Genomic DNA, 65,300 nt, shown 5'->3' with positions numbered 1-65,300 from the left:
ACACACACAACACCAGCAGCACACTGTCACAGTGGGTGGGCAGGGCACTGCGCAGGCTCCATTCAAGCCAAGTCCAACATACACGGTTATGTTGATGTTGAAATTTGGCATAGAGTGGTCTTATTAATTGTGTTAGGTATTGTCATTCAAATATCTATTTCATCATTTACATTCATGTGTAGAATACAGTTTAACAGCCGGTGACTACTTTTTTTTTAAGGATGAGAGTAACCTTTACATTTAGACCAGCAGAAACAACGATCAAACATCTGGCAACATCAGTTTCAGTCAATAACTTGAATCCAAGCAGAAAAGCTCCTCTTGGTGAGAAGGAAACCGTATCCTCTCAGATCACAGTTGCATCCACATCCTACCACTCTCAATAATGAAGAGAGGGAACTTTGAGGACCAATACCAATTAAACTATATTCGTTCATTTAAATAGATTTATCATTTGTCAACATTACTCATGCTCGGTCCCTGAACTGGATAAATATTTTACTCGTACGATTTTACTCGAACAGCTTCGTAAAAGTACTCGTAACCAATCATTAATCAGAAGATATACAACTTACCAAAACAATGTTACAAATGTTCGGGACTTTTCCTTTGATTGGTGGCGTTATTCACTTTGAACCCCTCCACTTTCCAGGATGGAATTATGCCGCTACACTGTGTATCCAGAGGGCGTCAGTCTCCGCAACACAAAGCGACAGGCAGTCGGGCGCCTTAAAGACACACCGTCCAATTTTACGTCCAAGAGCTGCGGCAAGCGCATAGCAAGCGCATCCAGGTGCAGCAACTCGAGTCTGTGCGGAGGTGAAAGGTAGCCTACCCATCACAACTATGCACGCCAGTGTGTTAGCGGTGCAGTGTCATGCGTAAATCTCATGCTTAAAAAAAAAAGGACCTATATAATCCGTGTGGCCTGATAGGACTGCTACTGTTTGCCTTGTCTTACACAAATGTCTTCTTCCCGAGCCATAAAACCCCCATTATACAGTTCGATGAATGAGGGCCAGGAGCTCATTAGGTGTGAAAGGGCCATTCGCAGTGTGCCTAGCGAGGGATTGCGTACTACTAGGCTACAGGCAAGGTTTTGCTCCTTAGCCTACTAAATTCTGACAATTATCCAACTGTAGCCTGCATCCTGATAAAACAAACCTTTGAGCGAAGCCAGCTCCGCATGTGGGGACGCTAGAGACGCGGGGGTTGGACTGGGGTGTACGGGGAGAGCCCGGAGTGCGACCGAGGGTGCCGCCACAGAGCCGCCCAAACACGACCACCTCCATTCAATCTCTCCGCCACATCTCAACGTTGGAAGGTTACAGTGACACGGGGTTTGGACTGGCATAAAGCTCTTGACCTAACGAATGCATTGAGCTAATAGGCTACCAAACATGTCCTGCTTGCAAAACAAAACTTTGAGTGAATCGTTTCCCAAACAGCTAAAATGTGTCCTGTAGGCTATGGGCAGGGGGGGCATTTTGTTTTGACAACTGATAAGTTGATATGTTGCACAAATACTTTTTTCCCAGAATGATTTTTGTAACTCCATACTTTTCTATCCATTGCAAGTAGCTAGGTGTTTTGCTTCCCACCAACCACCACTGCTCACAGATAACGCCTACAGTAAATATGAACATATAGGCCTACCTGTGTGTGAGATGTATCAACTTATTACTATTGGGCGAGAAGAGATCAGAGCTGAGACCAAGATAGTCTAATGGTGCCGCAGAGCACAGACCTCCGCCCATGAATGCCTTTTGTGGCTCTGTGCGCGCAGGTGTTTGGTAGTTCTGCATTCCTTAGGTCGAGAGCTTTATGCCAGTCCAAACCCCGTGTCTCTGTGACCTTCCCACGTTGAGATGTCAGTTGTGGACCCCCCACCCCCACCCTCGTTCCTGAGCCAAAAAATCCCAAAAATGAATGAATGTGAATGGGCGGCTGTGTTTGGCTGGCTCGGTGGCGCCCCCCTCGGGTTGCAGCTGGTGTGAAGCGGTTCAGTGCACTCCAGTCTAGCGCTCCTACATGGAGAGCTGGCTTTGCTAAAAGTTTTGTTTTAATTTGTGGATCCACCCAGTTATTCAGATCCACTCCAAAATGTAATGGGTTCTTCCTTGACCCATGCTACACCATCGAGTTTCATGAAAAGCAGTCTGGTAGTTTTTGCATAATCCTGCTAACAAACAAACCAATAAATAAGCAAACACATGCCACTGAAAACATTACCCCTCGCCCTGTGCTGTCACTGGTGAAGGTAACTACAGCTCCTCCAGTAGGGTGTGTGCCTTCCAACCAGCAGGTTAAGAGTTCGAGGGAAGGGCATCAGCGTGAATACTGTATTTTTATAGTATATTATAGTAGTAGTGTTTTTTTTGGTGTATTTTGTAAATTATTTATCGATCTTCCATCGATATCTGACACTGTTCTACCCCTTTAAAAAAAAAAAAAAAAAAAATTTTTTTTAAGGCAATTCTGCTTTATTAGGACAGGACAGTGTAGGTGACAGACAGGAAAGGTGGGAGAGAGAGAGAGAGAGGAAGACATGCAGCAAAGGGCGTGGGCCGGATTTGAACCCACACCGCTGCACAAAGGACAAGCCTTCAAGCGCCCCAACCCATTGAGCTACTGGGGCACCCCTACCACCTCCTACTCCCAACTCCACCCTTCTCCCTGATGATTTCGCCAACTTCTTTGACAAGAAAGTTAACGATATCAGATCCTCTTTCCCCCCCTCCCCCGGTCAATGCTCCATGCACCAACCTCACCTCCCCACCCCCACCCTCTCTTCCCTCTCCGCTCCCCCCCTCCTCTCCACGCCCCACCTTATCCCACTTGTCCCCCTCTCCCCCAACGAGGTCCTCAACTTTGTAACATCTAACCACCCGACCACATGCTCCCTAGTCCCTGTCCTCTCCACTCTCCTTCAGTCTGTTGCACCCGAACTCCTTCCCTTCCTAACCCACCTCATCAACGCATCTCTTGTATCAGGATGCTTTCCCTCCGCTTTCAAGACTGCCAGAGTTACCCCCCTCCTAAAGAAACCATCTCTCGACCCCTCTGATGTCAAAAACTACAGACCGGTTTCCCTATCTTTAACCAACTGTCTTCGTACCTCCACCAGAACAACCTCCTAGATCCCCACCAGTCCGGGTTCAAGGCTGGCCACTCGACAGAGACCGCCCTCCTTGCAGTGATGGAGTCACTCCATGCCACGAGAGCGAACTCTCTCTCCTCTGTCCTGATACTCCTAGACCTGTCAGCAGCATTTGATACGGTAGACCACCAGATCCTCCTCTCCACCCTCGAGGAGAAAGGCGTCGCTGGCTCTGCACACTCCCTGTTTGCATCCTACCTGACGGACCGCTCCTACCAGGTGACATGGAGAGGGTCGATGTCGGAACCACGTAGTCTGACTATGGGGGTTCCACAAGGGTCTGTCCTGGGTCCTCTCCTGTTTTCCCTCTACATTACATCTCTGGGCTCTGTCATTCACTCGCATGGCTTCTCCTATCACTGCTATGCTGATGACACCCGACTGGTCCTGTCATTTCCCCCTTCTGATACACAAGTGGAGACACGCATAGCTGGGTGCTTGGCTGACATCTCAGAGTGGATGACGACACATCCCCTCAAGCTCAATCTGGACAAGACTGAGCTGCTGTTCCTCCCGGAGAAGGGCTGCCCACACCGGGACCTGGCCATCACCATTGAAGACACAGTGGTGACCCCGACTCGGACTGCGAGGAATCTGGGTGTGACCCTGGATGACCAACTGTCGTTTTCAGGCTCAAAACTCATCTCTTCAAGAAGTACTACAACAATCCTCCCTCCTAAGCACATATTGTATTTTATTGTATTTTAGATTGCTATTCTTGCACTTTGCCTTCAGCACTAGATTATGCTCTTAGTCACTTGTTTTAGAAAGATGCACTTGTGAGTTCTGGCAAGCAGTAGTACATTGGCTTTTCCTACGTTAAATGCAATTATTGTTAGTCGCTTTGGATAAAAGCGTCTGCTAAATGACTGTAATGTAATTTATAATTTAAGTGTCAATATTCGTTATTGAGGTTTTATTGTGCTCAAGGCCTACTGAATGGGCTCTGCTAGCCTAGGGAGAAAGACAGCGGGAGAGAGACCTTGCTGCTTTCTTATCACTCAATTACTGTCTATAGATTTTGTCCACTTACACATTCAACAGCTGCACATATTGACGAAATGCATTCATGGGTGGAGGTCTGTGCTCTCGAATTACACATCATTATTGGCACTGCCAGAGCCGGACACTACTCATTCACTGGTACATGTTAGTGCATTGTTGCCATCTACTGGGGTGATACAGTTCTGCAACCCAGATCATAGACCCTGTGTGATCCAATAATTTTTTTTTTAAAAGAGAGACATCTCACCTGTGCAGTGGTCACATAACCTATCCTCTCTTTGGTATAAATCACAAGTACTTTTGGTGTTCAATAGACAAAGACTAGACTGATACAATTTTGAATTTCACAACCAATAAAATTTATTCAATTATATATATATTACAAATATGTACATGTCATGTAACAAGTAAATATTAAAATAGACATTTTTAGAACTATTGTTCAAAAGGCAATATGTTGAAAAAATAGGTTTGTTGTGATCTCACATTGAAACTGTAAAAGTATGTTATTCCCTCAGAAGCCACAACAAACATTTTTAATGTGCGCAAGACACAACGGACAACACAAGGAGTGAGGCTGCACAGTGTTGCAAAAGGACAGAACACAATGGAGCAAAAGCCGGAACACTTCAGTAAACCTCACAATAATAGTCCACAGAACAGCTTTTCAGGAAAAAAAGTACAAAACCTGCAACGCATGCACAGCATTGAAATCACAAGTCAAAGAACACCAGCTGTGGTGTGGAAGTCCAGGTCGGAAGAGAGGAAACGGAGCAAAATAAAAACACAAATTCAACACATGCTTAAGATTAAGCCAACAACAACAAGAACAAGAACAACAACGATAACGACAACAAACAAAGAGGACAATATAAAAACCAACTTTGGTCCATCAAAACATTAGACAAAACAAAGTCAAACAATCAAAATATCTATCACTTTTTTTTCCTTTTTTTTTTTTTTTTACAAGTTTAAAACGATAATTACATGGCTATTTACAAATGCACAATCTGTATGTATAAAATAAGTTAAAAAAAATTAAGAGCACAGTCTGTACATTATGTATGAACACTCACTTAAAAACAAAGAAGAATTGAAATATTTCATTTATAACCCTGCTTTCAGTGAGGAGTAGTGGCCGGTGATGGTCTCCATCCTGCTCTGCTCTACCTGGAACTCTTACCAGACAGCAGCTCCCAGCGCTGCCCGCCCCCGGCCTCTTGCCCCTGGGCTAAGTGTGTGTGGTCTGGGCCCCGGTGACCACAGGCCTCTACTCAGAGTAGACAAAGCGCCTGTCACCTCTTAGGAGGGGGAGGAGTGTGTTAGTTTTCACTATAAGAGCTCTGGACTAAATGCTCATGTGTAGTGCTCTCTGGCACAAGTGCTTCACGTTGCTTTCCCTTTCCTTGAACGCGCAAGCCCCACCCCCCCCCCCTCTCTCTGGCACCTTCGACGAGCGCTAAATGAGCACCCTCTGCCCTGGCCGATCATATGGGGGTGAGGTCGAAGTCGTCGTTGACCTCCACGAGAGGGATGTAGAACTCTGAGATCTCGAAGATGCTGGTGGACTTGTACATGGCGGGGTCCAGCTCCTGTAGCTTGAGCTGCCACTCTAGACGCTGCACGGCGTTCAGGGCGGCCGCCTCATGCTGCTGCCTCATCAGTAGGCAGGTCTATGGGAGGGAGACAAATTCATTGTACTTTCTGCCTGGCAACAAAAAAAAAAGGACTGTGCCATTATTGGCCATTGATTAATGTACTATCATCAATTACTGTATCAACACTTATTGGGCGTTGGTGATAGTACACTTTAATAGAAGATCTGACCTTTAGTTTATCAAACTTGTCGTCCACATCTTGCAGCCAGGACATGAACTGCCGGGCGTTGAACCGATCTCTCACTGACGTTTTACCTTCGTCGCCCTGAGGACCCAACACAAAACACGAGGAATGTCACGACAACTTTCCCAGACCGGGCACATTTGGGTTCTGTTGAATTCATTGTCGCCAGGTGCCAACTTACTGATTCTACAGAATGTGACATCATGCCACTTGCCTGGACATCCTGAGGCATGTTATATACTTCAGCATCCAGGAGGACTGTGCAGGCACTAAAAGGAAGCGTCTGATTGGCTAGTGTTCTTGCTGCCCGGTAATGGACTCGTAAGACCTCTTGCTCATTAGAAACAATCAGCTTTTCCTGAAGGAAAAAAACGGAGTTGAGTCAAACATAGATAGATTAAAAAATAAATAAATAAATAAAAAAATAATAAAAAAAAAACACATCATAGATGTCAGTTAGGCAATAGCCCATTTTGTGAAAATAAGTATGGAAACAGAATAATAGAAACGCATACTCTCTCAATGCTGTGTTGCAAGCGCAGTTTCATGCGGAAAACCTCTTGCTGTTTGAACATCTCCTTCAGTTGCTCAGGCAAAGATGGTGGTGGAGTTATCTGTTAAAAGACAAATAAATGATAAGGGAGTGAAACATCAAATCGAGGCAGTCCATTTGTAGCATTTGTTGTCTATAGTTGTTGTCGTACTGTCTTTGAAAGAAACAGCAGACTCACTGTAGGAATACACAGCTTGCTGAGTGGGTTCCCATCTATGAGGTAGGATCCATTAAAAGTCACATATTCGTCGTAGAACTGTGGGGGCTGGGGGATGACGCTGCACAGGACTTTGCGCTTCTCCTCGATCTTCCGGCGAATGTGGAGGAACTCGTAGTACGGGTTGGCCCTCTCCGTCTGGTAAGGCTGTATCTCCTCCAGCTTCACCGAGTCCACTATGGCCGCCAGAGACTGCTGGGGCTTGTCCTTGCCCAGCGGGGCGGCCGGGCAGCCCAGGGAGGAGGAGGATGATGATGATGACACCCTGGGCATCTTCCTCTTGCGGGGGTGGGTCACCTGCATGTCCGTCTCCTCGTCCAACGAGGACCGCACTTTGGCCTTGGCCCCGGACGAGTCCGAGTCGCGGTCTCCCGACTGCGGGGAGGAGCTCCCGGAGGCACTGCTCCCACTCAGGTCCGTCTGAGGCGCCGCGCTCTGACCCGACTCTCCGGCTCCCGGTGGCACCGCCTCCGGCCTCTCGTCCGCGGGGGACACCTCCATCGGCTCGGGGCACGGCTCCACCCCGTCGGGGGAGCTCTCCGGCGCGAGGCCGCCCTCCGTTGAGGAATTCTCTTTCTCGCTCACCGTCCTCGCCGGCGTCATCTCGCCGTCTGTACTCCTGCTCTCCGTACTCTGAGGGGCGTCGGCCGTGTCCTCCCCCTTGTGTTCGGGGCTGGCGGAGGAGGACGTGGGGCGGACATGTTCGCTCTTGTCGGTCGGAGGATCGCCGCAGGGGCCCGCCGTGTCGCCGGCGAGTCGGGATTTCTTACAGTCATGGCCGTCCACGTCCACGTCCTCGCGAAGGTCGCCGGGCTCGGCGACGGTTTTCCCTGGCCCGGGCTCCTCTTCGCTGGTGCTCGGCGTTTGGGTGCTGGTGGAGGGAACCGGACTGCTCGTGCTCTCTGCCCTGCAGCTTCCCAATACGCTCTCCACGCTCTCGGATCCGGCGAGGTTTTCGGCGCCGCCGGTGGCGCCCTCGAGAGGACTTTTATCTCTGCAGTCAGGACCCGGGGCTGCGCCCGCCTCAGCGTGAGAAACCTCCATATTCAGAGGAGCTTCGTTGGGCTGCCAGCACGCCTCCGCCAAAGCTTTAGTGTTAAGAGAGAAAGATGGCGGCGGAGCGGTCAGAGACGCCGCCGACAGCAGGGGCATTTCCGCGGGGGGCAGCTCCTTGTTGCCGCACTCGGCATCCACACCGGGGCTGTCCGCGGGGAGACACTTGACCTCCTGCATTAAGGGAGGGTCAGAGGTCGAAGGCCCTTTCTGTTCTACTCCCACCGGCTGCGGAAAGCTGGGCTGCGATTGGCCGGCCGGAGGTTGCGTCGAGTCCTTGACGTCCCGGACGTTCGGCGCCTGCGGGGGGAGGACGCCGGGAACGTTGGCCTTGCTCTCGGGGACGACGTCGACGACGTCCGACCTCGCGCTCGGGATGTTAGGCGCCGTCGAACCCTGACCGCACGGCGTCTCTTCCGTATCTGCGGGGGCGTCCAAAGCGGGAGCGTTGGCGGGCTCCTCGCCGGTTTGGGCGGGCGCGCCGGCCTTCGGCAGAGCTTCGAAGGGTTTACCCTCGGCGGATACCGAGTTGGCATCCTCGTCAAGAATAGCCCTGAGGTAAGGCGACGCGTGTCTGCTCGACAGCGGGGTTCGGTTACATTGGGCGGCGTCGGGGAGACCGTCGTCTTTGTCGTGTACGACGGGTGAGCGGGTGGCCTGCAGCAGGAGGGAAGACTGTAGGAAAGGCGGCTGGGAGTCGGAGGCCTCGAGGGTGAGGTCCGAGTCGTACTCCGCGGGCCTCGGCGTCAGCGTGGTCGCCTGGCACGAGTCTTCGGAGCTGGCCACGGAGATCATGGACACGGACCTGGACATGAGGCCGGAGCGCTCGCTCTCCGGCCTGGGCGACCGGCTCAGGCTGTTCTCCATGCCGGCCATCAGCCTCCCGCTGACCGCGGACAGGCTCTTGCTGTCGAGGGAGAGCGTCCTGGAGCTGGCGCTGTCCCTGGGGGCCTTGTCTCTGCCGGGGGCCTCGGGGCCCTCGGAGCTCTTCGAGCGCAGGAGCTCTTTGCTAGCGCACGGCTCGGCCTTGGCGGCCCTGTCCCTGCTCTTGACCTTCCCCGGGTCCGGCGCCGGGGGGCGCTGTTTCAGCCGCTCCCTCTCCTTCTGCTTGATCTTCTCCAGGTGCTTGCGGTGCCACTGCTCGATCTCCTGGTCCTTCAGGCTCAGCATGCGCTCGAAGCTGGTCTGCATCAGGTCGTCGTTGACCAGCCTCTTCTCTTTGGGCCGGGGGTCCCGGGCGGCCGGTGAGGCTTTGGATTTGACCCGGTCTCCCCCCTCGGCCTCGCCGGGCTTGGTCTTGGCAGCCTTGCCCTGCTGGGAGCGATCTTTGTGCCTCTCCTTCTCCCGATCTCGGTGCCTCTCGGGGTCCCTGTCCCGGTCTCGGCGCTCCCGGTCCTTCTCCGGCGTCCTCGCCACCTCCTCCTTGGCTTTGGCGGACGCTGCCTTGGCGCCCTCGGACGCGTAGCCCTTCTTCTCCTCCAGGAGCAGCTTCAGGTTGGAGCCGGCGGACGACGAGGAGCCCTCTTTCGTTTTCTCTTTCCTCTTCTTGTCGCAGTCTTTCTCTTTCTCTTTCAGGCGGTCCGGCTTGCCGTGGTCCGCCGTCTTCTCGGGGGGCTTCCCTCGCTTGTCCGAGCTCGTCCTGTCCTTCTCCCGGTGTTCCCCCCCGCTGTGCTCCCTCTCCCGGTCGCTCCTCTTGTCCGGCTTCTCCTTGTTCTTCTTGCTCTCCTCGTGCTTCTTCGTCACAGACAAGGACCTCAGCTTATCCCCCTCCCGGTGGGGTCTGTCTCCGGGTGAGTGAGACGAGCCGGCCGCCGGTCTCTCCTTCTCCCTCAGGCGGTCCAGGGAGTTCTGCGGGTCGCTGTGTTCCATCTTGACCTTCTTCTCCTTGTCCGGATGCCTTTTCTCCGGTTTTTCCGATTCCTTCTCCTTGCCGGGGAGCCGCTTGTCGTACTTTTCGCGCGCGGAGCCTTTCTCGGAGGGGTCCGGCTGGTCTTGATCAGCCGGGATCCCGGCGACGGGTCTGTCCTCCGGCTCGTCTTTCACGCCGGCGTGAGGCGGCGCCTCCTCGGGGATCCTCGCCGAGCCGTGGCAGTCCGGCCTCTCGTCGCGCTCGGCGGGCCGCGCCTCCTTCCCCCGCTCCTCCCTCCTCTCCTTCTTCAGCCCCCTGTCCTTCTCTCGCTCCTCCCTCTGCCTCTTCTCCTTGCCGCCGGCGTGCTTGTCCTTCGCCCCCCGCTCCTCCTTGGCGGTGGAGGCGTCCGGCAGCTTCGGCGGAGACCCGGCGTCGTCCGCATCCTTCTTCGCCGGCAGGGATTCGTCATTCTCGTCGCTCTTGAAGAAGTTCTCCTTCCAGAACTCCCGGTCGAACTCCAGATTCCGGTGGGCGTCCTTCCTGGTCTCCTTCTGCCTGTGCCGGCTCCTCTCCCCCTCGTAGTCTCTCCTGTGCTTGTCTTTCTCCTTGTGTTTTAATTTATGCTTCTTGACCACTTTGCCGTCTTTGTCGGTCTTCCGTAAGGCGCCCTCGGCCGCGTCCACGCTGTTGCCCGCGCCCACGTCTTTATACGGACTGGAGCTTCCGTCTTCGCCGTCGGCGCCCATGTCTTTCTGGTGATGCTTGCTCTTCTCCTTGTGCTTGCATCCCTTGCTGCTGGTGCTCTCCGTGCAGTAGTTCTGTTCGGCGTAGTGGTTGTATTTGGCGGCGTCCACCTGGCAGGGCCCGTCGCCGACCGGGGCGCACGTCTTGGCGTTCTCCTGCTTGAGCGGCGTGGGCTGCTTGTCGGCCGCGCCGTGGTTCAGCTTGGGCGACTTCACCGACGACAGGTGGAACAGGTGGACGGACGTGTCGTCCTTGGGGCTGAAGGACATCTTGAAGGAGTCCTCGTCGCGGCTCTTGTCGGCGCCCTCCGCCGCGGAGAACCCCAGGGCCTTGCTGTTCTCCTTCCCGTCCTCCTGGTTCTCCTTGTTCTTGCTCAGGCTCTTGCTCTTCCTCTTCACCTTGCCCTTGTCTCTCTGTTCGGCAGCGAGGCCGGGGTTCTCCTTTTTCCCTCGGGCGTCCGAGCCGTGGGAGCAGGTGGGGGAGCTCCTTCTCTCCGGCGGGTTCTCCATCTCGTCACTGGAGCTGTCGGTGCTGCAGCACAGGACGCGCGGGATCCTCGGCTTCTTCGGCTTGCCGCCGGCGTCTGCCTTGCCGCTCTGCTTCGCCGCGAAATGGTTCCTCTCCCTCTCGTCCTTCTCCCGCTGCTCCCTCCGGAGGGCGTGCCGGTCGCTGAACGCCTTGCTCAGGTCGTCCTCGTCCTCCTCGTCCTTGAACTCGTACTCGTCCAGGCCGGACATGGAGGACGAGGCTTTGACGGTGGCCTGCTTGTCGTCGGAGTCTTTGTCTGCGTCCGAGTCCTCCATGTTGTCGTCGTCCAGGCTGGAGGGGTTCACCGAGGGCGGGTTCTCAGACTCTGTGATGATGGAGGAGAAGAGAAGAAATGAAAAATTCCGCCTGATCCAAGTTCATAACAAACAGATAAAACGTCTTATCAGTTCCAGATACATTGTATGATGTGGATGTTTGTAACAAGGACAAAATATTCTTTGTACTATTGGAATGAGAATCCTATTGGCAACGGGTGGTGTAAACTGCCATATTTCTAAGCAGCAGCTGCAGTGAGGCCTTCTGTAAGCAATTACGTGACAAGCTGCCCTAGATACCGTTTCATTCGTTCGTTTCGTTCCGACACGTTTACGAGCGAAGGAAACGGCTCGAGCGGGGGCGGCCTGTTGATCCCGGAGCCCGCACTGTCATCCCTCGGTACCTAAGGAGCTGTCCTCCGAGTCGGACAGCGGCGTCTCTCCCTTCAGCAGCTGCTCCAGCTCCAGGGAGTCCGCCACGTCCACGGGCCGCTCCCCTCGCTTGTTGGCCTGGAAGGCGTTGCCCCCATGGCGCAGCAGCAGCTTCAGAATCTAGATGAAGCGTCACAGTCGGCGGTTAGTTTATGAGGCGGCGCCAGTGTAAACACAACGTGGGAGGGAACACTGGAAGCCTGGATTAAAACTATATAAATAATGGGAAATGGACTGCACTTATACAGCGCTTTTATCCAAAGCACTTTACAGTGGCCTCTCGTTCACCCATTCACACACACATTCACACACGCATTCACACACCAGTGGCGGCAGCTGCCATGCAAGGTGATAGCCTACTCATCGGGAGCAATTTGAGGTTCGGTGTCTTGCCCGAGGACACTTCGACATGTGGACAGGAGGAGGCGGGATTCGAACCGCTGACTCTACGATCATTGGACGACCCGTGCTACCTCCTGAGCTACAGCCGCCCCACTATGACAAAATCCGGTTGCATTTAAAGGGGGTTTGTGTTACAGTACATCATTGAAATTTGAACATAAGCGTTTAATATGCATCTATGCCTGCATGATTTTTTAAAATTCCGTAGATTGGAGCTGCAGGGTGAGAAAATGTGTAATCTCATATAATTAGCATGGACTCTGAGGTTGAAATTCATTACATTTTTGTGGCCACTACTGGAGGCGTCGTGGAGCGGCGTGTCGTCGTCCAGACCCTGGGTGTTGACCTCCGCCCCCGCCGCCAGAAGGACCTTCGCCACGTCGTAGTAGCCGAGGTTACACGCTTCATGAAGTGGCGTCCAGCCTGGACACACACACACACACAGAGAAGAGTGTGAGCGTGAACACAGAGCGCCGCCGGTCCCCGAAGAAACGCGCCGCGGGTTTGCCGTCGAGGCGAGCGCCGTACGCTAACAACAAAATAAACAGCTTTGTTTAGACGTGGAGTCGGCGGCGGGTGGAGTTTCACCTGCAAAGTCTTTGACGTTCACGTCGGCGCCGAGACTGATGAGCTCCTTGACCAGCTTGGCGTCCCCGCGGATGGCGGCCATGTGCAGCGGCGTCTCCCCGCGCTCGTTCCTCTTGTTCACCTTGTCCTTCTGTCGGGACGCCGTGCTGCTGGGGAGCTTCTTCTGCAGCGGGGGGGCCTGTGAGGGGTGACTGGGAGTGGAGTCTGGAGGAGACGGAGGGGGAGAGGGAGGCGGGGAACAGACCGCTTGAGCACAGCGTTCAACAAAGCAACGATTGCAGAGAGAGGGGAGGTGGGGGGACGGGGGGACGCCACACACTTAGTAATAAAGGTAGTGGCATCAAATCACCTCTCAAAGGACATTAACAAACCACACACTAACAAACCAAACACTACTTTCAAAAGATTAAGTCTGATTAAGTCTATTCTATTGATATGCCGAATTCAAATAGATGGATAAGTCCATTCTATTGATAAGCCTAAATCAAACAGACTGATAAGTCTATTCTCTTGAAATAAACACTACGAGGAGTCTTTACCAGGCTTGCATACCGAGGTGTCCCTAGGATAAACACAGCGACCGACCCGACATCTTGTAAATCTGAGAGGAGGAGGAAGAGGAGGAAGAGGAGGAGACAGGGCACGGAGTCAGACCTGGGCTGTTGTCCCTCGCCGTCATCTGCATGAGGAGGGCCATCTGCTTGCGCTCCGACAGGGGGTAGCCGAACAGTAGGTTGGCGGAGGCCGACTTCTTCCCTCCCGGCTCCTTCTTCACTTTCTTCTTGTCTGGACCCTCTTTGTCTGCGGCGGATCGAGGGGGGAGGTTAGCGATTCGCAGAGCAGGACGGACAAGCATCAATATCTCCTCCTGGCGGCACGACCGTCTGAAAGATGACTCAGTGTTTTCTTTCTCCCAACCCCTCCCTCCTGTCTGTGTGTGTGTGTGTATGGGCGGCGAATCTCGATCACGCATGAATAAAATAAAAAAAAAGGTTCATCGAGTGCGGCGTTCTCTAAATATGGTTTTCGGATGCCAGGCGAGCGCCTGCAGCGCTGTTTGGGGGTCGCCCTCTCCGTCCGCCGGTTAAACGCGGATGTGCGTGCGCCGGGGGCGGGGCGGAGGCAGGTCGAGATGCGCGCGCGTGTGTGTGCGTGTTACAGCATAGCAGTGAGGACGACTGGACCGAGGCGGAGGACTGAGGCAGGGCTGAGGGGTACAGCGTTTACCTGCGTAGATCCTGCAGGGAGGCACTAATCTCTCCCCCCAGGTCTCACCCGACTGGCCTGGGTCTGAGTCATCTACAGAGCAAAGCAGAGAGGATGGGGAGGGAGGGAGGGAGGGAGGGAGAGAAAGAGATGGGGATAGAGCGGGAGGGGAGGGGGGAAGCACTGCATTAACGCACGCTCACTCTCTCGCGCACAGCGACACGGGCGCGCACGAACACAGGCAGGCGCGCGCACGAATACAGAGACAGGCTCGCACGCAGACATACACACGAGCTCGCACAGACACAAGCATGCGCACACACACACACACACACACACACACAGATAAGGCTATGAACCGTGAGAGCATGGGGGTGGGGGGCTGCTGGTGAAGATGGAGGGTCGGTGGAGGGCATCGTTTCAAAGCAAGGGTCCTTCGTCAGTGAAATGCCTTACTGAGTCTATTACAATATCTCTCAAAGGAGGAGGCTCACTAGCGGTGTATCTAAAGGTTATCCTCCTAAATAGCAAATCGCGGCTGGAGACAAGGTTTTCTGTCAAGGGGCAGGATGTGGAATCAATGTCCTGTCCTTCGCTACTCGTATGATGGAATGTGGAATGAAAGCCACTAGGAGCTCAACCGTCCCCTAGACAATAACACAACAAGAAAAAAAGCCTCGTGATTTTTTGTTCTACTGTAATTAAAAATACACAAGCTTCAGCTCTTTCAGATCCACTATCTGACCTTAACTATATAATTGTGCAAATCCTTCCATTGTTGGTCCTAACACACAGATTATTACAGATTAGGGCTTAGGTTAAATGACCACGCTAGTCCAGACACTCTTCAGGATGACTAGTAGACAACATTCTGTTTTTCAGAAGATTTTGGTCTCCTTAGTATAAGTGAATGCTGGACAACAGGATTGTTTTTATCCAAAAAGCTAATGTCATGGCTGCGAACAGAACCTTCCATGACATTATTGTCATTAAAGTTACTAAGAGGCACGGGCACTAATTCCTAACCTCTGACTAAATCCTCTCAGCAGGTTAAAACAGTTAAGTTCCTTTTATTAAGTTCACGCTGGAGGGGGGGGGGGTAAATATACAGATGATCCTAAAAGCCTTGGTTCTACCGCTGGCCACCACCAGGAGGCAGTGTGGAGCCATGGCAACAGGCCAACGGCAGCAGCGGGGCGGCCAGAGTCAGGACTCCTACCTGTGTCCGAGTCTCGCTCCTCGGGCCGGGGCGGACTGGCGGTGAAGGAGAGCTTGCGCTTCATGGAAGACTTCGGTTTTCCTTCCTTCCCCAGTAGTTCACTCCGCTCCAGCTTGGGAGTTTTGGTGAACGGGGATATCTTATCTTTGCTCTGGAATAAAAGGAAAATCTATATTTCAGTCAAATCCAGCAAATCGCTGCCCCCCCCCCATTACAGAGGGGGTGTAGTCTTTGATAGCAAACCCATTCATTAAGCACTGTAAACAACCCAAAACTGACAGCCTACGACGCCCTGGCTTCAGCATGTGGATAATATTTCAAACTGGACTAAAGGTTGCCTAAACTTGACACTAACCAGACCCAGTGGTCACGCTACACCCACATTTGTTTCTGCTTTGTCTTGCGTTTTTCAGACTCAAGACAGCCTTGGCAAAGACGACGGTGAACTTAACAAACAATAATAGCCAGAGATAGGCAGAGAATACTCCCAGGGTAGTTCTAGCTACCGTGGGCCGGTGGAAGGTCAACTGGAATACAATCGGACGGTCTGAGGTCTACTGCAAGGTGCGGCGTACCACATGGTAGGACTTAGGGCTGGGTATCGAGTCGAATTTCAAGGATCGATTCGATTCCGATTCACAAGGTTCAGAATCGATTATCACGATTCAATTTCATTCGATTCAATATCGATTCGGTTAGTGTTACTAAAACCTGTTTTTGTGTGTTTTTTTTAGCTGTAACCTAAATTACATGACTGCCAAGTTATGCAACACATCAATACTAGGGCTGGGTATCGATACTGATTTCCAAAAATGAATGAATGAATGAATCATTGAATGAATTAATGAACTATTCATTCCTTCATTTATTCATTCATTCATTAAATAAAAGATCGATTTTGGGATTCATGAATCGATTCGGAATCATTTGATTCAGAATCGATTCAGAATCGCTGAATCGATTTTTGAAACCCAGCCCTAGTAGGACCGGGACCTTACCTTCTTACCCGCCTGCTTGTCCACCATGGCTCCATCTCGATCACTCCCAGGTTTGGCCATGGTGTGGCGGCGTGCGACTAGCTGCGACCGCTACGGCCCACTGGGTTCATCATGCACCTACAACGTAGGAGAAGATGTGGCGGAGTTGAGCATCTGGAAGCCGGATCAGGGCCAGCGGCCCACCGGTGTTTTTGAAGGGCTTTAAACGGTGGGAGTGCAATGCGAAAAAACAAAACAAACAAGGGATGCGATTATGTTTTCAGATACTCAACATGCACTCAAACTTCAACCCTCAAATGAGCAGCATATGAGTAGCTTCACTCACACTTCAACCCTCAAAAGACCAGCATGAGTAGCTTCACTCACACTTCAACCCTCAAAAGAACCTGAGCCCCCCCAAAGACCAGCATATGAGCAACTTAACTCAAACCTGAACCCCCCAAAGACCAGCATATGAGCAACTTAACTCAAACCTGAACCCCCCAAAGACCAGCATATGAGCAACTTAACTCAAACCTGAACCCCCCAAAGACCAGCATATGAGCAACTTAACTCAAACCGTCAACCCTCGAAAGACCAGCATATCAGTAAAAGGCCTAAACCTTGCGACTGCTGTAATCTGAGCATATTGGAAAGACTAAATCAACAACGCTCACACACGACACACAAGTTGCAAAAACATAACAACGAGACGGTTCGTGAAACGTTCCCGACTACTAGTCATGGCTCAGAATCACAGAGGGGAAATCCTAAAGATTTCCACTACTTGCGATCTTGCCGCGCACACAGCACAGCGCGCACAGGGGAAAGCAGGCTCATGAATCACAGGGGTTTAGGGGCTCAGATCCTGTGTGAGAGGAAACAACCCAACAGCAGACAGGCCTGCTCGTCAGCCTGGCCAGAAGGCCTGTGATGTGGTCTGCCACGCTCCTAGGCTGACGTAGTCCAGCCTCTCAGGGAGAAGATGAACGGAGGTACTGTGGGTGCTTATAGGCCGGTGGGGGGGGGGGGGGGGCATTGGTACCCTTACATCCAACACTGGAGACTAGGAACTCCGTGGTGAGTGTGTGCGCAGCAGTCATACGAAGTTACTTCTTTTCATGCAGATGACAAAGATATTGATAATAAAATGAAGGCCGTGCCATGTTCACAGCACTGCTTCAACAATGATTCTGAAGAGATAGAGAAGGTAGTCTGTAATAGAACTTGCCATTGAGATCTATGTGCAACTGACATGAAATGAGATTAACAAGTTCAACAGTGGTGGCCTACGCCTATTAAAGGATTAGAGAAAAACATTAGGCCTGCTCTAGATCAATCCAAACAAACCATGACAGCAAAAGCAGACGGACTGGAAGAACAAACTCAGCCTAGTACACACTCAGACTGTTCCACACTGGCCACTAGGGGGGTGGCGATACACTAATCTCATCTCACACTAATCTCATCTCTCAGTACAATATGTTACACACAGGCGGAGAAATTAGCTTTTTAGCTAACCAGCCAAATGTCTGGTAGATGAAAAATTCTACCTGCCAACCCTTTTTTTAACCATCCAAAAAATGACATTTACATGAAGCCTTTTTGTATTGTGTAGACATATGGTACATTGAATCTGCATAACACATTATGGTAGTGAATAAAAACAGTGCAGATTCCTGGTGCCACAGCTCCACAGTACAGGTGGGGTACCGGTCCACTGAAAATATTCATCTACAGTGACAAGTAGCCAACCTATTGCTATAACAAGCTAGTACACTACCTATTCGATAGGAATGAACCCTATAACCACACCAGCTGGGCAAACTGACTTTCTAGCCATCGACTAGGGGTGCCCAGATCGATCAGCCAGCAATCGGAATCGGCAGTAAAATATGAGATCAGAGAATTCCGATAATGCTTTCTAGTCACCAATAAGGTTTTTTTTGTGGCCGATAACGTGATCGTCTGAGTCATATCTGCCAATACACGTTTTGTTTTTTTGTTATGGCAGCTGGTATAGTACAGTTTCGATTTAAATACATTCAATCCATCAAATTAGGCCTCAACACAATTTTTTTTTCTACCTCAATATTTACTTGATCATTACAGTATGTAAACAATACCATGTGCGTGCATTGATGGTCGCACAACATCATTTAGCGAGATAACCGGAGTAGCGCCCACTTTCTACACCATCCTGAGTCCGAGAACTGAGTTACAATCCAGAGACTCCGCTCCCGCCAACGAACGTAGACTACATAGCGTGCTGCAACCTGACGTGTTAGTTACACGCGAATTGAATTCCCCATGTGGGAACTGAGAACACATTTCCCTCAGTCCAACATCTATTTTCGTTCACCGCAAACTACCTTTCAGACCGTTTGCAATTATGTTTGTTTGCTCCAGCTTGCATGCAAGAGAACAGCTACGCGCGCTGGGGAAAGGATGAGAGAGAGAGAGAGAAAGAGAGAGAGAGAGAGAGAGAGAGAGAAAGAGAGAGAGAGAGAGAGAGAGTGTGTGTGTGGGAAAGACTGCGCGCATTGTGTTGAAACATTTTTGTGCGTGGCTGTAAGCCAGCGCACCTAGAATATCAAATGCCCAGCAGTTGTCACTCCCTGGTTCCCTCCCTGGGTGCGTGTCCACCGGCAAGCTGTATTTTAGAGCTGGCGCTGTTTTCTCATTGTTTACAATGGGTAATGCGCTCTAGGGCGCTATAGAGACGAGAGCTGTGTTCCAAGCGCATTTTAGCAGGCTTTTTTGGCAGTTGAAAAAAGTTTAACTTTTTGAGCTAGAGCGCAGGCTGTAAACGGCTGTTCTGATGACGACAGCGGTCAGTTTTTGGCAAAACCGCAGATAGCGAACGTTAGCACTAGCTAACATTAGCTAGCTATCCTAACTTGGCTAATAAGCAGTTAATCTGCAGTCAACAAAAACATGACACTCGTTGCTAACGTAGCTGTAAAACATCAGTAGCCTAGCCAGCTCTAAACTCCGGCTCTAGTGCGCTTTACGCAGCTGTAAGCTTTGCGCCATTCAGCTACATACAGCTCGTTGGTGGACACAGCCTTACTCCCTATGTGCCCGGTCCCGTTGTTGACCTGCAGTTCTATGTTGCTACCACAAGAGTATTTACCGTTTTCGGCCACAGGAGGGCAGCAACAGGCTTTGATAGACTGTTCCTTGTTCAGTTTCAGCAATTTTTTGTATTTTGAGTATTTGAGTTAGGCTATTTAGTTTATTTGTGTAAGTATTTCTGTTAGTTATACATTATATTTCTTTACTCACTGTCTGTTTATGTAAGTGAAGAGAATTGAAAGGTCAAATAATGTGTATAAAGGGTTTATAGAGGGGTCCACAGCCTCCGACCCAATATGACACGAGGGGGCGGAGTCTTGCCACCACACCACTGTCCACGCCATGGACCCCACAAATCAGCCTGAGAGGGCTAGAGAAACACGGTCTTCACCGGTGGGGGCAGGTGGGTAGCCCAGAGAGGGGTCCACAGCCCCCGACCCAATATGACGCGAGGGGGCGGAGTCTTTCCACCACGCCACTGTCCACGCCACAGACTCCACAACTCAGCTCCTGATTGGGCTAGAGAAACATGGTCTTCACCGGTGGGGGCAGGTGGGTAGCCCGGAGAGGGCTCCACTGCCCCCGACCCAATATGACGCGAGGGGGCAGAGTCTCACCACCACACCACGGACCCCACAACTCAGCCCTCGAGTGGGCTAGAGACACAGTGGGGGGGTCAGGTGGGTGGCCCGGAGAGAGATACACTGTCCACAACCAGCTCTGACCCGAGGGGGCGGAGTCTCGCCATCACACCACTATCAATCAATCAATCAATCAAAGCTTTATTCACGCCAAGGATCCCACAACTCAGCCCCTGAGTGGGCTAGAGACCCACGGTCTTCGCCAGTGGGTGCAAGGAGATTGAACGCAGTACACTGACCTCTGGGCAATCAGCTCTGACCCAAGCGGGTGGAGTCTCACCACTACGCCACTATCCATGTCATGAACTCCACAACTCAGCCCGAGTGGGCTAGAGAGAGACGGTTTTCACCAGTGGGTGTATGGAGATTGCCCGGAAGTAACTGCACTACACACGAACCGCTCCAACACGAGGGGGCGGAGTCTCGGGGACCCGCTGTAGGTCCGCTAGCCTTGTGTTATCTGGGTTTATCCATTACCTTTGTCCAGAAACAGAAGTTGAACCAATTGCAGCAAAATAGCTAACGTTACAGGAATCATCAGTCTAACTGCTTTAGCCACTGACCACTACCATTAATGTTATGGAAGCTGCTGCTAGTTGTTGTGAGCTCATGAGCTAACTGGCCATCTCGCTCTTATTGTGCAGGATTAGCATTGGAAGCATTGGAACTGATGTGTCCAGGCGACAAGACCTATCTTAATTTATCAGACATTATTTCATGTCACAACTATTTCAGTGGCAGTACCAGTCCTGAACAGAAACAAGCCAGCCACACACATAAGCCAGGCTGGACCTGACCTGTTTTTTATATATATATATATATATATATATATATATATATATATATATATATATATATATCTTGCTTCCCCCACGAGATAGGCTTTTTTGTCCTGGCATATATTGCAGATGTTACAGCTGTTTCACACACACATTTTACTACAAAAAGTTGTCCTTGCTATAGCCACAAAGGCTGATAGTTTGTTGAAGAAAACCTCACCTGTCAAAGTGTCAGGTGTCTTCCAAAACATACACACCAAATGAAAAATATACCCGCATTTAGCGCTTGGCGGATGTTAATTTCGAACCCTGGATACACGATATTGGGTTCACGATATCGATACGATATTATAACAATATTTTTAACAAAACTTGAATGATGAATATATGACTGGAAAGTGTTTTTTTTTCTTTTTTTTTCTTCAGAAAAACACTAAATACAAAAAAATGCTGTTATTTGCCCTGTAGTTCCATTTTATGTTTGTATAGAACTTTTCTTGGTACCCAAAGTTGCTTTATATAGGCTTAAGAAAAAAAGAAAGAAAAAAAAAAGCAATAGTTTTTTATATTGTCTTTATATTGCGATATCTTGTGGCACGATATCTTGTCACACCCCTACTCACCACACACACACAGACTGTTCCTTCAACACTGGCCACACACTTATTAATTTCTGTAAATCCATAATAGACACCATCACCAATGCTTAAGCTATTTCATGATGTAAATAATAAGTACTTGTCGGGTTACCTATTCATCTCGGCAGTACTTGCATTCTCTCTTCATCTGAAATAGGGGGACATCAAGACCCATGTCAGGCTAATGTTTACACATCTTGTAGCAAACGTCCATGACACAGGCCTCAGCCTATTAATCAAGCCAGATCCTCCCTGGCCCGCGGCTCCAGCCAGCAAAAGCAGGAGCCATTAGTCAGCAGATAATGCAGCATTGTCATTCAGACAGCTGATAGGGAGAATGAACAGGACCAGGCCACAGTGAACAGTGTGTGTGTGTGTGTGTGTGTAAAGAGGCCAGTGTACCAGGGTATTAAAGCAGCACGGATACCCAGGGATGAGACGAGAAAAACGCTGACGTTACTCCAATCTGGCCCCGGGGTGCGTGGGGAGGGTGTGACCATAATTCTCGCAGGTATTTGGGCAGTCACTGGCTGGGCGTTCCATGCACTGCACTCATGAGTGACTGGCTAAGGACTGGATGAGCCTCTGCATGCACTGCCATTAACCTTCTAGGGGCAAGATCAAACCATGTCATAACATAGGGGTGGGGGGGGATTATTAGATGCATCGCAGTTCCCTCTTGAAAGACTGTAATTGTTTGGTGACTCAGCTCTCCCTATCCAACATTAGTTATCTAGCTATCGAGAGTTCTAGGCTTCCAGTAGCTAGCTTCCTGACTGAGCTAGCTCGCGATTGATTAAATATTGATTAAATTAATTGTAAACAAGCTATCTAGTGAGAGCTAGAACACTGGCCAAGCACACACTTTAGTTTTCACTTCCATTTCTTAAAGGCACAGTCGCCCTCTGTTTTTTATCAAGTGATTCAGAACATGCTAAAATCAGTGTTCATTTATTACAAGATGCTAGGGATGCACGATATCGACAATCATATTGGTATCGGACGATTTTTAATAGGCCTATATCGGTTTTAATTGTCCCTATAACTTCAGAGGAAACGATGCGACAAATGTATGATTTATGGGCTTTTCCAAATGTTTTGGAAATAAATACATTATTATTTAAAATTCAGTGTTTACATGTTTTTCAGTACAAAATCTGATTATCATAGAAACTTGTTTTTATACAGATCATATTGACATCTATAAATATTGGTTATCGGCCATAACAGCAATGTTATCATTATTGTCCAAAATGTTCATATCGGTGGGTGCATTCCTAGCTACTGGTACACTCTTCTTTCTTTTCTTGTTGGTTCTTTGCGATGCTGGGAAATATGTTGTCAAATGTAACCTTCCAGTCGACACATCTCTTCCAGCTGTTACTACTGTAGGCTGTTTATAAAAGATAATGAAAGTAAATTTGCATCGAATCGTGAGGCGCCTATAGAATCCCACCCCTAAGCACTCAGCAGGGCGGGCGACAACAACAATCAATCATAACTTTCACCACTAAAAATAAGACAAATACAAAAACGTAATCACATTGCCACAGAAGAAAAGAAAGTTGGGAGAGACAGGCCAGGCCTAGGCTAGGCTAGATGCAACGCATTGCTCTCAAAGAAATAGGCTATTGGAATGCATGGCTCCTATGTGCATGCAGGAGGAAGCTCCTAGCTGGATGTGACGAGGGCCTGAAGTGCTTCTGGTTGAGTGAGACAGACAGCCAGGGAACGTGGTGTGACGTAGGCAGTCAGGCGGAGGACTGTTCCTTGGCCTCTACGTGTCCAGAATGGTGAATAATTTAACAGGCAGAGACAAGATGCTCAAAGAAGCAGCAGGAAAAAAAAAATCACATCTGGCCAAAGAATACATGCTGGAGTCGGGCTTTCCAAAACTCACTGTTATGCTTCCGACAAATTCACAGATGATCAACACACCACCAGCCAAATCACCCCAGTCCTGGTAAAAAGGTAACCGTATTGCAGCCTGGTGTTTCCCTGTTATTTTTAACTGAACGAGTCATGACAACAATAACACTTTTCCCTGTAGGACTGAGACACGCTAGTACTCAGAACAGCGGGTACCCGAGTGTGTGTGTGTGTGCGCATCACGCATGTGTTTCCTAGCGTGAGCAGCGATTGTGCGAGGGGAGGTGGCGGCGGGGCTCGTGTGGCGCCGGGGGAGATGGGAACTGTGCTCGCAGTACGGTAACCTGATCCCCTGACTGCAGGATGGGGCAGGGAGGGAGCGGGCTAAGAATAGACAGCCTGATACAGCACAGAGTCCACCACCACCACCAGCACCAGCACTCCCGCCTCCCGGAGTACAGGCTACTGCCACCAGACCATGTGGGAACTATGTGCTTTCCACTGGCCCCTTCGTATGGCTGCACTTGGGGCTCGTTTTCATCTTCTCAGGTCCGTGAAACAAATAAAATGGGGGTAAAAAATACAGTTAATGTAGCTCTACAGCCTCCACAATAATTCAAAATCCTGTCTCCAGTCGTCAATATTTAGAATATTAGGCTCAGGCTGTGTCCAGTATTCGACAATGCCCGGCAACGGAATCCCATAATATGCTCAAGGAGACTTGACTGTGCTGCATGCGACACCAAGCGCAGCGCGTCACGTGATGGCCGTCCTGTGTGCCAGGCTAAACGATGGGGGAGGTCCCTTCCAGCGCTCCCACCCCCAGCCGCTCCGTCTCCTCCTCCTCCTCCTCCCACCGACCCTCTAATGAGAGGTAGGACAAAGCCGTGAGCCAAAGCCTGATTACTGAGACCGGAGAGGAGAGAGACAACAATACCCACAGTCAAGGCCAAGCCGCCGACGACGATGCGCTCACACAACACACACCCCTACACGGAAACACACACACACAAACAAACACACACACACACACGCGACAAGCATGTACACTACACACGCATGTACGTAAATCTGCTCCCCGCCCCAGAACTGTCCACTTCAATTATTTTACTGCGGAGGGGGAAAATCCTATGATTTAACATGTGGTCAGTAATCCACATGTGTATGTGGCAACATGAACCAAGACATGAAGAGTCACAGACTGGCTGCCAGTAATGGCTATATGTCATATGGAGCATGACCCAAATGCCAGTTCACAAGACCCAGTGCGATAAACCACAAAACTACAAATTATTGAGATAAAACAAAATCAATGTTGGGCCTCGTAGTGTGTCGAAGCCTTTTAAGTAAGCTTTATTACCAAGTGAATAAAAAAATTGACAACAAAATCACTCAATCTGCTCAGAATTAATTCAGAGAACAGAGGAATACTTTACTGTAATTTGTCAGTTGGACGAACACCTGAAATTTATCCTCTCCCCTTCAAATTCATCAACACGCGGCTTCACACAGAGGGGAGACGAGTGCCTCAAAGCTCCTCTCTTCCGCGTTACCACACACGGCGTCTGGGACTGGGTCGGGTCGTCTGAGCAGGCGGTTTATTTCGACATGGACAAACAAACAAAGGGCAAAACTAAATGCCCCAAGGTGTCGGTTCACCTCTCGCTAGTCACCGCCCTTACCAGAGACAGACCAAACATGCGTCCACGCAGTCTGGGCTGCGTCCCCCACTCGCATCGAATTAGCTTCCCACACCGCTGCGCTGGCTGTGCTGCTAGAACTCATATCTTCCGACTTTTTCTGAATTGCAGCGACCTAATATCCACGGTTTTTCAGTGGTGGTCAGTAGCATCAGTTGGATGGCATGTGCAAGGATTACAGCTGGCATACATTAGTAAATAATAGCAAGGAAGTACGCGAACACGTTGACCAATCCACTGGATTCATTCATAGTATTAAGTCTCAAAGCATTAAGTCTCTGTAAAACCCCAACAGCCAGTGTGTGTTCTTATATAAGAATGAACAATCCATAATAGTTTCAGACTTCTACAGAACCCTATAGCTGTGAGGGATGGCACAATAGAGGATAGTGTGACACAATGAGTAGGACAAGACTTTTCCCCTCAAAAACCTAGAAGGAACAGACTCCCCAAAGAGCAATCAAAGGTCACGTGGGGGAAGAACTGTGTTCCCCAAGAGCAAATAGGGTTACCTACTTTACTAGCAACTGGATAAGGCTCAGCCCAGACCTTGACACCGAGGCTCTCCCAATAAGCCGGTCACAGCCGTCCCTGTGAGAGGGCATTAAGAGGCCTAACGCCCTGCTCTGAATGTAGGTTAATGATCACAGATACCCACGCAGTGGACGAGAACAATGAACCATTTACTACTGCTTATGGGTTAAAACAGGAGGAAGGGAGAAAGAGAGGGGGGCAAAGGTTAGGACCTAGGTCCGGTCTATTTCTACGCAAACTTCTGGTTAAACCCACACACAGAATGGGATTAACCAAAGACAAAGTGAAAGACTTGTGTGAAAGCAGAGCTCCCCTACATGATGTCAAGGCCATACTGTGTCAACAACAACCACCGTGTTTTGAAGGGCTTGGGCCTGGCCTTATCTAGAGCAACCATAATTATTGACTGACCCCAAACGATTGACCCAACGTTTTTTTCTTGTGTGTTTGGGCCACACACAACACACACACCAAAGGCAAACATGGAGATTATGCCAAGAGTGTGTGTGGCACACACAGCCCTAATAGCAGGGGACAGAAAGCTATTAAGTCCCCCATGGGAAAATAAGCCACTTGTGGACAGCAGGTTCTAAACAGGAGTGAACTACAGGGGAGGAAACGTGTCACTTCCTATTAAGACACAGACATGACTTTGTCTTCTGTGTACACCTGTCAAGATCTTATCGAGGATGACTTACTGAGCCTGTCGATAGGATCACAGGCTTTAGCCTAGACTAGCTACATCTCTGCAAGCGGTTTTAAAAGTCTAGTTACCCAGTGGTCCTTTTCCTTGCCTAAATATGTCCAATCATGTGTCCAACTTCTTGTCACCAGTGCGATTTTATTTCCCATCAGGCTACACCTAGTTATGTAATGTACCTGGTCCTGAAACCTCCTCCCACTAAGGACAGATGTGTATGGGCAGCTACTAGGGATGTTAATAGCTAATCGACTATCGATTAATTGCCGATAAGAGTAAGATTTGGTTACTCGATTAATTGCTTGTTAATGGAACAGAACTTTTTTGGGGGGAACGACAATTTTCAACGGGAGTTGCGTGAAATGTAATCATGATTTAAGGTCTGACTGCACACGAGGGCACCCCACCATGTAGTGAAGGCTAATTGGGATGCCGGGAAATTTCAACGATCGGAAGACAAAAAAATGAAGCGGGCAAAGCGCAGTCCGGCGCAGAACGTTCTTAGCAATGAATCGACTATTGTTTGTTAAGGATAACAGGTATCGATTAGTGAAAGCAGCTACCTCACTGAACTACATTGAATAACTCAGTGTTTCCCACAAGACTGGAGTGTAGCTGTGGTGGCGGAAGGTCCAATCCATCTGGCTAGCTAGTTTTCAAGAACCAAACGCAGGTATATTTTTAATTTGCCGTGTATGTTTTGGAAGCCACCAGATACTTTGGCGGGTGATTTTATACAACAGCTAGCTATCTAGAGTTCTAGGCTTCCAGTAGCTAGCTTCCTGACTGAGGTAGCTAGCGACTGTTTCTAAATCCATATTGATTAAATTCATTATAAACATTGTAAAAGTGATTTTAATCTGCAACAAAATATCAGCATTGAGGGTTCAACGCTTAACAAAATATCAGCCATTGTGGCTCATAGCACGGACAACTTTTTTGCAATAAAATTATCAGCATTGACACAGCGTGAGTAAGATCAGCCTCGGTGGCTCATATAGCACAGTGCATAAGAGAATGAATGGTGCTTGAACAGCTTGTGTCAAGAGTGTCTCAGTGGTGGATCTGCTTATTGCTGTGCATCAACAAAACCAACTGAAAAATGTGGGGGACTCTCTCTGCTAGGTACAGTTACTACTAATTAGCTAATGTCATGTTGACAGGAGTCAGTGAACCAACGTATTCACAGCAAGCAAACTTGTTATCTAAAGCTACATGTATGCTAACATTAGGTGACTGGGACTGTCTCTCGTGACTAGCTAATGTTAGCTAGCTATGTAGCTAATGACAGCCAAACAAGCTTAAATGAAAATTCAAGTCTATGATTTTGTAGCCTCTAAACACATGTAATGTGTCTTGTTTACAATTAATTTAAACAAAACCAGAAAATTTCATTATTTTTAGTAATAAGCTCAATAGACAATGTGGTGGTTACAGGGGCTGTTATTTTGAAAGACTCAATTGACCAGCATGCATTGCGCAAAACTGAGCTATCGGGAGGAGGCGAATGGAGTCGGAATTCAGCAGAACAGCGGAAGCCATCATCTCGAGCGAACATTTGTCACTCAGAACATTTGTCAAACCCTGTATCTAGCTATATTTGCTATTGAAGAAGAACACCGACAATGCCAAAATACTGTGCAATTTGTGGAATCAAGGATTTACCTGCACCGGTGGGAGTGAGTTTCCATCGGCAGGGTTTTTCCTGCATAGAGGAATTTTTGGCGCCTCCCAAAGAGACTTTAGCCAGAGCCAAAGGAAAATCACCAGTGCCAAAATGCTAAAAATATAGAATAAAAATATCAATTAAAATCCTCTCCAAATGTCTTTGATAGCTTGTTTCAAGTGCAGCCCATCCCTCTTTCTTGCATTGTCCATGGTTTGGACCAGCAGTAATCAAGATAATTGATAGGCAGGTTATCAGTATCTTAAACATTTTGGCTTCATATCCACTTTCTGTCATGTTGGGAGATTTCCTGCGATTTTGAAAAATGAGCTCAGTCAGAACGACAGCGAAGAATATAGGCCTATATATATGCTGGTAGGCTACTCGGCATAAAACGGAGGATTCCCCCACAAAATTGTGTGCGCATCACCCCCCAAAGAACCATTCTGAGCCATTCTGCCCCCCCACCCCGCAAGACCCCAAAAGCCAAAAAATAGCAAACTTTTAGATGGCTAACATGCTTTGCATATGTCAATGGAGTTTAACATAGCAAAAATTATCATCGCAGCTAGCGGACATTTTCTGACTGGGGGTGAGAAATTAAAAGATTCTGTTGCTTTAGCTAGCTACATAAGTAATGTAACCACAGTTTCGTCTGTCTTCTGATGTTAGTAACTATGTAGGGCACACATTAGCTATGTGTTGTGGACTAAATGGGTTAGTTTCCATTTCCCCCCATTTAGGCTATTTATTTTCATCAATGCTTTTGCCATTTCTTTTCAGCTGTTTTGCATACATTTTTGTAAATAAATATTGTTAATATGTGTGTGTGTTACTTAGCCCAAGTTATGTGCACTTGTTTCATTACAGCTCAGTGTAGAGAAATGCACCGATAAATGCCTAACTGTGCGTGTCTATGACGACACTGTTGACACCATGCATCCGTGAGATGCCCGCCCCGCGACAACACCAGTAGTTTTGGGAGGCCTACCACCCCCCCCTGAAAAAAATACTAGGGGAAACACTGGTCAAACTTCTAATCCTCCAAAACGAGGGTTTTACAGGCCTGGGAGGACTGTCCTTCAGTCAGTACGTTCACTGTGGTCATCTCCAGGTCACCACACTTCAGCGAGGTGCCTCCTCACAGTCTGCTCACTCTCAGGCTGGGACACGATCCTCACAGCTACAGGAGGACGGCTATGGGGAGAACATAAGCTACTTGCAGAGATCATAATACTGGTGTAGAAACATCTAGGCTTTCTCTTACAGCTGAATAGTTTAATGTGTCCTACACAACCGCAGAGACAAAGAGAAATCGATTAATAAAGTCTACACACACACACACACACGAAAGGGACCCATAAAACACACTGGATAGCCTACATTTCCAGTATGTGGTCTGTGCACCAGCAGATAGTCTCCAGCACGGCATGCAGCCTTTAAAACACAAGATAAAGTGCACTCAGAGAAACCAAACAAAAACAACACACGTTATGCTGTTGGCACGGCAAGCACACGTTGCGTTATCAGAGGCTCCACACACACCTGCTCCCGCACACTCACTGAGCTGTATCTGTGTGGCCCTCTCAGGCAGACACATACTCACTCGCCTGCGAAAGCCAACAACAGATTCAAGAACATGATTTCATGAATTCGTGATGGACTACTTTGCTTGCAGTTGCAGAGCCTCATTCAAGGCAGCTGGATATCCAGCAACAAGCTGGGACCCAGGTTGGAGTCCAAAACTCAGGAAGTCATACTACACCATTTTCCTCCATTTGTAGGAGATGGAACAATTTCCCCTTGGGAATCAATAAAGTGTCTATCAATCTATCTGCTATCTATCCTGCTGATTCATTGTTTGATAGCAGATATGCATTTTGAGGTGTAGAATTCTGGACGACATAACGACTGTATTCGCTGTGGCCTTTCTAGATGGGGCAGTAAAACAAGACTTGATTTGACTGTTTTAGGGGTTTTCCCTTGTAGAGTCACGGAGGAGGCCTACTCTGTTCATTCAAAACAGTGAAAGGAGGAACTCAAACATGGAGGCATACCATCTGTGAATAGGTCAGACGACACGCACTGCCTACTTTCCTTTGCAGGAGGAACACAGTTCAAGATCACAGAGGAGGCAGATGATCAGAATCCCCAGCAGTGACGAGTGAAACTCAAACGATTTCACTATCCGGAGCTGAGCCCGGCCACCGCATCAATGGCTGCAAATGCCATGAGTGAGGTCTCACATTAGGCCAGCTGGCCTGAGGAGCAGGAGGAGAGTTCACATCAGAAACCACAGCCTCGTCGTTGTGTGTAGCCTACATTCTCAATATGGGGATAGAGATTTATGTTTTGGTACAAACACTGTTTGATACAAAAGGCAGTTTTAACTTCTGCAAAACTTAGAGGGCTCTGAATGTGTGCTCTAAATTATTAGGCCTACATGGGCCCATATACTGCAAATCTCAAATACAACTGTATCCCAGTTAGTTTAACAGACACAGACGGCCAAGAACAGCCTCTCACGGGAAAGGTAACAGGCAGAAAGGGCAATGTCTTTTTTAGCGAAGTGATGACTCATTTTTTATCAGAGTTCAAATAAAAAAAGATCCAACGGATTTGTGGGCCACGTGATAAGATGACACTCGCCCACCAGCCAAACCACTGAGAACCACATAGCTCTCCACAGTAGTATTGTAAAACAGTGTTTACACTGTCAATATGTCAGATCTTGAACACACAGCTCAAGCACATGGGCATCAGCTGAATTAGTGATAATACATGTATGACCCAGCCTATTCTTGGGAGGCTTAGGGTAGCCTATCTTACAAATCTCATACCATACCATCTGTGGTATCAAACTGCAAGTCGATGCGTCTGCTTGAGAAGAACTTGCTGATGTGGTATTACAATGGAAAGATTCCTTCCTCTGTAGAATGAATCCCATCATTACCATTGTCCCCATCTCCATGGGCCTGGCAGGGTGGTCCATTTCTGCACTGAGAAAACTAGCCTTTATGAAGCTCTCTCCAGTCTCCATTACTCTACTTGGAACTTTCTCATTTCAAAAACACAATTTTCTGATGGCATCAAGTTTGCACAATCTAGGCCTTTTAAGGAACCCACTGTACCTAGAGATATTTGTTTATTTGCATTTTTGTATATTGGATTCCTGCATATTTATATAGCACATGTGTATCTACTCTGAACAAAGTTGATTTGTTCTTTGGGTGCTGTAGCAGTGCAGTTCCCCTTGGAAATAAGTACCCATTACTACTATAACATTTGAATTATTGCTGCATTAGCCTACATATAGGAATTGTCAACCTGTTTCAGGTGAATCTTGGTCCTCATGATCCACTGACAATTGAGACAGATCTCAGCACCAATAAAATACTTCAAAAGTAGCAGTTTATTCTTTTGTCAGTTCAGGCTTATGTTTATTAAGCCCATAAACCAGCATTCGTATTATATTCTACTTCATTGTTGACATGGTGACTTGATAACTGAATGCTGATGTAATGTGGGAACAGTCTTTGGATAGTGGATAGTCATGGATAGTCACTTCTGTAAAATATTGTAGCACTCTTAAAATACACAAAACAATCACAACGTATGCATTGCAATCACACAACCTAACAGATTGACCAATGTAAGACTGGTAATGCCATATTAGTAATGGATAGTACAACTGTAACGTTATACTTCCACATTAACTGGATCTGAAGAACCCATAGCTAATTGTAGTAGTACAATCAATGTATAAAGTCAATGCCACTACCAGTCCTTGCTGATACGTAACGAATGTGTCTATTCTAATGCCACTACAGCTAGTATAGTTCAGATATAACAGTGCACTGGCTGTACACGCATCAGCTAACATCAGCTAGCTAGCAGACTGCGTTACTTGGGCGCTCAAATTCTTAGCTAACGTTAAAGCTAACGTTACCTAGCTAATGCGACCTCCCTGTCAAACGTCACCTCCCCGCACTACAAGGATAGGTAGCAAGTTGGATGTTTCGAAACGATACATTAGCTTAATTCGCAATTAAGGACCATAGCAAATATTTTTTCACTTTCTACTGTTGCAGACAGAGAACAAAACAACCCCGTGGAGACAAAGCCTCCCGGCCGCCCTATCACCGTCCCCCCTCCCGAGTCGCTAGGCTAGCTCGGCTAGCAAGGCAAGCGCTGTCCGCAACCAGCAGAGCCTCACAGTAGCTAGGTAGCTAGCCAGTTGTCACTTAGCTTCGCCTTCGTTTAACCGCGCATACCAACTAGCAAGCTTCAAATTAAAACAAATCTTGTTGCAAAAGCAGCTTTGCCACGTAACTTAGGAACTACTACAACCAAACTAAATCTATTCACAGATATGTGTTACACACGTGGCATACAACTAAAACCCCACGCTAAGGAATAACATTCCATTTTCGAACGCAGTTACGTTAAAGTTAGCTAGCAAGCTATCCAACTAGCCAGATGGCTAACTGGCTTTTTCCTATGATCCCAGGGAATCAAAAACCATAAACCTTACTTAAAGCTTACCTTTCCAATGGTTTATTTAGTTCCGAGAGCTCATTCGGGTTTAATCACAAATATGTATTACGCAATATAAACTGTTATATGCTAAATATTAAACGTTAACTGTAGCATACGGCTGTGTGACGTTTCTGTCCAGCTTATTGCTGGTTTGAAAACATCCCCAGTCGCCCGTCGTCTCCAAGAAAAGCCCAGCAGAACACGCAACCCTCGCTCTGATTGGCCCAGAGCAGTCACATGGTCGCTTGAGCCCCACCGCGTTTGAAAGGTCTAGCTACGTCTGCTGGATATAAATGGGTATGTCAAGCGGTTTATCTTCTATTGCAACCCTCCAAGAACTAGTCGAATGGTCACTATTAATTTTGTCAAAGAGACTTGTGCATTTTGTTGACACGTATTCGTTTTAAACGGCAAGTTTACGTAGACTATTTAGGTTGTGGACTTCGGCATACTGGGTAACACGTTTTGTAATATGGGGTTAGCCGGGCGTTGACCGGGTGGGCGGAAATCGCAACTGATCTTAAAATGTCGTACCGTTTGCTGAACAACCTGTACTAGCTTGATGGCTATAAGTGATGGCGTGGATAACGAAATCAATAAAAACACGTGCGTGGTGGAGTCTAACATTGCCACATGTCAGAATGTCTTTCCTCGCCGCATACGTACTGCGGGCGACAACCGGCGTTCAAATTGGGCAGACCCACTGAGCAGAGGGGAGAGGTGACGCTTTAGCACTTGACGTAATCTTTTCCGCTCTTCTCTGCGGCCACTGGGAACGTTCTCGAACATGTTGGCTGAGGAAAATCACAGAGGTATTGCACTTTCCAGACACTGTTGACGTTAAGTGCCAAGTTTTTTTCTGTTTACTTGGAAATAGGCCAAGCTGAATTGCTTTTTATGTGTTGCGGCAGGCTTTTTTTAGGATTCAATATGCTGTGGCGCAGTGACATTTGCATTATGGGGGAATGTAGCGCATGCGCAATGGTGCATAATATTATGTTGCAGAACAAGCCTCAAATCACAAGAGGATATCGGGTTGGGGGAGGGGCACTGGCTAGACAGACGACTAACCACCTGGGTTGATGGAAATGACACTGACAGAGACAGTTGTAACAAGGGCTGTTGTGTGGGGATTGTCAATGAACATGATGTTGAACATGGGGATTGTCTTCGTCGGTCCTCTCTCCTCTGAGACACACTTCATGTGATTGTATTAGTGGGAAGTATACTACAGGACAATGTAAATTCTTACTTTGTTTGAAATGTGTTAAATTCAGGTTTGTCTGAGCCATTGGTTCATTATTGACCTAACTACATCTGCATTGAATTATCTCAAATCATTTGTACCTTTTTGGTATAGTGAATTTCAATACTTCAAAATTTTTCGCAAGTATTACAGTTTTTTTTTTTAATGTGTATATATGGGTAAAAGCCCAAGCCTAATTTTACATTCGTGGAACATTAAAGTTGATCTTGAATCTTGACTATCGATTCCATTAAATACCTACGTCTCCCTGAACAAGCCTGATAGAATGCAGTAGCTGCACTGGGCTTATGGGATATCCATCTGACAAACTGACACAGAGAGCATATATACATGGATATTTTATTTACACATTACTTTTCACTTTAGAAACATAGTGAAATTAGATCACGGTGGCCCAAGAGCATTAAGGTCTTTACAGGTCTGCTCTCACACCAAAACCAGGTCCTGGAGGGGGCTCAGTCAGACAGGTCAGTCCGCCTGCAGGCTCACAGGAGAAACGCCCATTCCTGTAGGAAGTTCAACAAGAAAAGATGAATATGGAGGTGAAAAAGTCTTGTCAATTATTAAATAATTAAATACCCCAGAACAGTCATAAAAATCTGTTTACATAAAGCCTAAGATTGTTCAGAGTTGTAAGGGCTTGTAATAGTTGGACAGATGATAGGTGGGTGTTTTTACCTGGGACCAGGTGGTGGGACTATCCCAGCTTTGAGTTCATCTATGATCTGCTCAATGTCCTTGGGACTAAGGTCCTCCTGAAAACAAGAGGGAGAGCAACATATTACAGTCAGATTCCCCCCCATGACCTGTTTAATGCCCGACTTCCACCCGTTTAATATCTTTCAACTCTTTTTGAGTTTCAGCTGTTAACAACATTAGTGCACACAATGTAGTTGAACACGGAATACTCACATAATAGTGGTCATTGATCTGTACCATGGGTGCATTTACACATGCACCGAGGCACTCGACTTCTATAAGTGTGAACATCTTGTCTGCTGTGGTCTCTCCAACCTTAATGCCTGTGGGAAGATATTAAAGAAATGGGGTTTAGCCTAATCCAACAACACACAATCGTGGAAACACTTTTAAACAGCCAACGTTTGTATATTTACTTATTTGCTTTATCTAGTGGAGGGGACAACTGCTATACACTAATGGTTGAATGCCAGAAGCAAGTACTGTATATTTACATGTTGGTTCTTCATCTCTGTTTATCTTTAATATTCACCGTAAAAAAAAAAGTTGTTCTCATATCTGTTGTCATGTCTTTCATTGGGCCTGCTGTGAACAGGAGGGCTGCTCTCTTACCCAGTTTGTTCTGGATGGCCTCCAGGATGCTGTCGGAGTTGCAAAGCATGCAGGGAGTTGTTGTGCAGATCTGAATGTGGTATTTTCCCACCGGCTGACGCAAGAACATGGTGTAGAACGTTGCTACCTCATACACTCTCATTGGAGGGATTTCCAGCACCTCTGCAACCTGAAGGACAAGATAGAACATTTCTTATTCGTTTCAGTGGTGCAATATTTTAGGTCATCTGTTATAAAAACAAACACAACTGAATAATGTATCCGAAAACAATGGATATACTTGCATAATAGTTATACCCTGACATTACAACTCATACAGTACATGATGAGACCATTGTGGTATTGTGCAGTACAAGAACAGACCGGTGCCTCTGGATACCTTGTTCATGGCTGATATCGGGAGCCATCCATGCTGCCTCTGGGCCAGGTCCAACACAGGGATGGTGGCTGCTTGTTTGTGTCCATGTGGGTAATTGGAAATGATTGCCTCAATCCTCTGGGGATGAATAACACAATTAAAATTGTTTCTAAACAGCAAGGTGAGACTGACAATTTAAAAAATGCAGACAGCTTATTCAAGGAAAATGTCAATGTAATTTTACCCCAATTATTAAACTATTATTTGGTTACCGAGAGAATAAACAGCAGTCACATTAAAATTGAACTGACATTTAAACAATTCAGCCTGTCTATAATAACAAACACTCACCTTGTTGTTCTCCTCAGTGAATTCAAAAGGAGTGTCTGGGTTGTTATCAGGTGTGTCCCTATGCTGAAACAAATTACAATGCACAGTAGGTCAATATCATCAGTGTAAACAGCCTGCAGTGAAACCAAACCAAGCATGTGAAATAAGATTTATTTAATGCACCAAAGGTTTTATCAAAAGGAACATAACCTCAGACTTTTTGAGGAAGCGGTATAACACTTGAGTTACACTATACATATCAAAATAACAGATGGGGAAAAAGGAACATTAGACCTATGGGAGTTGTGAAAACAGGATCGCTTAACAAGTCCCTCTCCGAACCTGTCGCAGTGCTCTATCTGACAGCACTGAAGGTAGGTACTGTAGCACATGAAAGTTGTCTGACCATACTGCCCCCTTGTGAGCAGGAAATGGCTACTATTCCAATTTTCCTTTTTGATTCTGTAGAGTTTAGGGGCTCATGGCGATATATTTCTGCCTGTGGGCAATGAGGTTGATCTGAAAAACAGCTTCCTTGGAAATATCGCACTCATAAGGCTCTACTTTTATCAAAGGACCGTTAACCATGTCATAATTCCACTACCTACAGCCATGTGATGTTTCTGTTAGATCAGGCTATGAAAGACTTAACTCTATGGGTAGTATACACGGCTGTAACAAAACTGCCAACAGATTTTATCCTGGTGGAATTCATCACAGATTTGACACCAAAGCTTCCCTGTGAGCAACAGGGCACTGCTGGGATCGTTCTGGCTTGCAAGGCTCCGCCGTCTGGCTTCTGTTCTGGGCTTGGCCTCTCCCTAGACCTGCTTCAGGGCTCAGTAACATACCACAGCCATTACATAACACTGATGATAGCTATGCACGGGTCTAACCTACCCCCAACACTGAATTTGGCAATCACACTGAATGTGCAATACTTGAAAGGAAGGAAACCCACATGATCATCATACAGACACACCCACACGTGTGCAGGAAGTGAACAGAAACACACACACACACACACACACACTATGTGGTCAGCCGATGAAATGTGAGCTCTGCCTTTGACCCGTCCATGCTGTCCTTCCTCCAAGGGCAGCCAGGAGCAGTGGGCAGCTTTCAGCAACCGGGGACCAAGTCCAAGTGCTCAGTCCAAGTCCTGATCAGGGATTGGACTGGAGAGCATCTGTTCTTCTGCATTTTTTTTCCATATCGGGGTTCTATTTGGAGGGTACCCGAGTGAGTACGAGGAGAACGTGCAAACTCCACACAGAGGGGCCCGGGACATAGCTCATTGGGCTTGCCGTAGTTGTCGGTGTTATCCGGTGTCCAGGCATCCATCGTGTACCGTACTCACCGAGTCATTACTGTAACACTGCCACACTATTGTTTTCTGCCCCCACCGCTGATTTACCCATTTAGTTAATTTTCACATATCAGCACCCACTCAACAAATACAATAAAAACTCAAGTAATCACTGTTACTATAAAACAAGTGTGTGTCTGCCCCATGTTTTAGCCTACCTCCAAATTACTGACTAGTATTTACATAAGCCTATTATTTCAACTAGTAGTAGGCTAGATGTAGTTACCCTGGGTTTGCCTATGCAAGCCATCATGTCTTATTCCTAACCTAGCCCCTGAGGAGTGGCTGTTGCCATAAACATGCTGGCTAGCTTACTCTAGCAGCCTAGCAACGTTCAGTTTATAACAACACTGATTTGCGCAGGTGCTGTCATGAGTAGCCTATCCTGAATTTGGCGTTGTCTGCCTCCACACTTGCCTTCAAATGTGATCACAGTAAATAAGATATAAACGTTACACTCGGTTCTGTGCTTCTTTATAAGTGCTTCAATACAAATACCTAACAGTGCTGTTCAAAATAAGGGAAAGGTCTATAGTAACATTTGAGACTACGTGCTCTCTTATTGTAGATGGTGTTACCGGTGTTGTCATGGGTTTATTAGTCGGTGGGGAAAAAAACACTGTGGCATCCCTATTACCCATGCGGGAATCAAACCCAGGACCTTCTTGCTGTGAGGAATGCAATACCTTAGTCACATTAGGTAGTATTAGGTGATGGAGGGAAACCAGAAAACTTAGAAATGGACACACCATATGCTGAAGTTAAGAGTCTTATGGATCTGAAAACTTTGAACATGCAGAATCTTACCACAAAGAGGCCCCCAGCTCCAGCACAGGCTGCAGACCTGTGAAGGCTCCTCACCTGCCTGGCCTGTGAACAAGGAGACAGGACAATCAGAATGTATCCACTTGTTTTATACCCACATAGCAGTCAAAGGCTGAAATCCATGGACATAACAAGGTCATTCATATTAAAATGATATAATTACAATATACAAGACTACATGCAAAATAGAGTTGCTCTTGCAATTGCTGTGTGACAGATCAAAAGAAGGGCATGTGTGACGGTCTATGAGTCCTTGCCTGTTGATGGCAGAGCTTGTTCTTGTTTCTGTTTTTTTCTGCTAGTTTAATTTCTGTAAATAACGTTAGACAAACAATCCCTAAACGATGTCTTTGGGAGGCAAACAGAAAAGTAAAAGCATAGTTGCTTCCCCCACTCCCGATGCAGCATCTACCGGTACTTCCATGCTGGTCTTCGCGGTCACGTTAGATCACGCTTGGTGTTACGGGTATTGAACGCACCCTAACCTAGCTACCAGGCTAACGTTAGATCACGCTTGAACGCACCCTAACCTAGCTACCAGGCTAACGTTAGCTATTAGCTAACAATGTTTTTCGTGAACTAAGTTTGAGACACATCCAAGATGCACACCACCAGACAGGCAATGGAAGAGATTTAGCTAGTTAGCTCTCTAACCTTAGCATGATCACATCGACCAGTCCGAGATGATCATCCAGCTTTCAGGGGCGATCATTAGCTAGCTAGTGGTGGTGGACAGCCCTGGCTTGCTTACTAGTGCTGGTTGGCTGGCTTACGGCAGCTAGCTAGGCCCCTGCAACTTGCCCTTGTGGAGTGTCATTCAATGTAATGTCTTATTTAAGAAAATATATTCCTGTCGTTAACTCAAACATTTCCTCAGTGTCACCTTCTTACCGTTTGTGATACAGCAGACCGAAGTGCCTGAGTTAAAAACATTTTCAAGGCCTTGTTCTGTTCCGATGTACCGAGTCTGCCGACCCTTCTATGGGACTGCAGTGACCGACATCAACACAGGTCGATTAACTGTGCCAGCGATTGAGAGGGTCTGGTTTACGCAACGTCTGTAGTCCAAGTAATCAACCACAGAGAAAATCATCACCAGGAATAAAATGTTATAATAATGACATTTAGTATTATCTTTAAAAGTTATTCTCGCACATTTATTGTCTGTTAAAACTTGATTTTTGAAATTAAATACTTGAGATTGAAATACATAGGCCGCATATGGGTGATTTGATTTTGATCGTGTTGCCTTTATAATCTGCTTCGACAATTAATCTGATTAAACTATCTGTCTATATAAAACCAGAGCATCACGTAGGTCTACAATTACATTCAACATTTTGTTCTACAGGGTTGCAGTATGGTTGTTATTTTCACTTAATAGCAGTAGTAGGCCTAGGCCTACTTTCTTGATCAGCGATGAGAAATTGCACACATTTTAATCATGACTCGGAGCTAGGTTGCTGTTATACTGTTATACATCAGGCTACTGGTGGGTGACTGGAGCACAGGGAATGTTTTTTCACGCACACCGCGTGGATTCAAACAGTCCTCAGGGATTCGCCCTGCTCTCCTTTGCCAAACAATGCGATCAACAGACCAGGGTCCGCTCGACCAATGAAAAGGTGGGAGTGCCAATGCAAACGATTTGATTGGATCCCTTGACACTAAGCAGACTGGACGTGACACAAACAGGGCTGGTCCTATACAGGGGGTACTGATGCCGTGCCCTTAACTCTCTGGAGGATAGTCAGATCAGCACAGTCTCCGGATAAACCCATTTTCTCTCTGACTCAAATAATATACATCTGTACGTCAGCAATGGTTGTGCCTGGATCTCGTCACATAGAGGACCAAATCTTTTATCCTCCGGAAGACCTGCAAAAGAATGCCCATGTGCCCGATTTCAACACGTATCTTGCACTTTATCGAAAGTCTATTGAGGAGCCAGAGGGTATGTTTGAATTATGTGTTTATACTGAAAATCTATGTTGCTTTTCTTACAGTGTGTGTGTGCGTGCTTGAATGTGTGTTGAATATATATGAATGATTGTAGTATGCATTTGCCCTAATTGCAGTTTTCTGGAAAGAGGTGGCCGGAGAGTTCTATTGGAAGAAACCAGCAACCGGACCAATTCTTCAATACAATTTTGATGTGACTAAAGGAAGCATTTATGTCAAATGCATGGAGGGGGCCAAAACCAACATGTGCTACAATGTCCTGGACAGGAATGTGAAAGACAGGAACCTTGGCGAACGCGTTGCATATTACTGGTAAGCCAACATGCCTCACTGAGTATAAACGACTGTCCTCATACAGCTATGTGAGGCATCCCAAGCGCTGTCATTGGCCTGGCCCCTGATAGTGCCGCTTTGTGGTAGAACAAGTCTGCATTCTATAGAGTCCGTGCTCTAGCCAGTGTCAGAGTCCACAACCTTCCTGCACTGCCAATTCCTTTGAATGTGTACAATTAATATAGGGCTATGTGTTATGGGCAAACATTTCTCCTCTGGACTTCACAGACCAGAAATACTTGTTTTCTCTGCTCAGCAGTGATGAGGTCAAGCCCTGTCACATGTGGGTTGCAACTCACACAACAAGTAATGTGTTGTTTTTATGGCTGTTTTATGAGCTACGTGGCATTTTAATTTCCTTCGGGATAAATAAAGTGAATCAAATCAAATCAAACACAGGTACTGACATAATGAACAAATCAAAATCTTTGTTAAAAAAAAAAAGAAAAAAGAAGAAGCTTTGATTATGATAAATCAGTACTATAGCTTGATTAAATCCTAGATGGTTTCACACCAGAGTGAAATGCTAATCAAGTGTGTGTTGGTTCTCAGATGGACTTTAGATAACCTCCCAGTGCGGTGGGGGATGTATGCAGAGCAGCCAGCCATAGTGTGAGATGAAGCCACGTCTCTTTCATCTCATTGTTTTCACGCAGTGGTGTGGGAAGAGCCAAGAAATCAAACCACCCCACCTATATAGCAAAGCTCAGAAAGTCAAAGGACAACAGCAGAAGGAAAGCACTCTCCTGAGAACTTGTCTACACTGGGCGTCTGATATCTCAGCTTGCTGGGTTACAGTAGCTCACTGACTGTTCTGGGGACCTTGAGCATTTTCCAAATACAATATACCTGCATGCTTCAATGGGCAGATGCCTTGCATGAAATACTCTTGTAAAACCAGTAGACTGCATGTCTCTGCCAGTCAAAGACATATTACCGAACATGTCTACCAGGCCCAGGGGCCCAAGAGCTCAGGGGGCCCTTTCTGGTTGCATACTCTTAAGAGCTTAGTCATTCATATCAATAACAGAGCCCCAGAAATCTTGCTGAAAAACTTAAATAATAGCCTTTACATTCACTTTGAAGACATCACAAGAAAGAAACATCATGATACTTTTTGGGATTGAGTGTTTACCTTTAGTACTTTACTTTAGTATGGGCCCTTCAACTCTTTTGGGGAGAAATCTAAAAAGCAAGTCCTCCACACAGAGTTGAGGTCCCTCCAGTCAAAACCAAGCTATGTAAAGCTGCTTTCATTGTGCATTTTCTCAAATTATCTTCAAATTGGATGCCGTCTCATTTGGCAAATTCAAAAAGGCAATAAATAAATGGGTGGGGGGCCCTTTACGTGTCTGTGCCCAGGGGCCCATCATTACATAATCCATCTATGCTGTTAGTCTTGTCAGTCATTGAGGAGATTTTGGCAGAAAATGTGTCATTTCTTCTTACTTGCTGGCAACTGCCAAGAGCCTTTCTGGTCTTGTGAAAGGCCTACTTCACCTTTTTACTCCACCTTTGAATTAATATCTAACCCTTCAATATTAACTCAAAGGGGAAGAAGGCCTTTCACATTACTCCTGTGGATGAAAGGTTTTAGTTATAGAAACGATGGCATAATCCCTGGTAAATCCCCCCTATGGCTCATTCTCTAAGTTGGCAACGATGCCAGTATAACCGTGTGAGTTATATAACATGTCTGGCAGATCAGTGAGTGTCTGGACTCGAGACACTTAAACTGGACACCAGCTTGTCAGCAGTCTGCATATAAAGGGTGCCAGCTGCAATCACTGATGGACAGAGGCCAAGAACGTCAGTGCATTGTCTTGGTAGTTTATTAAGGTGAATACTTTTTAATTAAGACGAATGCTACATTACTGTAGGTGATATGGCCCTATTTAATACAAGTCTAACCGAAGATAGAGTTAATATGAGTTTGCAGTTCTGTCTACAGTATCCCAGGCCAGAATCAAGCTTTGACCAGGCACGCTGCCATGGTGACTTGGTTGTTCGTGGCTTGCGCAACATTGTGCTGGATAAGCACTGCAGACCGGCATCCAAACCAAATATAGACAGAGAAGGCAACAGGAACATGCTATCACCTCTTGGAAACAACATGTGGACAGAAGGCGTCATTTAGATTGAACTGATTGTACTGTGTTGTGTGACGAATTAAAAGTGTTATATGAAAAGGTGATGGAGTAAGTTTAGAAGATGATATGTTTATGGTCTTCTCAGGGAAGGGAACTCACCTGACCACCACTTGACTGTTACCTACAGTCAGCTGTTGAGCCACGTGTGCCGCTGTGCAAACGTCCTGAAACAGATGGGTAAGTCTCCATCAGAGGTGTTGCAGTTCCTCAAGAAGTTTAGAAGAACCAAAATGCGTGACCCTTCCCCCTTGTTTGTCTGTTGTCTGCTCCATAGGGGTGAGAAAGGGGGACAGGGTGGCCATCTACCTTCCCATGATCCCAGAGTTGGTCTACACAATGCTCGCCTGTGCCAGGATCGGGGCCGTTCACTCCATTGTGGTATGTCACACTTTCCAACTTCCTTCCTTTCCATTTGTTTGGAAAGTAAGTTTGTCCAATTTCTGGGGAGTATCAAGTACTGTACTTGTTTCTATGGCCTAATTTTCACCTGGAAACACACCGGCAGGCCCATAGTTCTCTACCTGCCCTTGTCAGTCTTGTCTGAATTGAATTGAAACCTTTATTGCCCCCGAGGGGAATTTGTTTAGCACACGTCAAGCATACATACAACATTAAAAGGCCCTTCTCTTGCAGAGTTATCAGCTGCTCTGTGTCTGTGCATGCCGTTGGGATTGCGCCTGCAGAGAAGTGCAGCCTCACGGTTGTGTTTCACAGTCCCCTCCTCTAGCCAAGGGTTTAAATATGGGCCAAACTATAACTGTCGCTAAGCGATTTGGGATAGGATCATAGTAAGCATGATTCCCACGAGCCAAACACTATTTTTGTTGCTCGGCCTTCTGTATCCATGTGAAGGTTAGTGTTGCAGTTAAAAATACCGCTTGGTATCAAGTATGCATGGATATTTTTGACTTACAGGAATAGGAGTGACCCCATTCCTCCTAGACCATTGTTCCTCTATCATTGTGACATTGTGAATTGGGATTAGTCATTAGAAATGTCATTAGAATAACAGAAATAATTGGCTCATTATAGCCAGGCATGGTCAAAGTTAACCCTACCTGTTTGAATAAGCGCTCCAATGAAAATCAAATTGTACACCTCCATTACTCCATGAGTCTCTCCAGAATGACTAATTATATCACTGGCTTTCTACAGTATTTACATGTAACAGACCAAGTTCATAAGCTGACTGTGTGTGGGTGTGTGTGTGTGTGTGTGTGTGTGTGTGTGTGTGTGTGTGTGTGTGTGTGTGCGCGTGCGTGCGTGCATGTGTGTTCAGTTTGCAGGGTTCTCCTCTGAGGCCTTGTGTGAGAGGATCGTGGATGGCCAGTGCAGTGTCCTGGTGACGGCAGGTAAGACGGATCCAAGCAGACTTTTAACGTCACGTAGCCAGTAGCATGTGGACCTTTGCCCCCACTATCACAGCAACCAAGGGTGATGAGTTGTCATTAGAAGTTGTAAAACGGAGCAACTAAGATGGCTTGGGTCCACACCGTTCCAAATCATACTGTATGATATGTCATATGTCTCTCTCTCTCCCCCCTCTATCTTACAGATGGTGTATACAGAGGCGATAAGCTGATCAACCTGAAGCAGATAGCGGACGAGGCGCTGGAGAAATGCAGAAAAAAGTAGGCAGTTTTTACAGCACTACTATCTACCCCAGCTACTGGTTAAGACTGAGACCTAACCCTGGCGGAATGAGTCATAGACACACACACACACACGCACGCACGCAGACACACACACACACGCCGCCTCACTGCTTACCAGCTGTTACCTGGGCTGTTGAGGAAAAGCATGGGCTGCTACTCAAGCTGTGTGGGGTTGCTGGGCAACACGGAGAGCTCTGATTCATCGGGGAACCTCGTCAGTTCGTCGCCCGCGGCGATGCGTGTGAAATAAAACACGTATGTCCACCGCAGGAGACATAACGACAGGACAAACACCCTATGTACTACGGTATGGATAAACATCCCAGATAAACACCACATGTACTGTCCAATATTAATATGACAGGATAAACACCGTTATGCACTGTATGATATTCGACGCTGCTATCAACGTCAGATATCATATCTTAGATAAAGAATAACAAAACAAGGCCCCATCATGAATCAAGACCCCATCACGTGCCCCCAACAACCCACACAACCACACCTTTTCCACCCGAATACACCGTGCTACCATATCTCTGATGACTCACCCGTCCAAAAGAACAGGCCTCATAGAAAACGGGTCACCTGTTTTTATTTTAGTTTTTTCACTTTATTATTAACTGATTTCATGTTGTTAGTTTTAGTCTTGAATTTTGTTCTGTGCTGTATTTGTCTTGTCTTGATTTTGTTTGTTCTGTATGACAAATTGCACTATTGTTCTACCACTTGTATTGACCAGACCTTATTATATTGTCTATTTGTTCTATTTAAAAATTTTCAATAAACAGATTGTATAATATATACAAGGTGGAGCACACCCAAAAACTTTTTAGAGGTGCAGACTGATGGAACTTATAACTGAAAACAAAAAAGAAAGTTGCACATTTGTCTCCTCTCTGCTGTTTATTGTCACCATAAAATAAACAGATTGTATAAAAAAAAGAAAACGGGTCACCTCAGAGTCCGCCGCACACGGTGTATTTGCGATGGTTTATTAAGGCGCGTCAGTAGACCTCAGTAGGAGCAAACCAGCACAGACACCATCTCTGTCCCACGCTGACCCTCCCCGGCCCCTCTCTCCGCAGGGCCGCGCTGACCGTTAGCAGATGCCTGGTGGTCAGGCACCACGCGCTGAGGACGGGGGTCGGGGCGGCGTCCGGTAGACTGCAGGCGCCCTGGGACGGCGAGCGCGACGCGTGGTGGGACGTGGCCATGCGGGACGTCTCCGACGAGTGCGAGCCGGAGTGGCTGGACGCCGAGGACCCTCTGTTCATCCTCTACACCAGCGGCTCCACCGGCAAGCCTAAGGTAGGACGGACGCACGCGCACACACACACACACACACACACACGCCCGCATACATGCACACGCACACACACGCGTGTGCACGAGCCAGACAGTTTGGGAGCGGCATATGGGTAATGTTGAGTGATCAAATGTTTGTGGTGGTGGGTGTGTGTGTACGGTACAGGGTGTTCTCCACACTGTCGCAGGATACCTCCTCTACACCTCGCTGACCTTCAAGTACGTCTTTGATCATCGCCATGACGACGTGTACTGGTGCACGGCGGATATTGGCTGGATCACAGGACACTCCTACATCGCCTACGGGCCTCTGGCCAACGGGGCTACGAGCGTTCTGGTGAGTATGACTGACTGGCTGACTGACTGACTGACTTACTGACTGACTGACTGACTGGCTGGTTGACTGACTGGCTGACTGACTGGTTGACTGGCTGGCTGACTGACTGGCTGGTTGACTGGCTGACTGACTGGCTGACTGGCTGACTGGCTGGTTGACTGACTGACTGACTGACTGACTGACTGACTGGCTGACTGACTGACTGACTGGCTGACTGACTGACTGACTGACTGGCTGACTGACTGGCTGACTGACTGACTGACTGGCTGGTTGACTGACTGACTGACTGACTGACTGACTGACTGACTGACTGACTGACTGGCTGGTTGACTGACTGACTGACTGGCTGGTTGACTGATTGACTGACTGACTGACTGACTGACTGACTGACTGACTGACTGACTGACTGACTGGCTGGCTGACTGACGGGCTGACTGACTGACTGGCTGGTTGACTGGTTGACTGACTGACTGACTGGCTGGATGGCTGACTGGCTGGCTGACTGACTGACTGACTGACTGACTGACTGACTGACTGACTGGCTGGTTGACTGACTGACTGGCTGGCTGGCTGACTGGCTGGCTGACTGACTGACTGACTGGCTGGTTGACTGACTGACTGACTGACTGACTGACTGACTGACTGGCTGGCTGACTGACTGACTCACTGTTGCTTTCTATTTGATGTGCCATAACTGTTGCTGTTGATTTGATGTTCACGCTGTCTCAAAGCTCACCTCTGATATTCCAGGTTTATTAATAAGGTGTGTGTGTGTGCGTATGTGTGTGTGTGTTTGTGTTGGCGTGAGCGCGCACCCGCATGTTGTGTGTTTGTGTACGTGTCCTGTTGTGTGTGTGTGTGTGTGTGTTGCAGTTTGAAGGTATCCCAGTACACCCTCATGTGGGCAGGTTCTGGGAGATCATTGAAAAGTACAGAGTGACCAAGTTCTACACAGCACCCACGGCCATCCGGCTACTGATGAAGTATGGAAAAGAGCCACTGCAGAAGTAAGAAAACCTACTGTATTATATGAATCTTTCTCTAAGCTTACTTTTGGTGTCCACAGTGTATTAACTGGAGTAAGGCAAGGCAAGTTTATTTATATAGCACATTTCAGCAATAAAAAATATAAAAGTTACAGTGCAGTGTATGAATAAATAATTATTTGATTTAATAAAAAGCAGTGGCAAAAAGAAACATCTTCAGTCTTGATTTAAAAGAAGATGTTTTCTAGAAGTTTGTTCCAGATATGTAGAGTAGATGACCCTTATAAATGACAGTGTAGAGGGAGATTTATTTTTTTATTCCCCGAACAGTAAAGGTGTAATCAGATCCCGGATCCGTGCTTCAGGGCGACGACCTTGACCACCTCGCTAACCCCGGTCTCCCTGGCAGGTACGACCTGTCAACCCTGAGGATTCTGGGTACAGTGGGCGAGCCCATCAACTCGGAGGCGTGGCACTGGTACCACGAGGTGGTTGGTCAGAGCAGGTGCCCCGTGGTGGACACGTTCTGGCAGACAGAGACGGTGAGTGTGGACAAACATCCGGCTAGACCTACATCCTCTTTCTCAATGTTCTCTCTTAGACCGCTGACTCAGCAAAATCAGCGTTTATCTGTCCATAAATCCAGTGTAGTTCTGTACCAACCAGTATTCCGACAGTTTGTGTTTGCCATGCGAAGGTGACCGCTAGTGAGCTGTCCTCTCCTGTAATCTGACCTGCAGGGTGGCCATGTTCTCACACCGCTGCCCGCTGCCACGCCCCTGAAACCTGGCTCAGCTGTGAGTGACCACGCCTCTCTCGTCTCGTCTCTGTTAACATGATGACACTGGTTAAATTGCTGGTTGGAGACTGGCGCCGGGCCACTTTGCAATTTCCCATCAGTCATTCCCCACCATTTTGCCCTTGAGAAAAAGCACTTAACCGACCCTACACTGCTTTGGATAAAAGTGTCTACTAAATGACTAAATTGTGAATGTAAAACATGAAGTACCTGTAGACCTGGCATGATACACTTGTGTTAAATTTCTCATGCACTTTGTGACTGAACGTACAGGCTCGCCTCCATAGGTCCTTAGTATTGGCACATGAGAAATCTTTAGGACGAAAAGAGATGCACAGTTCCACTGTAGACTTCATTCTCCCCGTTTGAATTCCCTACTCTTCTGTCTTTATCTGTTGATCTGATGCGATGTGGAATAAGGCGTTCTGCCACACCAGTCTGAGAAGCTCCTGGTATCTAATGGAATCTCAGAGTGTATCTGAAGCTCTGGTTTCTCTCGCAGACCTATCCTTTCATGGGGGTGGAGCCCACCATTCTGAATGAACATGGGGAGGAGCTGGAGGGGGAGGCGGAGGGCTACCTGGTGAGTGAACCCAATCAATACAGACACCTCTCATCCGTGTTCTCATTCAATAGCATTGTCCGGGTTTCCCCGAACGAATTAAGAAGCACTTAACTCCAAAGTACTTCTTAACTCCCATGCAAAGGGTTGCTTAAGAAGGGTTCCTTAAGAAGGTTCTTTATCGGGAAACCCGGCCATTTTCTGTTTGTTTTCTGGGAGTGCTCCCATGTAGCAATTTAGGCTTTCACTACTCCAGCTCTAAATGTGTGTTGTGTTAGATGAAGCAGTAGGCCTACTGTAGGTTAATGATGAACTTTCTCATGTAACGGCAGGTGTTCAGGCGTCCCTGGCCTGGGATCATGCGTACTCTGTATGGAAACCATGAACGCTTTGAGAACACCTACTTCAAGAAATTCCCAGGGTTCTATGTGACCGGTGATGGTAAGTCTATTTATAATAATAATAATAATAATAATGATTATTCATTTGATTTATAAAGCACATTTCATTGTGAGACAATCTAAAAGTACAGAAACAATCACAAAGTTATTAAGAAAACAAAGCAGAAATGAAAACAAGCAGAATAGTAACAGACACAAATTAATATATAAAATATATACACTTTACATACAAAAAGCTTTAGGTCTTTAGTCCAGCCTTGGTAAATGGTAAATGGACTGCACTTATATAACGTTAGTGCTTTACAATGGCCACTCATTCACCCATTCACACACACCAATAGTGGCAGTTGCCATGCAAGGTGCTAGCCTGCTCATTGGGAGCAATTTGGTGTTCAGTGTCTTGCCCAAAGACACCTCGACATATGGACAGGAGGAGCTGGGATTTGAACCGGCGACCCTACGATCATTGGACGACCCACTCTACCTCCTGAGCCACAGCCGCCCCGCCTTAAAAGAACCCAGAGTCTGTGCCCTCAGATTGTCTGGAGGGAGGGGGGCGTTTGTAGTCATCTCTGATAAACAGTATCAAGATTCACTTCCATCTTTCATTGAATAGGCTAATTTCTGACTAGATTCTGACTAGATCCGATCATTATGTTAGATCATATAGTGATGGGGACATTTCTAATGTGACCTTGTCGTATTATTTGACAGGTTGCAGAAGGGATAAGGATGGATACTACTGGATCACAGGCAGAATCGACGACATGCTAAACGTATCTGGTAAGGCAGTTAAGCGATAACCTTGTATTGAAAGTTGTAACTATACTAGCCCTGTAGTGTCTGTTTTACAACCCTGTGGTGTGTGTTCTGGAACCTGGGGCATCTGTCCTGGGGCATATGTCCTGAGGGATCTGTCCTGGCACATCTGTCCTGGGGCATCTGTGCTGGGGCATCTGTCTGAACTTTGACCTCGCGGCGTCGTGTCCTCCAGGCCACCTGATGAGCACGGCGGAGGTGGAGGCCGCCCTGACGGAGCACGCGGCGGTGGCGGAGGCTGCCGTGGTCAGCCGGCCCCACGTGGTCAAGGGGGAGTGTCTCTACTGCTTCGTCTCCCTCAAGGACAGCCTGGAGTTCAACCACAAGCTAGTGGAGGAGCTGAAGAGACTAGGTGACTAGGGGTTTAGAACCGAATCAGATTTGATATTACATAAATTATAGACGTAGACCAAGAGATGTCTTGTGATTTGTTTTCATGCGATTGTCTCGTCCATTTCTTTTTTCGTTTGATCTCAGTGAGAGAAAAAATTGGTCCGATCGCCACACCAGACTTCATCCAGAACGCTCCAGGGCTGCCTAAGACACGCTCAGGTGAGTGTGTGACCCCATGGGGAAGTAGCCATAGAGAGTCTCCATCTCCGAGAACACGCCTGGACATTCACCGTCGCCTCATTCGTTCGCAGGCAAAATCATGAGGCGGGTCTTGAGGCAGGTCGCCCGGAACGAGAAGGATCTGGGTGACCTTTCAACCCTGGCTGACCCCAAGGTGGTGGAGGTGCTCTTCAGCCAGCGCTGCGGGCGGCAGCCTGAGTGATTCCCTGAGAGAGCTTCACTCTCTGGCATGGTGCCAAGGAATAGAGTCCCCCCCCCCCCCCTTCCCACTAGAAGCTGATACTAGATCAGCCACAGTGTTGCTCTATGCACTTTTTGAGGGCAGGGACCAGGCTTGGGATCGGGTGTAGGCTACTGACTTTGAATTATACTACATAGGAAAGCCAATCGAATACAGGTGCAGCGGCCCTATGAAAATTGCCAGTTGAGAGTCAAATCCCTATTCAAACAATGTATCCAGATTCTGGCTGTTTTAACTGTTACGATCCTTCTCACATGGGCTCAGTTGATATGAAGCTGTTGATTCCATATGATCATTAACACAATAGTATTGATTGTGGTAATGTGAAGCCAACATTTAGGCACAACCGATGACACAGAATCACAATCTTGTTTGCTTGTCAGTGATTTTATCTCTAGTCTAGAACATTCTGTCTTTCAAAGGATTTCACTATCTATATTTCCAAATGATGAAGGACTATTTGATGGCTATTTTCTTTTTAAAGATATATATACTATCATGTGATAGAAAAGTATGCTTTGCACAGGTCCCTAAATTACTTGTATTTCAGATGTTGATGTGTATTTCGAATGTGTTTCTATAACCTGAAAATAAATTGTATAATGTAGTGGATTGTTCCATGTTCTGAAAAATTGCACTCATCAGACCTCAAAAAGGTATGTCAATATCTGATTTTGGAGCCTCAAGGATGCCCCCTTGTGGCTAAATTAGTCTTTTGACCAGACACCCTACATCAGTAATCAGACAGGAGTTTACAGTAAAAGTGTTAAAGGACAATGCTCGTTTTTGACAACCTGGACCTTATTTACGACATATTATAAGACGTTTGACTCACCGAGATCACTTTGGTGTAGTTCGGAGGCCTGTAGAAGAAATGTAAAATCCAGCGCGAGCCAGTATATCCATGTAATGGCGGTGATCGGGGCAACGAGAATGCAGCTTCTAAAAATCTATTTTCTGCCGCGAAACGGTTGTTTTCATCAATCTGTCTGGATGAATCGCTAGTTGTGCTTACATAGAGAGCATAGGCCTGTTGTGGTATTTCCCATGCCTCTGTAATATGATCTTTAGAAACGTCGTTAGACACGAAATAGCTTCCTCACTTGCTCCAGCACGCATGCGCACAGCGTGCTGGAGCAACGATTGCGTGCTGTGCGCATTAGTGCTGGAGCAAGTGAGGAAGCTATTTCGTTTCAAAAGACGTTTCTAAAGATCATGGCATGTGAAAACCACAACAGTTATGCTCTATGTAAGCACAACTAGCGATTCATCCAGACAGATTGATGAAAACAACCGTTTCGCGGCAGAAAATAGATTTTTAGAAGCTGCATTCTCGTTGCCCCGATCACCGCCATTACATGGATATACTGGCTCGCGCTGGATTTTAAATTTCTTCTACAGGCCTCCGAACTACACCAAAGTGATCTCGGTGAGTCAAACGTCTTATAATATTCCATTGACTTTGACTGGAGGAATGGAGCAAATTCTAAAATTTGAAAGAAGGCGAAATACTGTTTGAAATTCTCACGGTTAGTAGGTTATTACTGTAAAGACACTCACAAGTTTTTGTTTTGATAACTTCACCGAAATGGCTTCGTAGTAATTATTAGAAAATCTGGTCTATGGGAGTTTACATTGAAACTCCTCTCCGATAGGAACAAATCTGCTAGGGGCGCATGTTTTCACTTTTCCTCCCTATAGCGTGCTGTTTTTGCTACGTTACGTGAATATGTTTTGTCTTTCTCTTCTTTTTGCGTCCCGATGTATATACCATCACAGGTTCTTGAATTTCATCAAAGTTATCTATTTGTTTTGTTGAATTTTATCCAGAAAGATCCCATTTTTCCTTGTTTATTTGTCCCTGAATCCGACAGGAAATTGCAGCTTCTTCGAATGGAACACGCGCTGTCATCTGACCTGAATACTGCGCGCTGATTCGCTGAAATGGATTTATCGGGTTGTGTTCAAAAACGGCAATGGCATTTCTGGGACCACTGCCTCTTGTTTTAGCAACATAGAACTGCAGGTTAACAACGGGACAAAGGAACACAGGGAGTGACGACTACTGGACATTTGCTATTCTAGCTGCGCGGCTGGCAAGCCACGCACAAAAATGACCACGCCCTTTTTAAGGGGAGACACTATACTGGTGAATAGTTTTTTCCCCCTAAATATATCCTCATGGAGTTTAATCTTCACATTAAGATAATTTTTTGTACTACACCTTGTCTTAAAAAGGTTTATATATGCAAATAAGCAACATCCTGTTAAATATTTGTACATTGCATATATTTCGGTACTAACAAAGGATAAACTGTTATAGGCTAATATGACCCTAGGGAACAACTTGGGATGTGTGCCAAAATCTCTGCGGGGAACAGCCCGAAAATGACCACTGCCTTCTAAAAATGACCACACCCCTTATCATCTGAAGTTAGCTGTATCTTCTAAACCGTTGGACTTGGAGCTTAACATTGTCTGCGGTGCTCAAAAGGGGGGAGAGAGGCATATCCTGAAATAGGCTTGTTCTGACTTGTGTTGCTTCAATGACTCAGTGTGCTACTAACCGTTTTCTGTCTCCCCTAGTGCCCTCTCCGAGAACATGCCTGGACATTCACCGTCGCCTCATTCGTTCGCAGGCAAAATCATGAGGCGGGTCTTGAGGCAGGTCGCCCGGAACGAGAAGGATCTAACATAACAATAAACAGATGACAAATAAGCAAGGTGCAAGGACAAGACAGGACACTGCAAAATACAATACAAAATACAATAGTGAGCGGGCAAATATGCAATATCCTATATGCAATGCGATCTTATATACAGTTCAATCAGAAGTAATGTGCAAAATGATGTTGCAGTCTGCTTTTGTGCCAAGAGGTTTTGGTCCTGATGGGGTCGGCCACCATCTTTCTTGTCTGCTTCAGGCCCCTGTCTGTCTGTCTGTCTGTCCCTCTATCCGGGCTTTCCACAGATACCGTTGGCCTGACAGCATTCATACTTGGCACGGGTATTCGCAGGGGTCCCGGACAGACCATGACGGGGTTGGATTTTTTAATTAATGTTTTGGCTAATTTTAACATTAAATACTGCCAACCAATAGAGATACTGCTCCGAATAGAAATACTGTACTGATCCGAATAGAACTCCGCCCCCTATCACCCGCCAAACACATGTCCGCTATGTTCTGGGGCGGAGACGGGCATATAATGGACTTAAGTACTGATTGCTCCAACAGGTATCAAAACTAGCAGATAAGTTAATTGGATGGGCTAAGCTGGAGTGATAGCAGATGTACAGTATTAAGTTGGTGTCCATAGTGCACCAACGGGTATCAGAACTAGTACATTATACACACATGCACATATACAGTCAATTGTGATCCCAATTTCATTGACTTCTCATTGACACACATGTCCATATAGTAAACAGTGCATCCATCGGGCCAAGAAGTGCGAAGATATTAAAGATGTGTCTATCATAAGTTCATTCCATAGAATTGACAGTAAACCTTCACCTTTACCATGTTTCTATTTTTAAATGCTTTCAGCACATTTGGAATCAGTGAGTAGGTACAGTATGGGTTTTCTGAAAGCTTCACAGCATTAATTCCATCTCAAGCCCATAGGCTACAGATATAAACACAATCTTAAAGCAACACAGCTTTCAGACTGCTCACCCCACTGCCGCTCTCGGGCATACCCTGGGCACGCCACATGCGGGAGTTGAGCACCTCCTTGGCCGACATCGAAGAAGTCATGGCTCGGATGCCCGGAGCCAGAGTTTTCAGCACACTGGATGCACAATGTGGATACTGGCAGGTCAAATTAGACAAGGGAAGTTCAGCACTTTGTACTTTCAACACCCCCTTTGGTCGATATGCATACAAAAGGCTACCCTTTGGGATAAACACAGCTGGGGAAATATTCCAAAGACTCATGACTGAGATGTTTGAGGACATGGATGGAGTAGAGGTGATTGTCGATGACATTCTTGTATGGGGGGGAAATGAAGAGCAGCACAACCACAGACTGGAAAGGGTGCTGGACCGAGTGAGAGAGAAGAACATCAAACAACCCAGATAAATGCACATTCAAGGCACATGAAGTTAAATACATGGGACACATCCTAACAGCAGAAGGACTAAAGCCAGACCCCAAAAAAGTGGAAGCAGTCAGGAAAATGCAAAAACCCACAAACAAGACAGAGCTACAGGTATACTTAGGGATGGTGACGTACCTAGGGAAGTTCATACCGCAGCTATCCACTGTGTCTTCCCCACTCCGGATCCTGCTTGAGAAGACGACAGAATGGAGCTGGATGGAGGAACAGGATAAGAGCTTTGAGAAGCTGCAAGAAATGGTCACTGAAGCTCCAGTACTGAGGTACTTCGATGCATCAAAGCCAGTCAAGCTAAGTGTGGACGCCTCTAGTTGTGGAATAGGAGCAGTGCTTTTTCAAGATGAATGTCCCATAGCTTATGCATCAAAAGCCTTTACAGACACACAAAAAAGATATGCACAAATAGAGAAGGAGTTAGCTGCAATCATGTTTGGATGTGACAAATTTTACCAGTATGTGTTCGGACGGGCGTTTGAGGTTGAAACGGATCACAAACCGCTGGAAAGCATAATGAAAAAACCCCTGGCTGAGACCCCACTGAGACTCCAGAAAATGCTCCTCAGACTCCAGAAATACAACATGACGGTAAAATACAAGAAAGGTAAGGAACTATACGTGGCGGACGCCTTGAGCAGGAACTACCTAAAGGACAAAGACGAGAACGAAAATGAGGATGACGTACAAGTGTGTGCAGTGATGTGCTTACCTATAGCCCCCGCCAGACTCCAAGAAATACTCACAGAAACAGAAAAGGATCCGACCCTCACAGTAGTTAAAAAGTTCATCCTCCAGGGCTGGCCAACTAAAAGATTAGAGACACCAGATGAAGCCAAAGTGTACTGGGACTACAGGAGTGAGATGACAGTGGAAGAGGGACTGTTATTCAAAGGCAACAAACTAGTGATCCCAGGCACCTTGAGAAAGAAGATGCTGGAGAAAGTGCATTCCAGCCACCAAGGGATCGAAAAAACAAAGAGACTAGCAAGGGATGTCATGTTCTGGCCAGGGATGCCAGCCCAGATAGCCGACCTGGTTTCAAGGTGCGCCATATGCAATACATACAGAAGACAGAATAGCAAGGAGCCCATGATACCATGATGACATACCGGACAGGCCATGGCAAAAGATAGCCACTGACATTTTCGAATTGGATGCAGAACACTACCTCATCCTGGTTGACTACTATTCTAGTTTCATCAAGGTTAACAAGCTAAACACCACCAAGAGCCAGTCAGTTATAAACATCTGCAAACAGCAGTTCGCACGATACGGCATACCGGATGAAGTCTGCTCTGACAATGGCACACAATATTCCTTTGCCGAATTCAAGATGTTCAGTGAGGAATATGGATTCAAACACACAACATCATCTCCCACATACCCCCAATCCAATGGGAAGGCGGAAAAGGGGGTACAGATAGCAAAAAACTTACTCAAGAAGGCCAAAGCAGACAATCAGGACCCTCACCTCGCCCTGCTGGACTATCGAAACACACCCTTGGATGGCCTACCTTCACCAGCACAACTGGGCCGCAGAACAAAGACGAGACTGCCCACAACACACAAGCTGCTTCAACCAGGAAAGATAGGAGGGGTACAGGCTAGGATGAAGGTCAACCAGGACAGAGAGAAACGCTACTACTACAGAGGATCACACCCGCTGCCGGCCCTCAGTCCTGGTGATACAGTGAGGTTAAGGGAGGGTAAGCAGTGGAAACCAGCTAGAGTAGTAAGACCAACCCCTGAGCCACGGTCATACCTAGTGGAAGCAAACGGTCAACAGTATAGGCGAAATAGACGGGAACTCATCAAAACGGAACAAGAAACCCCTGCACACAGGGAAGGGGAAGAAGAGAATACTGAGATAAAAGAAAGACGATACCCATCTAGAAAATCCAAACCCAGAGAGAGACTGAACTTATAACTTACTTGTTGTTCCCTTACAGTAGGAAATTACCTGAGAACATTCTGTCTACTCTAAATGCCGCCTACTTAAAAGTTAAATGTTAGTGTTGCCCCTTATTTTCATTTGTTTCACTTGTTCTATCCTCCATTAGAAAAGGGGAGATGTAATGGTATGATAGGTGGCGCCAAGACCCTAGGGAGCGCTGTTCTATATATAACGACTGCTAACTACTGTATAGGATGCACGGTCGATTCATTAAAGGCATTACAATATAGCACTCAATGGTGTCGGTCGTCTACTCATTACAAAAAGTGTCCTCAACAACATTTAGAAGATCATAGAATTTACATCCCCTTCGTCTGTGTAAGAGGTACGGCCGATTCTGTTTTTCTTCGCCAGTGAGTTCTGGGTCCTTCACCTTCAATCGATATTTAACACAGGTGCTGCACACATCTTTGGACTGGTGTCTGAATCCTAGGTTAAAGTCATACATGAAAACGCTATAGTAGCCTACAAAGCGTATGAGACCTACTCATCATTTTGACGATGGAACAGTTCATGCATCTTTGTCACATTGATGTCAGCTGGAAGATAGGCCTACTTTCTACCAGGCGCATCACGGCAGGCATAATGGCTGGTTCTGCAGGTGATGTTTTGATATGGTCCCTCACTATTTTTCGCTCGGCTTCCTTTTCTACTGTGTTGTGAGCACCTACACGGTTTTGAGGCATTGGCACCTTGTTGTCCTTCCAGTATTTGGAGTATTTGGAGTATTTGTTGCAGAGGCGATCTTTCTTGATGCCTGAAATAAAAAAAACACAATTATTTATTAACACACTGCCCCTTTTTGTAAAGCTCTTGGTTAGAGCAGTGAGCAATTAGTGGATTGAATTAAAAAATAATTGACATATTTTTGATAGCTGATTAATTGTTTTAAATGAATGAATGTTTTTCCATTTCGTCAACTCTATTTAATGGGTTTACACATCCCCAGAGAAGTGAGAAAAGGGTGGGTGTCAAACATTAAGAGCTAACAAACGTACAAAGGTACCCAAATACAAACTTGGCCCCGTCATACACACACAGGGCAGTGACACACAGTTCTATATTGCTACCACAAGAGCATTTACCGTTTTCGGCCACAGGAGGGCAGCAACAGGCTTAGATAGACAGTGGTCCCAGAACCTGCAGGTTTTTTGCGTGGCTGTAAGCCAGCGCACCGTTGATAGCAAATGTCTGGTTCCTTATGCCCTGCCCTTCACACATAAAAATGGAACATACAGCAAAATACAAAATAATGAAAATAATGATAGCCTTTCATACAAATAAATGCAGCTCAAAGTACTTTACAACAGATAATTTACACATCCAAATAGCAGGAAAATAAGATGGCAGATAAAACACAATAAAAAGAAGATATAAAGATAAGATAAATACAACCTTTAACCTTGTTTTTCCAACACTCTCTTTTTTTAACTCTTTTTAAAGTACCTCACCTTAGATTACAGTGACATACTGCATGCCAGGAGCAAAATGACTACAGAACAGTGAGTGCACATGCGACTGTTACATTTTTTGTGCATGGCTGTAAGCCAGTCTCGCCACCACGCCACTAATATTAGTAGAATACTTGGAGACAAACTTTCTTGATTCTGGTCATCATAATTGATTTTCAATCACAATCCGAATTATGAAAATATTTTTCTTAAATTCCATTGACTTTGACTGGAGGAATGGAGCAAATTCTAAAATTTGAAAGAAGGCGAAATACTGTTTGAAATTCTCACGGTTAGTAGGTTATTACTGTAAAGACACTCACAAGTTTTTGTTTTGATAACTTCACCGAAATGGCTTCGTAGTAATTATTAGAAAATCTGGTCTATGGGAGTTTACATTGAAACTCCTCTCCGATAGGAACAAATCTGCTAGGGGCGCATGTTTTCACTTTTCCTCCCTATAGCGTGCTGTTTTTGCTACGTTACGTGAATATGTTTTGTCTTTCTCTTCTTTTTGCGTCCCGATGTATATACCATCACAGGTTCTTGAATTTCATCAAAGTTATCTATTTGTTTTGTTGAATTTTATCCAGAAAGATCCCATTTTTCCTTGTTTATTTGTCCCTGAATCCGACAGGAAATTGCAGCTTCTTCGAATGGAACACGCGCTGTCATCTGACCTGAATACTGCGCGCTGATTCGCTGAAATGGATTTATCGGGTTGTGTTCAAAAACGGCAATGGCATTTCTGGGACCACTGCCTCTTGTTTTAGCAACATAGAACTGCAGGTTAACAACGGGACAAAGGAACACAGGGAGTGACGACTACTGGACATTTGCTATTCTAGCTGCGCGGCTGGCCAGCCACGCACAAAAATGACCACGCCCTTTTTAAGGGGAGACACTATACTGGTGAATAGTTTTTTCCCCCTAAATATATCCTCATGGAGTTTAATCTTCACATTAAGATAATTTTTTGTACTACACCTTGTCTTAAAAAGGTTTATATATGCAAATAAGCAACATCCTGTTAAATATTTGTACATTGCATATATTTCGGTACTAACAAAGGATAAACTGTTATAGGCTAATATGACCCTAGGGAACAACTTGGGATGTGTGCCAAAATCTCTGCGGGGAACAGCCCGAAAATGACCACTGCCTTCTAAAAATGACCACACCCCTTATCATCTGAAGTTAGCTGTATCTTCTAAACCGTTGGACTTGGAGCTTAACATTGTCTGCGGTGCTCAAAAGGGGGGAGAGAGGCATATCCTGAAATAGGCTTGTTCTGACTTGTGTTGCTTCAATGACTCAGTGTGCTACTAACCGTTTTCTGTCTCCCCTAGTGCCCTCTCCGAGAACATGCCTGGACATTCACCGTCGCCTCATTCGTTCGCAGGCAAAATCATGAGGCGGGTCTTGAGGCAGGTCGCCCGGAACGAGAAGGATCTAACATAACAATAAACAGATGACAAATAAGCAAGGTGCAAGGACAAGACAGGACACTGCAAAATACAATACAAAATACAATAGTGAGCGGGCAAATATGCAATATCCTATATGCAATGCGATCTTATATACAGTTCAATCAGAAGTAATGTGCAAAATGATGTTGCAGTCTGCTTTTGTGCCAAGAGGTTTTGGTCCTGATGGGGTCGGCCACCATCTTTCTTGTCTGCTTCAGGCCCCTGTCTGTCTGTCTGTCTGTCCCTCTATCCGGGCTTTCCACAGATACCGTTGGCCTGACAGCATTCATACTTGGCACGGGTATTCGCAGGGGTCCCGGACAGACCATGACGGGGTTGGATTTTTTAATTAATGTTTTGGCTAATTTTAACATTAAATACTGCCAACCAATAGAGATACTGCTCCGAATAGAAATACTGTACTGATCCGAATAGAACTCCGCCCCCTATCACCCGCCAAACACATGTCCGCTATGTTCTGGGGCGGAGACGGGCATATAATGGACTTAAGTACTGATTGCTCCAACAGGTATCAAAACTAGCAGATAAGTTAATTGGATGGGCTAAGCTGGAGTGATAGCAGATGTACAGTATTAAGTTGGTGTCCATAGTGCACCAACGGGTATCAGAACTAGTACATTATACACACATGCACATATACAGTCAATTGTGATCCCAATTTCATTGCCTTCTCATTGTGTCCATATAGTAAACAGTGCATCCATCGGCCATGTACCAACTATCAGTGTTGCTCTTACCCTGGCCTCCGCCGTCTGTGACAGACTTGATCTTGTTCTTGACGTCCTCTATCAACAGGTTGAGCTGCTTCTTCACGAACTACAGATGGTCCATCTGGTACTCCCGGTCCTCCACTGACAACACTCTATAAGGCCACACAGCACTGATTGATGCATTAAACACAGGAAGTGATGCGTAAAACACAGGAAGTGCACAGGAAGTACTTGGCTGAGGGCCAAGAAGTGCGAAGATATTAAAGATGTGTCTATCATAAGTTCATTCCATAGAATTGACAGTAAACCTTCACCTTTACCATGTTTCTATTTTTAAATGCTTTCAGCACATTTGGAATCAGTGAGTAGGTACAGTATGGGTTTTCTGAAAGCTTCACAGCATTAATTCCATCTCAAGCCCATAGGCTACAGATATAAACACAATCTTAAAGCAACACAGCTTTCAGACTGCTCACCCCACTGCCGCTCTCGGGCATACCCTGGGCACGCCACATGCGGGAGTTGAGCACCTCCTTGGCCGACATTAGAGGATGCGGTTGGGCGCCTGCTCGCGGTCCCCCACCTCCAGCTCCTCCAGCAGGAAGTTGACCCAGCGGTCTTGCTCCTCCAGCAGGAAGTTGACCCAGCGGTCTGTGCGTTGATTCCGTACCTGGAAGGGAAACGTCATATGCATTCTGAATCGTTAAGACCCAGAACGATAGCAATAACAGACACTTTGATAAAGACACAGCTCAGTACTGAGACGTTAGTCATTGAATAAGGCCATTACTTGAGAACTACAGGAAACCATGTACAGAAGGCTACACCAAATATATACAGGCTACATTATGCCTAATCTATGAAACATTGTGATTCAGCATATTTGACTATACATATACAACCTGAACGTGACACCACAGGTGAATGATGAATCCGCCACTCATCCTCCATGTACTCAGGCTCGTTCGCCGAGGCGACCCAGCGGTTGTTCAGGATGAAGATGTTGGGCTTTGACAAACGCTCGTTCACCTTGTGGAAGAAATGCTTCTCCTCCAGGACACAGAGGCAGGTCGGAGGTCACGAAGGGCTGGCGATGTAAACAAGGAGCACGTGTGTGTGTGTGTGTGTGTGTGTGTATGTGTGTGTGTTTGTGTGTGTGTGTGTGTGTGTGTGTGTGTGTGTGTGTGTGTGTGTGTGTGACTGCGGTATCTGCACACAAGTTGCTGCAACGTGCAGGTCCAACGTGTCTGCAACCTGCAATGTGCACACAACGTTGTGATTTCCGTGATGATTTCGATGTATATGGCTGCAACGTTGTATACACGTTTATATATTGCTGCAACGTGGTCTACACTTCCGTTGGCTACATTTATAATTTGCATTACAAAACAAATCAGCTCTTTGCACAAGCTCCACTACTTCCTGAAACTCTACAGGCATATCTCTTTACCGTCCTATACTATTGGATAGCAATTGCGATGAATCCGGTGTGCAGCACACCTGATCAATCACTTCCATCCACTAGTAGGACAGGAAAGAAATACGCCTGTAGTGTGTCAGGAAGTAGTGGAGCTTGTGCAAAGAGCTGATTTCAGAGCTGAGATTTTAAGAGCTGAGTCAGAGCCTATTAATGTCATAGTCAATGCAGCAAGGTTATGACACAACACCATTAACAGTTAAGAACAATTAATTATATTAAAAAAGTACACACAATGTCTGGACTGCAACATAATAAACAAGTTCTAAAAACAAAAATGATTTAAAAAAAAGTTATTTACAAAAAAAATGACAGGCTATGCTCAGATAGGCTGGGGGGGGGGCGTCAGATGGGCTTTGGGGCAGTTAGGAAGGGAAGTCTTCCTCATCAGAATGCTGGGCTCAGTGGGCTGTGCCAAGTCTCTGCCACCAATGACACATAGGTCTGCAAAACAAACATTCATTCAGTCATTTACTGTACCCTTCCCTGTAAAAATAAGACAAAGTTCTGACCTGACGACAAGCTGGTGATAGGCTGGGTGCATTAAGTAGTGCTATAGAACTTCAGGGTCGTCGTCGTAGGCTGCTCTTTTCATGATTCTAGGCCCGCATGGACTATTAATGATTCCTCTGAATCTCCAGAACCATAAGACATCAGATCTATTTCATGGGACCAACATTAAGATGAAACCATTCATGATTTTGGATCAAGTGTAGGCTACCCTGGTAAGTTCTTCAGAATTTCATGAAGATGAAAATTAGAATATTAGATTAGATTCAACTTTATTGTCAACATAGCACAAGTAGCCTACAGTGCCAGAGCGGTTCGGGTGTTAGTGCAGTTACTTTCGGGCAATCTCCATACACTCACTGGTGAAAACCGTGTGTATTTGGAGTATTTGGAGTGTTTTTGGCCCAACATCTCTTTTCTCTGATTCTGACCACGACCACGGTGGCGAACAACACCAAAAACATACTGGTATAACTGTCTTGAATAGTATGTCTGTGAAATGGGTGACTTTGGCAGCACCAGATTCTGCATTACATCAAACGCTATAGTAAAAGTGCATTTAGAAGATCATAGAATTTACATCCCCTTCGTCTGTGTAAGAGGTACGGCCGATTCTGTTTTTCTTCGCCGGTGAGTTCTGGGTCCTTCACCTTCAATCGATATTTAACACAGGTGCTGCACACATCTTTGGACTGGTGTCCGAATGTTGCAGAGGCGATCTTTCTTGATGCCTGAAATAAAAATAAAAAAAATTATTTATTAACACACTGCCCCTTTTTGTAAAGCTCTTGGTTAGAGCAGTGAGCAATTAGTGGATTGAATTAAAAATAATTGACATCTTTTTGATAGCTGATTAATTGTTTGAAATGAATGAATGTTTTTCCATTTCGTCAACTCTATTTAATGGGTTTACACATCCCCAGAGAAGTGAGAAAAGGGTGGGTGTCAAACATTAAGAGCTAACAAACGTACAAAGGTACCCAAATACAAACTTGGCCCCGTCATACACACACAGGGCAGTGACACACAGTTCTATATTGCTACCACAAGAGCATTTACCGTTTTCGGCCACAGGAGGGCAGCAACAGGCTTAGATAGACAGTGGTCCCAGAACCTGCAGGTTTTTTGCGTGGCTGTAAGCCAGCGCACCGTTGATAGCAAATGTCTGGTTCCTTATGCCCTGCCCTTCACACATAAAATGGAACATACAGGAAAATACAAAATAATGAAAATAATGATAGCCTTTCATACAAATAAATGCAGCTCAAAGTACTTTACAACAGATAATTTACACATCCAAATAGCAGGAAAATAAGATGGCAGATAAAACACAATAAAAAGAAGATATAAAGATAAGATACATACAACCTTTAACCTTGTTTTTCCAACACTCTCTTTTTTAACTCTTTTTAAAGTACCTCACCTTAGATTACAGTGACATACTGCATGCCAGGAGCAAAATGACTACAGAACAGTGAGTGCACATGCGACTGTTAATTTTTTTGTGCATGGCTGTAAGCCAGTCTCGCCACCACGCCACTAATATTAGTAGAATACTTGGAGACAAACTTTCTTGATTCTGGTCATCATAATTGATTTTCAATCACAATCCGAATTATGAAAATATTTTTCTTAAATTCCATTGACTTTGGCTGGAGGAATGGAGCAAATTCTAAAATTTGAAAGAAGGCGAAATACTGTTTGAAATTCTCACGGTTAGTAGGTTATTACTGTAAAGACACTCACAAGTTTTTGTTTTGATAACTTCACCGAAATGGCTTCATAGTAATTATTAGAAAATCTGGTCTATGGGAGTTTACATTGAAACTCCTCTCCGATAGGAACAAATCTGCTAGGGGCGCATGTTTTCACTTTTCCTCCCTATAGCGTGCTGTTTTTGCTACGTTATGTGAATATGTTTTGTCTTTCTCTTCTTTTTGCGTCCCGATGTAGATACCATCACAGGTTCTTGAATTTCATCAAAGTTATCTATTTGTTTTGTTGAATTTTATCCAGAAAGATCCCATTTTTCCTTGTTTATTTGTCCCTGAATCCGACAGGAAATTGCAGCTTCTTTGAATGGAACACGCGCTGTCATCTGACCTGAATACTGCGCGCTGATTCGCTGAAATGGATTTATCGGGTTGTGTTCAAAAACGGCAATGGCATTTCTGGGACCACTGCCTCTTGTTTTAGCAACATAGAACTGCAGGTCAACAACGGGACAAAGGAACACAGGGAGTGACGACTACTGGACATTTGCTATTCTAGCTGCGAGGCTGGCCAGCCACGCACAAAAATGACCACGCCCTTTTTAAGGGGAGACACTATACTGGTGAATAGTTTTTTCCCCCTAAATATATCCTCATGGAGTTTAATCTTCACATTAAGATCATTTTTTATAGGTTTATATATGCAAATAAGCAACATCCTGTTAAATATTTGTACATTGCATATATTTCGGTACTAACAAAGGATAAACTGTAGTCTGAAGTTAGCTGTATCTTCTAAACCGTTGGACTTGGAGCTACAAATTGTCTGCGGTGCTCAAAATGATTAGGTCTCCATCATTATCTTTATTATTTAGGTCTCCATCATTATCTTTATTATCTAGGTCTACATCATTATCTTTATTATCTAGGTCTCCATCATTATCTTTATTATTTAGGTCTCCATCATTATCTTTATTATCTAGGTCTCCATCATTATCTTTATTATCTAGGTCTACATCATTGTCTTTATTATCTAGGTCTACATCATTATTATCTTTATTATCTAGGTCTTCATCATTATCTTTATTATCTAGGTCTTCATCATTATCTTTATTATCTAGGTCTTCATCATTATCTTTATTATCTAGGTCTACATCATTATCTTTATTATCTAGGTCTTCATCATTATCTTTATTATCTAGGTCTTCATCATTATCTTTATTATCTAGGTCTTCATCATTATCTTTATTATCTAGGTCTTCATCATTATCTTTATTATCTAGGTCTCCCTAGATAACGCGATTCACCTGTATAGTGTCTCCCCTTAAAAAGGGCGTGGTCATTTTCTGGATTTTTTTTCTCTCGAGCTTCAAATTCCGCGTCGTTTGACGTATGTCCGGTGACTTTTGTACTTGTGCAGTTGTGCTTCTCTTTTGTACTTGCGCAGTTGTGCTTTTCTCAGAAAAGCACAACTGTGCAAGTACAAAAGTCACCGGACATAATACGTCAAATAGGCCTTCACTTTAGATAGCGGTCAGTGTATGGAGTGGCTGTATCCAGTTCTATTAATACATCCATGGTTTTTGCAAATGAACTCAGTTATTTGAATTTTTTGTATTATGGTAACATAGTTTTGTTCAGGGCTTAGCAAATAGTTAATCAGAGTGGTTTTGGTATGAAAAGGGTTTGGGTTCTTGTCGAGAGGATAGCCCTAACTTGTCAGTTTAGTGGAAAGTTCATTTCAACAACTAGCCTAAGCCTGACACTTCTAAACTAAATGTGTTAGTTCTGTGTTTGGTTTGTGAAAAACTCCTCTTCTGAATTTGTAAGTTGAGTTAATACTTTATGCTCAATAGCTGCACTTCTAAACGTCTTTGTCTTTGTTCCCCCAGCTGGAGACTCTTCTCAGCACTCCTCCTCTCTGCTCCCTATCCCTGCTTCAGGGTTCAATGGAGAAAACAGGGATGTGTTTGTGGGGCAGAATACCTCTGGATACAACCCTGATCCTAGCACCTCTGGATACTACCGTAATCCCAGCACCTCTGGATACAACCCTGGTCCTAGCACCACTATCTACCCTGGTTCTAGCACCTCTGAATA

The 65,300-nt window shown here is 46.2% G+C and overlaps 3 protein-coding genes across 3 annotated transcripts; 1 reads left to right on the top strand and 2 right to left on the bottom strand.

Moving 5' to 3' along the window:
* Positions 1-4,598: 4,598 nt before the first annotated feature.
* ankrd12 (ankyrin repeat domain 12) lies at positions 4,599-32,334 on the bottom strand. The gene is made up of 13 exons (XM_084457818.1): positions 32,201-32,334; positions 16,072-16,188; positions 15,074-15,224; positions 13,876-13,947; positions 13,303-13,449; positions 12,649-12,852; positions 12,341-12,483; positions 11,631-11,778; positions 6,739-11,276; positions 6,523-6,621; positions 6,189-6,365; positions 5,993-6,088; positions 4,599-5,838 (listed from the first exon to the last, which is right to left on the bottom strand). Exons 2-13 carry the CDS (start codon positions 16,129-16,131, stop codon positions 5,653-5,655), a joined length of 6,021 nt encoding a protein of 2,006 aa, XP_084313944.1. The 5' UTR covers positions 16,132-16,188; positions 32,201-32,334; the 3' UTR covers positions 4,599-5,652.
* A 1,444-nt stretch (positions 32,335-33,778) lies between these two features.
* On the bottom strand, positions 33,779-38,669 carry ndufv2 (NADH:ubiquinone oxidoreductase core subunit V2). The gene is made up of 8 exons (XM_084457841.1): positions 38,546-38,669; positions 37,637-37,699; positions 35,482-35,544; positions 35,152-35,268; positions 34,773-34,941; positions 34,374-34,483; positions 34,140-34,216; positions 33,779-33,967 (listed from the first exon to the last, which is right to left on the bottom strand). Exons 1-8 carry the CDS (start codon positions 38,585-38,587, stop codon positions 33,874-33,876), a joined length of 735 nt encoding a protein of 244 aa, XP_084313967.1. The 5' UTR covers positions 38,588-38,669; the 3' UTR covers positions 33,779-33,873.
* Positions 38,670-39,413: 744 nt separating this feature from the next.
* acss2l (acyl-CoA synthetase short chain family member 2 like) lies at positions 39,414-50,349 on the top strand. Its single transcript, XM_084457748.1, has 17 exons — positions 39,414-39,608; positions 39,733-39,928; positions 42,185-42,276; positions 42,374-42,477; positions 43,379-43,451; positions 43,655-43,730; positions 44,843-45,065; positions 45,229-45,399; positions 46,273-46,406; positions 46,795-46,927; positions 47,126-47,182; positions 47,687-47,767; positions 48,079-48,187; positions 48,862-48,930; positions 49,142-49,318; positions 49,444-49,518; positions 49,611-50,349. The coding sequence occupies exons 1-17, from the start codon at positions 39,476-39,478 to the stop codon at positions 49,739-49,741; spliced, it is 2,034 nt and encodes a 677-aa protein (XP_084313874.1). The 5' UTR covers positions 39,414-39,475; the 3' UTR covers positions 49,742-50,349.
* Positions 50,350-65,300: the final 14,951 nt, after the last annotated feature.

The sequence above is a fragment of the Borostomias antarcticus genome (genome assembly GCF_949987555.1).
Source record: "Borostomias antarcticus genome assembly, chromosome: 24".
NCBI lineage: Eukaryota > Metazoa > Chordata > Actinopteri > Stomiiformes > Stomiidae > Borostomias > Borostomias antarcticus.
The sequence above is the reverse complement of the archived record's forward strand: the minus strand, read 5'-3'. Positions and strand labels throughout refer to the sequence as shown.

Bases quoted from the DNA above. Each gene is read 5' to 3' on its own strand.
- ankrd12 (XM_084457818.1), bottom strand. From the start codon at position 16,131: ATGGCCAAACCTGGGAGTGATCGAGATGGAGCCATGGTGGACAAGCAG. The intron at 13,948-15,073 runs GTAGGAGTCCTG...TTTGCTCTGTAG, and splicing joins GGAGCGAGACTCGGACACAG to ATGACTCAGACCCAGGCCAG. The intron at 12,853-13,302 runs GTCTGACTCCGT...CGTCTCCTCCAG, and splicing joins GGCGAGGGACAACAGCCCAG to ACTCCACTCCCAGTCACCCC.
- ndufv2 (XM_084457841.1), bottom strand. From the start codon at position 38,587: ATGTTTTTAACTCAGGCACTTCGGTCTGCTGTATCACAAACG. The intron at 34,217-34,373 runs GTGAGTATTCCG...TCTTGTTTTCAG, and splicing joins AGATCAATGACCACTATTAT to GAGGACCTTAGTCCCAAGGA. The intron at 33,968-34,139 runs GTAAAAACACCC...AACTTCCTACAG, and splicing joins GTCCCACCACCTGGTCCCAG to GAATGGGCGTTTCTCCTGTG.
- acss2l (XM_084457748.1), top strand. From the start codon at position 39,476: ATGGTTGTGCCTGGATCTCGTCACATAGAGGACCAAATCTTTTATCCT. The intron at 46,928-47,125 runs GTGAGTGTGGAC...TCTGACCTGCAG, and splicing joins CGTTCTGGCAGACAGAGACG to GGTGGCCATGTTCTCACACC. The intron at 49,519-49,610 runs GTGAGTGTGTGA...ATTCGTTCGCAG, and splicing joins GCTGCCTAAGACACGCTCAG to GCAAAATCATGAGGCGGGTC.